The 70,927-nt window shown below is 46.0% G+C and overlaps 1 protein-coding gene across 6 annotated transcripts; it reads left to right on the top strand.

The window, feature by feature from the left end:
• The first annotated feature begins 14,411 nt into the window (after positions 1-14,411).
• On the top strand, positions 14,412-70,134 carry FN1 (fibronectin 1). Of its 6 annotated transcripts, XM_071563003.1 has the most exons (47): positions 14,412-14,620; positions 14,815-14,943; positions 16,415-16,552; positions 18,303-18,434; positions 18,562-18,699; positions 21,146-21,304; positions 22,626-22,826; positions 23,676-23,855; positions 25,346-25,522; positions 26,458-26,610; positions 28,019-28,147; positions 29,705-29,848; positions 31,615-31,736; positions 32,940-33,117; positions 33,237-33,413; positions 35,332-35,460; positions 35,575-35,664; positions 36,175-36,369; positions 37,679-37,951; positions 41,197-41,463; positions 42,994-43,088; positions 44,064-44,232; positions 45,250-45,336; positions 46,056-46,247; positions 48,578-48,850; positions 49,904-50,086; positions 51,376-51,465; positions 52,568-52,837; positions 53,232-53,348; positions 53,721-53,885; positions 54,565-54,720; positions 55,472-55,585; positions 57,242-57,511; positions 59,321-59,508; positions 60,595-60,682; positions 60,859-61,035; positions 61,247-61,336; positions 61,549-61,728; positions 61,913-62,002; positions 62,823-62,922; positions 63,058-63,289; positions 63,852-63,990; positions 65,305-65,469; positions 66,664-66,789; positions 67,337-67,443; positions 67,991-68,101; positions 68,500-69,341. In XM_071563003.1, exons 1-47 carry the CDS (start codon positions 14,464-14,466, stop codon positions 68,572-68,574), a joined length of 7,317 nt encoding a protein of 2,438 aa, XP_071419104.1. In that variant the 5' UTR covers positions 14,412-14,463; the 3' UTR covers positions 68,575-69,341. The 6 variants fall into 6 exon arrangements, with proteins under 6 accessions (XP_071419104.1, XP_071419103.1, XP_071419102.1 ...); XM_071563002.1 differs by lacking the exon at positions 68,500-69,341 and adding an exon at positions 69,383-70,134 and having other exon boundaries at positions 62,823-63,289; XM_071563001.1 differs by having other exon boundaries at positions 62,823-63,289.
• Positions 70,135-70,927: the final 793 nt, after the last annotated feature.

The following is a 70,927-nucleotide window of genomic DNA, read 5'->3' as shown; positions in this document are numbered from 1 at the left end:
AAGGAAGGAAGGAAGGAAGGAAGGAAGGAAGGAAGGAAGGAAGGAAGGAAGGAAGGAAGGAAGGAAGGAAGGAAGGAAGGAAAAGAGAAAACCAAGATTAGTCACTCTCTGAGGCTGCTGGGGAACATCAATAAGGAGAATAATTTAGTACAGATTTTAGCTCTGAGGGTTTAGGAAAACCTCTCTGCAACAGGAAAGTGCAGCCCTGGGAAGGGGTATTGAAGTGCTCTCCATCACAGGAGGGGCCCAAGTCAAGGTCAAGCAGTGCCTTCTGGAACACTCTACACCTCTGGCATATTCAAGCCCAGGACTGGAGCAGGTGATTTTTGGAGTCCTGTAACCTCACTTTGCAACAAGCACCAGAACCTGCAGTAAACAAGTCTACATCCCATTCCTCTCTGCTGCCAGGATGGTCAATAGCTGAAGTCTTGAACTTCTTAGAGCTGATGGTGTTCTGCCATGGATGTGAAAGTAGCCCAGGTCTCAAACTTTAGATTCCAAAACATTCACTGTCGATGAGCAGTGAAATTCGGGGCCTTAATTTGCTTTGTTACATTTCATACACACAGACCCATCAGCAGTCTAAGTCACAGACATCAGGATCTGCAGACCAGAGATCTCCATCTTTTCTTTCACTTAATGTACGTGATGTCATTTCCACTGTGACATCCCAAACCAGCTGGTTTTATGCCCCTTTAATAGACTTTGCAGGAAACAATCGTGCAGTAACATCTTTCATTCCTGAGTTCCCTCAGTACTGTTTTCAAGACAGTATCGGGATATCTGGAAATTTTAATGGATATCAAGCTGGATTGTTTTTCCATTTATTATTAGAACTTGCTGTGACAGTGAAGTTGAAACATTTCTTTGACTTTTTTCTTTGCATAAAGGATATATTTAGTTTTTCTTTACATTAATGATATCTCTGGTTTGTTCAAAGTAAGGAAGTTTTTTCCTCACAGCTGAACTTGTTTTTCTCCCTGTTAACTTTTAGATTTTTTCAAAGGTTCCCAATTTTTTCTGATTTGAAACAAAATTTGAAAATAATTTCAGAACTTCAGAAGAGCAGTTATCATCATGCTGTTCCCTGTAGATCCTGACCCCAGGGAAAAGCAATCTGTGAATATCTGAGATGCATTTCACAGAATCACAGAATGGATTAAGTGGGAAAAGACCTCCGAGATCATCAAGTCCAACCCCTGGGCCAACTCCAGTCCCTTTACCAGATCATGGCACTCAGTGCCACGGCCAAGCTCAGTTGAAAAACCTCCAGGGATGGGGAATCCACCCCCTCTCTGGGCAGCCCATTCCAATGCCTGAGCACTCTCTCTGCAAAGAAGTTTTTTCTCATCTCCAACTTCAATTTCCCCTGGCAGAGCTTGAGCCCATCGTGCCCCCTTGTCCTATTGCTGAGTGCCTGGGAGAAGAGACCAACCCCCACCTGGCCAGAACTTCCCTTCAGGCACATCCAGACAGTGCTGAGGTCACCTCTGAGCCTCCTCTTCTCCAGGCTAAACACCCCCAGCTCCCTCAGCCTCTCCCCACAGCACTTGTGCTCCAGTCCCTTCTCCAGCCTCGTTGCTCTTCTCTGGCCCCGCTCCAGCCCCTCAAGCTCTTGCCTCAACTGAGGGGCCCAGAACTGAACACAACACTCAAGGTGTGGCCTCCCCAAGGCAGAGTCCAGGGGAAGGGTCACTGCCCCGGGCCTGCTGGCCACGCTAGTTTGGATCCAGGCCAGGATCCCATTGGCCTTCTTGGCCACCTGGGCACACTGGTGGCTCCTGTTGAGCTTCCTGTCCCTCAGTCCCCCCAGGTCCCTCTGCCTGGCTGCTCTCCAGCCACTCTGTGCCCAGCCTGGAGCACTTCAGGGGGTTGGGGTGGCCAAAGGGCAGGACCTGCACTTGGCCTTGTTGAACTCCATCCCATTGCAATCAGCCCATCTCTCCAGTCTCTCCAGATCCCTCTGCAGAGCCCTCCTGCCTTCCAGCAGCTCGACACTCCCTCCCAACTTGGTGTCATCATCAAATTTGCTGATGATGGTCTCAATCCCCTCATCCAAATTTGTTGATGATGGACTCAATCCCCTCATCTAAATCATCAATAAAGATGTTAAACAGGATTGGACCCAGCACTGACCCCTGGGGACACCACTGCTGACTGGCCACCAGCTGGATGCTTTCAGAAGCACCTGGTCACACATGAATTCCTGCTGGATGCAGGGTGAACAGTCTTTGCAATCCAAGTACTTCAGTTCTTTAAAAAGAGGAGATCTGTTTCTTAATACTGAAAGTTGGGCAAGGACAATGTGCATATAACAGAGGTGTGGCTAAGGGAGTGTTCCTGGAGGTGGGATTTGTGCCCAGGGATGCCTGACAATACAAAATACACAAAACCTCAAGGTATTTTACCATAGTGGGAGGGGAGATGATTTAAGACAGAGATGTGCAAGCCAAGGTTTGCACATAAGAGCCTTTGGTCTTTTAAACCAAATGAAAACAGACTGTCATAGCAGCATAAAAGATGGTTATTACTGTAGTCATAATAGACACACTATAAATTCCCTTCTTGTCTGGCTTGGCTCTCTGCCATAAACGTTTTGCAAACCATCACAGTGATGCCTTCCCTGACACAGCATCCCAAATGTCTTCCTAGGAAGGTATGGCCTCCAAATTTCCATGTGCATTCTGTTCCTTTAATTCCTCAGGTCATGTCACAGGTGAGTGTGCACGAGGTTAGGAGAAATCTGACTTGTTCTCAGGGAAGTTTTCCCAAGATCTCTGTGTCTATAAATATTAGATCCAAGCCATATTAGAAACTGTCCACCAGAGCACCAAGGGGCAATAACACATACCACTGTTAGCAGATAAAATAAACACTTTCTGTCTGTGTTTCACTGTCATAAAACCTCCTTACTGCCTCTTGCTCCCACTCCACTGCAGTGAAAGGGAACATTTGCTAAAAATGCCACAACCTTAATTTTAAAAGAAGTTTCGTGGTCCAAAGTAGCAACAATTTTATTTCAAGAAGCATCTGGATTTTATTAGATGCAAACACAGTTGGTAGAAGTCAGGAAGAGGGGAGAGATAAAAAAATGTCCTCTCTGGAATATTTCAAACCAGAAGCATTCATCATGCACAGCACATAAGCTAACCCAGGGGTTTAGGGTGACAGTGCAGTTCACTGCAAAGCTATTGCTACTGAAGGGAGTCACTGCATTTATACTTTCAGTGCCTCTGGCAACCTGAAAATCATAGAATGGATTGGGTTGGAAAAGACCTCTGAGATCATCAAGTCCAACCCTTGGTCCAACTCCAGTCCCTTTACCAGATCATGGCACTCAGTGCCACGGCCAGTGTCAGTTGAAAAACCTCCAGGGATGGGGAATCCACCCCCTCTCTGGGCAGCCCATTCCAATGCCTGAGCACTCTCTCTGCAAACAAGTTTTTTCTGCTCTCCAACTTCAATTTCCCCTGGCAGAGCTTGAGCCCATCGTGCCCCCTTGTCCTATTGCTGAGTGCCTGGGAGAAGAGACCAACCCCCACCTGGCCAGAACTTCCCTTCAGGGAGTTCCAGACAGTGCTGAGGTCACCTCTGAGCCTCCTCTTCTCCAGGCTAAACACCCCCAGCTCCCTCAGCCTCTCCCCACAGCACTTGTGCTCCAGTCCCTTCTCCAGCCTCGTTGCTCTTCTCTGGCCCCGCTCCAGCCCCTCAATCTCTTGCCTCAACTCAGGGGCCCAGAACTGAACACAACACTCAAGGTGTGGCCTCCCCAAGGCAGAGTCCAGGGGAAGGGTCACTGCCCTGGGCCTGCTGGCCACGCTAGTTTGGATCCAGGCCAGGATCCCATTGGCCTTCTTGGCCACCTGGGCACACTGGTGGCTCCTGTTGAGCTTCCTGTCCCTCAGTCCCCCCAGGTCCCTCTGCCTGGCTGCTCTCCAGCCACTCTGTGCCCAGCCTGGAGCGCTGCAGGGGGTTGGGGTGGCCAAAGGGCAGGACCTGCACTTGGCCTTGTTGATGGTGACAGGTGAAAAGTTTGCTTTCTCCTTTGCAGGATTCAGCACTTGCTGGCATCCTCATTCAGATTCCTTTGCATCAGGAAAGACTGAAGACTCATTTCTAGGCATTTCCAGCAAGTGATGGGCATTTGCTGAGCCTTTTTCCTGCAAAAACCCTTTACTTTTGGGAAGCCATTGCTCACAGGTGGTGTTTGTCATGCTGTCCCTGCTGCTGGCTCTTCTGCCACCATTGTATCAAGGTCATGTCTTCCAGTTCCCACCCAACAAACATTATGCAATTTGTTCATTTATACTGAATTTACATTTAGCAGACACATGAATGCAAATTTGAATATGAGCCTCAACTTTTAAGCCCCAGATCACAACACGTCGAAGCTACACTTGACTTAAAATCAGTATCAAAAATCAGTTTGCAAAGGAAGTCTCTTCTTTCAAAAAGGCAAAGCAAACCAGTTTTTTCTTGTGTGTGGCATTTTCTAGTGTAGCATTTGAACACCAGGAAGTGTCACCTTCCCTGGAGCTGAGCAGAGTTCACCATTTTATTTATGTTCCACCACTTAGGAGAGAATTCTATCCAAAAGGACTTGAAGATGAAAACAGTCCCTCTTAGAGGAGGCATGTTGGCAGTGACAAATGGTGTGTACTGGACACACTATGGGGCATGGCTTTAAAATTAATTTTATCTGCACACGATTCCTGATTTAAAGTGATGTGATTGGGCAACTTTTTTCACAGCATGGTAGTAAAATATGCCTGGGATGCTCTGGCTTATTCTTCCACCCCTAAAAAACTGCAGCAGGGTGTGTAGGAGCAATAAGTAAACAGAGTTCTGGAACAACTCAGTAGCACTGAAACCTCCTGTGTGGCACTTGAGGACAAGCACAAATTAATCATTTTAAGATTGTCCTGAGGATGGATTAAGCCATTTCCTACTCTCTCCTGCAGCTTGGATATTACCAGCAGTGTTGGGAGGTACATTCTGTGAATTGGAGAACTGGATCTAAAAAGCCATTTAGTACCACTCATACAAACAAACTTAAGAGCCTAAGCACACAAATATTAACTCCTGAGGTCTCACTGATTCATGGTATGAACCTACACAGACAAGAGCAGCTCTCAAGGGAGGGGCTTTGGCCAATGTGCTTAAATCATGGGACGAATTTCTACAGATGCCAAAAGGATTAGGACGCTCCATTTTCATTATTAAGGACCCACAATGTCTTTGAAAATTGTTCTCCACGTGTTGGTTTCAGTATGAAATCATCTGATGAGCTGCATCCTCCAGTGGGGGTGTATCTGTTTGTTCCTTTTAAAAAACTTGACTGCTTCCAAGAGCAGGAATAAACTTTCAGAAATACCTAATCAGTATATTCAGATCATAACCAATACAGCATTACATATTTTTTTATTTCCTGTCCTGTGTTGATTTTTAATTAACTGTGACATTTATGTATAAAATAGTTGGTTTTCAAAAGGCCAACTGGAAACCCTCTTGTGGATTACCTCATCCAGGCACAGATTTTTTTGGTGTGCATATTTGTAATTGTTTGAAGGTTTTCCAAGCATGTCTTAAAGTCACACAGTTTTTAAACACATTTATAAGGATGTTAAAAGATTATGAAACTTCAAAGGTAAAAAAATGGATTTTACACTGTAAATGTAGGCTTTGTGATGGACACTAGATGTGGAAAGAATATTTAAGCCCATACCCTGTGAAGGCTGACACACAAATTTAGGGATAGAGCTGCAGTCTGTGGGTTTGGAGAAGGCACACACAGTAGAAATGCCTTTGTGTCCCTGCTCTTCAAAATCTGTTGCACTTCATGGACTTTGGCTTTTTGATAAAAAAGGTAGAATTCCTACTGGTCTTAAAGCATCAATCCTTCCTTGAGAAAGCAGACAAGAAAAACACTAAACAGAAATTAGGAGACCAAGCCTGATCCCAAAGAAACCAAGGTCAGCACTGGTCTCATGTCAATGGAACAAAGTCTAGTAGTAAAATTTCTGCCTTCCTCTTAAATATTAGTCTTCCTTTCCTTTTCTCTTCATGTGTCTGCCATAGCTCTCATCTCTGCAGCAGCTATGATCTGCTGCCAAGATTTCCCCTCCTCTCCATGTAATTTATGGCCCTGTCATGCAGCTTATTCCTGCACACTTTCCCAGTGGTGAGGCTGAGGATGCTGAGGATCCAAGAGTTGTGAGTGGTGCAGAGACAGAGCACACGCCTGCCTTTGTTCACAGGGCAGCAAAGGGAAACCAAACCCCATAATTACTGCAGCAGGTAAAGCCACACACTGTCATTAGGCTTTGCAGGGTCAGAATCTGAGCCCTTCGGCTACAAAACCTCGCAGATCTCCAAAACCAGCAAGGGATTCAGCACACTCAGTGGCCCCAGCCCAGCACTGCTTCCCCCAGCTGATCTGCCTTCCCCTTCCCAATGTTTCTGTGTTCCTGCAGGAGTCTGAGATGAGCTCAGTTGGTTAAAATTTGGTTGTAATAATGCCAAGGTCATGGGTTCAATCCCCTCTGTGGGCCATTGACTGAAGAGTTGGACTTGATGATCCTTGTGGGTCCCTCCAACTCAGAATTGTCTGTGATTCTGTAAATGACATGGCTGCATGGACTCAGGCACTAAGAAACCTAAACTGTGTTGCCTTTCAAGGGGAGTCTGGCTCTCCAGTCTCTTGGAGCTGGCCCACCAAACAATCTTAACTCTCAAACACATGGGAGGTGGATGTTCTTAGGTCAGGCTGAGCCTCAGGCACTTCAGAGGGGCTTAGACATCAGTGCTCCAGGGCCCAAAGCTCTACCACAGAGTCACCTTACAACAACATTGGTACAAGGCTACTGATTTTCCTCTGCTCCTTTGAACTCTGTTGTCTGAAGTATTTTCTTTCCCATTCACAGATGCTCCATCTTCTATAAAAATGTTTATCAAAGGTATGTCTCTCTCTTCCATCTTTTGTTTTCCATATAAGAAATGTCTCAGGCTGTTTTATTTGATAGAGGGGGAAAGAGTAATTTGTAGAAGTTATATTTCAGGAAAATATTCTCTAAAGACCTGGGATTTATACAGGCCCTTTGCAACCTTCCATTTCCATGTCCCTGTGCACCACTCAAACAGAGCTGGAAAACAGGGAGAAGGAACTGTCTGCCAGGAGATAAATGCCATGTGTAGCACTTACTTTCAATATTACACATGAAATTTCTGATTGTAAATTAATTGAAGCAACCCACCGTCAAAACCTTTCCCTTCATTTTATGTGCATGTAATCTTCATTTAATACTAATGCTCTCTATGGAAAATGTGAATGCTGTTCCTGGAAAGTTAGTTATGATCTCTTCCAGCATTGTGTATAAATCTGGAGAGTATAATCAAATGCAGAAGCAATGTATATCTCCAGACTCTGAAGCTTCTACCTTCCCCTATAAATCTTTCAGATGTGGAAGGGACAGCAAGTGGTTTACACTAATCTAGCCAGATGAATGCCCTGATTTGATGAGACATATTTAGGTAATGTTTACTTCAATTCCTGCATGACCCTGCTAAGCAAAAATGTGCCTCCAATAAATATAGCTGGCTTGGGACATACTCAATCAGTACAAACACCAGATGCATCATCAAGAGCTTTGGGATATTTGTTTTTAGCATATGACCACAAGATATGATGCAGCTTTGAAAAACTTCCTACTTCACTTAAAAATGATGCCTAACTTTTTTGGTGTTGCCAGAAACTATCCTGGACAATATAATGGGAAACTTTTCTCTCCAGACTATGTCAAACTACTTAGGTTTTTCTTTTTCCCTTTGAAACAGCCTTTTTTCCCCTCTGCCTCCATGTCTATGGAAATGCTAATCATTATCCTAGATCAAGCTGCTAACAGGCCTAAATCCTACTCCTTTTAAGAAAAATGTGATTTTTATTGTTCAGGTCCATGGGCCAGGCTGCAATCACCTTATTGTAAGGTAAGAGATTTAGTTTTCCATCCATTACATTCCTAAATGCCTGCCAGGCCACTGCTCCTATGCCATTATAGGAGAGATAGAGCCAAGCAAGTGTAGGCTCAACTATGATGACCAGCAGTCAGAGGTGCTGGCTGGCCTTGAGAGGAGAATTCTGCAAGAGAAAAGATGTGTATGAAACTTTAAATTTGTGTTTGAAGCTTTAAATCAGTGTGTAAGCACTTGGAAGTAGTGAAATGGATTACTGGAATCTGGGCATGGCTCCTTGTTCTGGGCAAACTGACTTGTTTTCACTTGTGATGTCCCAGTGGGAAACCTCTTGCAGCATCTCCAGCCCAGCCAACCATACAGACGTCATGGCTAAATCCTATCAGTGATACAACTTCCATTTGCACCAGAAACCCTTTTGGTGTGGCTGTATCAGGATGGGTGGCAGAAAGAATCACATAAAATGGCCTGTGAAAACCACATATATTCATTGTTAATACAATAATTCGTCATCTCAAGAGTGAGGACTTTGCAAACTCCATAAATACTGTCAGAAAGGTAAATAAGGTAACTGATGGCTGTTGGAGAAGCATCAGCTCCAAATCTAAATGATTCCATGGACTAACTGAAAATACAAACTCCAAGCCAGTCCAAGAAGTGAAGAACCTCAAAACCAGAACAAAGAATAGAAACAAAAAATATATACAGACTCTTGTCAGTTTTGAGTGCCAGAAAAAGAAAAAAAGTCTAACCCACGATAATGAACAGCTGAAAGTAAGGAATTAAATCAAAGGATTAATGACAGAGCAGTTCTCTGAGTCAGTATAGAACATCAGGTCCAGCTTTCAGCCAAAAATGAATCAAAGCACATCTAGGATGTAGCCACACCACACACAGTTAAACAGTGAGATACAGAACTGCATTTCTCAGCCTTACTCCAGTTAAAGGTTTCCAGTGGAAGTGACTTGGGAGGAAACAAGTCTTAACAAAACCTATGCCTATGTAGAACCAAAACTCTACCTTGGCAAAGCTCCACAGGTAAAAATCATACCTGTAAGAGCCCTGACTTCAGACTAAATATGAGCTGACAGATTGACACAGAATGAAACTCCAGCCTGCTTTACTAAAACTCCTTGCTAGAAGCTCATCTACCACAAAGGGTTTGAGTAAGTCAGAAAAAGCCCTTCTGCCTTATTCTGGGCCTCTCTCTGGGCTGGATTCCCACCCACAGAAGAGAAAGAGTTGTGAAAGTCCCACAGGAGAAGTGACACTATTGCTGGGCCATAGAAACAGCCAAGTTAAAATAAATACATCAGAAACCAACAACATCTTGTTGGCCTGGAGAGCTGGACTACCAGAAGGCAGAGGGTGGAAGAGAAGGAAGAAGAAAGTGAGAATAAAGACAGGGAGAAGACCCAAGTTTTTTCCCAGAAGATGGAAAGTAAAACAGGAGGCCAATGAGAACTTCAGGACAGGGCTGAAAACTAAGTGAAAGTGAGAGCTTCTCTCATCTCTGAGAGTGCAGCCAGAAAATCAGGTTATTAACGTAAAAGAAGAAGACAGAAAAAAGGGAAAAAGCAAACCCTTCAAGATTAGCAGCAAAGAACTCTCCACACTCCTTGGCTCCATGTGATGCTGAGTGGAAGGGGTAAGAAGGAAACAGGAAAAACTGCAGCTTGGAGCCAAAATATTTTCCTTCTGGATGCTCCTGGCTCAGTTCAGCCCTTTGCGACTCTCAATTTCAACCCATTACACACTCCCCTATAATAATCATAATAAATGGCTGTTTGCTTGCTCAGTGTATTCAACTTCCTCACAGCAAGCCAAGCTCAACCCAGCACTAGCATTTATTTCTGGATTTTAACCAGGCCTGCCTAAAACCAAACAAGACTCAGCGTGGTTTGCCATATTCACTGGGAGAGAATAAAAGGAATTGCACTCAAACGCCAGGGCTTGTGGCCAAGTTCACCTCATGCTGCTGCTGGTGATATCACCATTATTTCACTTTGCTTTAGTACTTTTAAAACTGCTGTGGAAAAGGGGAGAGTTTCAACTCTGTTTCTGGGCTTTGAGGGAGATGCAAGCCATGCTATCAACATGGACATAACTAACTGTTGTCCTTCCATTAAAAGAAAAAACCCTCTATTACTCAAAAGTCAAATTATTGTTAGAAACCCATAATGACTAAACAAAAACAGCCACCAGAATCTGAGCAGGGCAGACATGAGAGAACAGCCCTCAGGACAAACTAGCTCCAGCTGTGCCTAAAATAACATCTTTATAGAGCTGGCCCCACCGTTCTTGGTGTTCCAAGCCAGGTCTCCAGCCAGTGTTCTTGACACATCCTGGACTGCCGATTCACTCCCAGAGCTGTCCTGACAAGTTGCCAGAGGTGCTGCAGAATTTCCCCACAGCAGGGCATCAGGGTGGGGTTTCCAAAGGGTTTAGGGCAACATGAACAGGATTCAGGCATCTGTGAAACATCTCAAAATGTGATGAAGAACAGGTTTTCAGCTATTTCAAGCCGGTGCTGTTCATCCTAAAGCTTCTCCTGGAAACAAGGGACTGTCCCATGACACTTGCCTGCCAATTACCCTTGTCATGAGTGTCATGAGAGTTCTCATTTTTCTTGACCACCTGGCATCAAGAACCAGGTCAGGACCTGAGTTTCCATTCTTAAATCATTTGTATGTGATGTAAATACCTCCTCAAAAATCAGGAAAATAAGCAAACAACCTGAAAGCCCCAAAGAACTCCTCTACCTGGAAAAGAATGGAAATCTCTCCCTTGCCCCCCAAACTGTTCCCTTAATTTTGCAGGGAGTGGCTCATACGGGTTAGATGCCTGGGGCCTGCAGACCCTAATGCCAAACAAGAGCTGTGGCTGTGAACTTCTCATCACTGGCAAACTACAACAATTTGGGCAGACCAAACTAAATATCAGAATCCACGGACAGCCAGAGAAAGGAACTGTGTTTCCCTGCGTTGATGAAACTGAACATTACGTTAGGAAGGACTGGGAGGAGGGAGAAGGGAATTTCCATTGAGAGTGCCAAAGATCTAATTAATGCCCTGTCACAAAGCATTTATACCCAATGAAATTCACTCCTACACTGAGAGCCGGCACAGAGTTACATCTCACTGGAGTTGCAGTTCACCGGCAGAAGGAATGAATTTCCTCTAAAGAGCGATGTTCCGGATTCCTGGATGAGACGCTCAGCAGTGAATGGAGCACTGTGCAGGAGAGCCTCAGCAGTCTTGAAGTGAATTTTGCTGTGACCTAACAAAAACCACAGACTCGAAATTGTGATGATTCAGAAATTTTCAGCTCGCAACAGGAGTTCTTGCAAAATATTTGGGAACTGCAGGAAGTGCTTAATGGTCTCCCTATGTCAACCAGAGGAATCCTGACCTCTTCTCTTTATGATTCTTGTTCCTTATAGGTGTTAATTTTAGAAGGAGATGATTAAGCCCACGTGGCCTTTTTCTTAAGGTTGCTTCTAGAATAACAAGGAGCTTGGCGTGGTCCTTTTTGTACTGATTCATCTTCCCTCTTTGCTGTTGGAATTTGCAGAAGAATGGCCACAGGGACAGATGTCTGCAGCAAAGGAAATCAAGTCGACCCAGTGCAGAGGTTTATCTGCAGAGCAATTCAATGGAGCAACAAAAGTCAGGAGAACCTTACAAGGGCATGTGCCTTTGCTAGCCAAGAGTCAAAAAGGTAGGATTTCAGCAGGAAAAAAATCTGAATAGACCAAGAACATGAATCAGAATAACCATGGCTAAAGCAGAGGTTTGGGACATTCCTAATCCTTATTTGGATGAGAAAACTATGGATGGGTGGTTTATAAATTCAAACTGATGTCATCCCAAGGAAAACTTCAGGTGAATCTTCCTTTCATTTCCTGTTCGCTCCAGGGATGTACTGGCAGCAGGACAGACAAAGGAGCTCCATCCATTTCCCAAAATAAATAAGAAACATCTCACAAAGGCTAACAGCATGCAATATAATGATTACTTCATGTTTGTGTCATAATTGCTGTCAGAGATCCCTTTAGAACTGAAACCAGGCTGTTCCAAATTGTCTTGAAATACAACTCGTAAGACTATTTCTGGCTGCTAATAAATGATGGCTATGCAAGAAACTAATTTGAGCATCATTAAAAATTGTAATTTTGTTTTGTGTGCTTCCAGTAATGTTTTCTTAAACAAGATCTTACATTTGCCTCTGTATTGGTGTAACTAATGCTGTAGAGAGCATTAGGCACAGTCACACACTTGCTAACACTGTCCTTTCTCATTCAGTTCTCAGACTGAACTCCAGTTCCACTTTTGTGTAAATACTTACACTGCCCTTGAAGACCTAAGTGCAGTGCAAAATGACATGAACTGGGCTGAAAGCAGAAAGAAATGAGGTCAATGACAATAATTTAACCTTCATGGGGGCTGTACCTGGGATATGAGCCTTTGAAATTCCATTTGTAGTCACTAAACGCAGAGGTTTCTTCCTCATGTTTGCTTATTCCACAGCTGCCTGTTCCTTATGGATTACCTATACTTAGCACTTCTATTTAAGCAGATTTTCCCTGTCAAATTTTATTTATCATAATCCTCTTGGTTTGGAAGACTTCTCATTACCCTTTGCTATTCCATGTTAATTGAGCTTAATTGGCAGCTTGTAGCAGCAGCAGGACCTGTTCACACACTCACTCTATACACAGTAACTGGAAAAATGACCTCAAATTGCCTCCTCATTGAATGTATATGTTTCCTAGAAGGAAAACTCTTCTTTTCCACTGATTTCCACTCAGAAATGATTCCTTTGGAGCAGGCAAGGTAAAGGACATCCAACAGTCACACAGCAACATATTCTGACAATGTGCTTTTCACCTGGCTTTTATCAGAGAATTCCAGCTATGTTGTGAGCTGGAATTTGAGGCTCACACTTCATATCTTAGGTCTCAGGAAAGCAGGAACACTTTGTGAAAGCAGGTTCTCATTTCAAGAAACTGGATATTTGCTAGTTTATGATGGTGTGTCCTGCTTCAAAAGCCAATACTCTCCCTCGCTGTGGCCACTTTAGTTCCGTGATTATTTTGAGGGATAATGTGTGTCCAGTAACTGGGGGGGGAGAGGGGAGGGGAAAAGGCAACGCAGTGGATCTAAAAATAAAAATTAGGAAAGGTGGGAATTAGCTCACCACAGCTCACCTCAATTGCCAGGTCAGGTTTCAATTTCCAGTAAGTTTTCAGCAGAGAAGCTCGTGTTAATGTATTTGTGGGCACTCCTCACACACAGGAAAAGAAATTTCTTTGAAAACAGACACCTGGTATCACAAGCCCGTGTTTTCCCGGAACAGAACATGTGCTGGATCCGTACCCTCCCTGCGGAAACAGTCGGCATCCCAATGAGACACTACTGCTTGCATTCCAGTAAAGATGACACAGTAGGTTTGCAGTAAGTGGAACCAACGGCATGTTGGTGCTCAACATGCTGATAACTCTTATGGAGACCTGTGGATGTTCAGCTTAAGATGCTGGAAACACTGGTGACTACTTCACATTTGGGTTTTTCTGAAGAGTTGCTTTAATATACCAGAGACCACAGCAGACTCTTTAGATTAATAACCCTCTAGCCAAGACAGAGTGGGCTTGAGAGGCATGAAAATGGTTAGCAACACAACCTTCCTGTAGGATCTGCCCTTGGGTGCTGGTCCAGGCACTGCACCACAATGGGGCACACACTGTGCTTTGCTCGCTGGCAGCCTGAGAGCCACAATTACTGTGCACACTCTCAGCTTTGCAGGATTCTTTCCAGCTGTGGAAAAGAGACCCCTCCAAAGCAGCAGAGATGGCTATGGAAGAAGACAGATGAAAGAGGTTGATAAAATTTGTATACAGCAGGGTTCCATTAGGTCCTCCCACTGAAGAACCCTTCTACTTAATAAAGGTTCAACACCCAGCATTCAGTTTTTCACTTTTCTTTTGTTCTTAGAGTTGATTTTGGACAGCAAGAAATAAAGTCACAGAGAGAGCTTCTTAAATTTATTTTGAGTTGAATGCAATCACACCGTTCTTTCCAGGTGAGGTGTGAAATCTTTTCACCTTGAGCCCCCAGCAGTAGATAAAATATCACTCAGGGTTTTATTTCCAACCTGTATGTTACACCTCACCTTCTCCCCTGTGCACAACATTATTCCTCCAAAACGGAGCAGCATCCCTTCATAGGCAGCGCTGCTCTAAGGCAAAAAAAGTTTGCCTCTCCCCCAAAAAAAGCCATTTTGTCCGGCCAGATGTTGTACAAAATGGCACGGGCGCCGTGCTCGGTGCCGGCGGGGCGGCGGCGGTCCCTGCCCGGCCCCCGGCGCGCCGAGGCCAATGGGCGGTGGGGCGGCGGCGGCCACGTCCCCCCGCCCAGCCCGCCCTATATATCGCCCGGGCGGCGCCGCCGGGCTGTCCTAGCCGAGCCGAGCCGTGCCGAGCCCAGCCGTGCCAGGATGCCGGGCCGCTCCGTGTGGCGGCTGGCGCTGCTCGCGCTCTGTCTGGGCGCCGCGGCCGCTGGGGGACAGCGCCGCGGGGCAGGCGGCAAGAGCCGGCGGCAGGCGCAGACCCAAACCACGTCGGTCCCTCAGGGCACCGCCGCGCAGGGCAAGCGTGAGTACCGCCCGCGGGCAGGGCAGGGCGCTCCGCTGGCCCCGGGGCGCTCGGGGTGCCCCCGCGCTCGCCCTCGGCCGGCGGGACCCGCACACGTGTGCGCCCCGCGCCCCGACCCTCCCGGCTGCGGCTGCTGCCGAACTTTGCCTTCTCTCCCCCTCTGCATCCCTCTCCTCCTCCTCCTCTCCCCCCAGAGACCTGCTATGACAATGGAAGGTACTATCAGATAAACCAGCAGTGGGAGCGCACCTACCTGGGAAACACGCTGGTCTGTACCTGCTACGGTGGGAGCCGAGGCTTCAACTGCGAGAGCAAGCCCGAACGTAAGTTGGTGGCCCCTTTTGTCTGCAGCGAGACCCCGGCACGGCTTTTGGTGCCGAGTAGGCTAAGCCTTGTACGAGTTAGAGCTGGCAGCCCAGGTTTTCCGCTGAAGTTCGGTGCTTAGGGTCGGTAATGGGATCTACACTCAATTACACTGAAGATCTGGCTTGGGATTTTAAGAAATGCTTTTCATTAGTGATGGGCCTGCCACCAGAACCCTGAGCCAAACATCACTCATCTCTCTGGAGGATTGAATCTAAACATTAATTTTGGAGCCAAACCTCTTCTTTATAATGAACTGAACTGACTCCTGGACTCGCACAGGGAAGTTCAAATCTGGAGTCACTTTGCAGCTCTGGCTCTGTGCTGTTTGATTGCTTCACCCCAACTTTTCATAGCTGTGCGGTGCCGTCAGCTTGTTTAAATATATTTCAACTTACAACTTTGCACAGCCCCCCTGCCCTGCTGTGAGCTTTCTATAATTGAGTGTAAAATGAGATTGTTTAGTCTGTGCAGAAAAAATTTAGGTAACAGAAAGAAGTTTAAATGCCAGGCCTGCTGGAGGATGCGTCTCTCCAGGATACAGTGTAGTTCAGATTATCAGATGCAGCCTATCTGTATTTATTGGTCTGAAGTCACTAGTTGCCGTAATTCCTCAATGCTGCCCTGGAGATAGAAGAGAGAAAAACTGGTTCCTGGCTGATAGTGTTCGTGTAAGACAGATGGGAACGTCTCAGCCATCTGTTTTGTGAGGCTCCTGTGCTGCCTGCCTCAGGGCTGGAGTATTTTAAGGAGTACTCAGTCCCCTTGCTCCCCCCCAAAAGGGGATTCAACCTGTCTTTCATTGCCATGCAGAGACTCCCAAGTTTTGCAGTCTCAAAGTCCAATAAATAGCAAGTTTTCATTCCGACACAATGAACTTCATCTGTCCAGTAGTGAAGAAAGTGGGTCTGTTGCAGATCTTGAGACTGGTGGCAGCACTGACATTCTGTAATCACTGACTCATACATGAGTGTGAACAATTCACAAGTAGTGAACTTTGCTGTTGACTTTGGTGGGACTGCTGCAGAATTTGGGATTAATATACTCCATTTTTGCCAAGTCAGACCAAGGAGGAATAGCATGACAAAGCACACAGCTTCCAGGGAATGGTTGCTCCCTCCTGTCTTCTGTACTGTTGGCTTCCAACAGTTGGGATTGATCCTTTCAGGCATGCCTGTGATGTGCCATGTGCAACTTTTGGCTCACTGAGGGAGGGAAGAAGAGGTTGTTCAGCATTATGGGGACCTTGAGGGGGCAAATTTCACCCAACTTCCTCTCTAGTGTTTCATCCCAGGAAGAAAAACAAGACTGATAGGTGTTTTCCCCAGGAAAAAAGGAGTATCTGTGTGAGGAGGCCAGGAATGTGTGTTGTGTTGACTGTACATGTTACTGGTGTGGTTACATGAAGGTGATTTTTTTCCCCCCTTGTAGCTGAAGAGACTTGCTTTGACAAATACACCGGATCCACTTACCGAGTAGGGGAGACTTACGAGCGCCCCAAGGACTCCATGATCTGGGACTGTACCTGCATTGGAGCTGGACGTGGGAGAATCAGCTGCACCATTGCCAGTATGTAACTGAGAGCCTGTTACTAGAGCTATTGTTCCATAGTGTCGTATTTTCCACTGCAATTTACACAATGTTCCCAATGCCCATTAGCCAGAGAGTTGGGAGAGGGTATTAATCCAAAGCCTGCTAAAATTTTGGAGTTGAAAGTCCTTGTCCCATGTATACACTTGAATAAGCAAATTCCTCTATTAAGTGGTCAAGTACTATGTGTAAAAACATGGGCCAAATATTACTGTTACTGTCCAGCTGTACAGGTTAGTACATTCACTACATACAAGAGTGTGCTGCATCCTCACAGGCACACCTTTGAAAAGTGGTTTTTCTGACTGGAAAAAAGAATGTGGGTCTGCTCTGCAGCTGGTGACTCAAAATAATGGGGCTACTCTACTCAGAATAAATATTAATAAATAAATGCTGCCTGAGAGGCAGTCCTCCATCCTCCAAAAATGTCATCCAACACTTGTCCCTAAGGGAACTGGGATTTGATATCCAGACAGCAGCTTAATGTCTTTCTGCAAGTTCTGTTTTGCTACCCTGACCAGTACTTTGCTCTTCATCTTCCCTCACTTCCCTTGGTCTTTTCTCCCCAGCTCCCCTTTCACGTCTGTCTGGAAATCCTTTCCTTATTGAGTCACTGAATTGTTCACAATTTCCCTTCATAATTACATTTTCTGGGAGCACAGAGAAAGATCACTGTGTCAGTGTGTCAGAGATTTCAAAGTCTCTGAGGCACCTTTTGCAAAAAGTCTTGTTCTTAAAAATATCCAATTTCTTGTTTAAGACACACATGCTGATCCTGTAGTAGTGTTGCAACAAAGGACTCAAAAACCAGCCATCATGGTAGCCTGAGGAAAAAAATAATGCACTGAATCTAACAAGTAGAGCTGGAGCCCTTCTGAATTTAATGGCATTTTATTGGGCAGGGATGGTAAGTGTTGTAAGAAAAGAAAAAGTCAGTAAGGAAATTGCAAACATAAGAGCAGTCTCATTTCCCCATCATCAGCCTAGTTCAGAGCTCACTGGAGAGTCTCACTGACTGCAACTGGCTTTGAATCAATCTTCAGAGCTCCTAGATTATGCTTTCATAAATGAGCCCACAAAGCATTTTAGTGGCTCCTAATAAAGAATGTGAATTTTTTCCTTTTTTTTTTTTTTTTGGTTGGAATAAGACCCTGTATTTGCAAAGTGCCCTCACTGTGTTTCTCCCCCTCAGCCTGGTCTGCCTCAGGGCTGTGTGGCACCTTTTGGGTGGAATCTGCCTTCCCAGGGCAAGCCTTCCAAACCCGAGGAGACTGATGTCCCACTGGGCTGTCACACCAAGCACCTTATATCCCATGTGATGGCTTGGCCACCATGTCCCTCATGGCTGGCCACGGAGAAGCCCAAGTGGCATCACCTCAGATAAGGTGGAGGCAAACCCATCCTCACCAGTCCTCAGCTTGAGAGAGGGGTGTGAGGGGGAGACAGCACCTCCTCAGGTCTCCGAGATCCTCTTTCAGCAGCCAGGTCTCTCCTGCAGTATGGAATGTGGAGGGGGTTGCGGAAGGGAGAGGACAGGGTCTGGGAGGCACAGAAAATGGGGGTGCCCATGGACCAAGGGTGGGATGCTGGTGGAAAATGGCCAGTGCTGTTTTACAGGCTGATGGAGGAGGACAGCCTGTCCCTTCCTCCTCCTCACTGCCCCACTCCTTGTCCCCACCACACTGTCCCTGGTGTGTCCCTCACCTCAGCTCCCTCTCTCCCACTCCAGATCGCTGCCATGAGGGTGGCCAGTCCTACAAGATCGGTGACACCTGGCGCCGGCCCCATGAGACGGGCGGGTACATGCTGGAGTGTGTGTGCCTGGGCAACGGCAAGGGCGAGTGGACCTGCAAGCCTGTGGGTGAGTGGCTGCCCCTTCCTCCTCCCTGGGCTCAGCCAGGGTGTGTGGCCTCTTCCTCCTTGTGTTCCCTGAGGCGTCCACACGTGGGAAAGCCCTGGGTGGGCTCTGAGCCATTCCCCTCTCGCAGCCGAGCGATGCTACGACAACACGGCCGGGACATCCTACGTGGTGGGAGAGACCTGGGAGAAGCCCTACCAGGGCTGGATGATGGTGGACTGCACCTGCCTGGGCGAGGGCAGCGGCCGCATCACCTGCACCTCCAGAAGTAAGTGCCAGCCTGCCAGCTGCTCCATTTTATTCATCTTTTATATTTTCATTTATTTTCTTACTTATTTTTATCCTGAGTTGAGAAGAAAAGTTACTGCTTCATCTGCCCTGTACAAGTGGCAGTAGTTTTAGAGGGATGGCCATCCCCTGAGAAGTGGTGGAGAACAGACCCTTCTGAGGGCAGACAGGGGTGTGTGGTGTCCCAGGTGCCATTTGCAGTCTGGGAATACCCCCAGAGCTGGTGAGCTGTGCTAGTGTCTGCATTATTTGGGTGCTTACTCTGATTTAGAAAGGCTTAAGGAATATGTGTGTCAGTTTAGTCACAGTCAGGCATCTCCCAAGAAATTGGGGGAATTCCTTGGTCCATGAAATGGTGGAGAGCTCACCTAGTACCTTCATTTCTGTGCTTTAAGGAGCCTCCAGAGGGACAATCAGGTGCTTTTAAAGATAATACCTATTCCAACAGCAGGATCTGCCAGATTAAAATAGTTTCTTATTTTTTTCCCCCTATTACTGTTTGATTTGTGTTAGCTAAACCAGGGCTTGTTTTACCTGTTTTACCTTCTCACCTCTCAGTTCTTCCCCTTCCCCCTATTTGCTTCTCCAGCAGCACAGGTGATTTTTTTTCTGCAAGTTTTTGCATCATGGAGGGACATTACCGTAAATATTCCATTATATTTGTATTTGCAGAGCAAACAGGGCTTTTAAAATCCAAAATCTTGCTTGTTTATTGACCTTCTGTTCCAATCCTGTTGGGAGCAAGCTCTGTGGTGGAGCTATCTTGGTTTTATACCAGCTGCCTCAAGAAGATTTAACTTTGTACCTTATACCTTGGTTATGCAAGGTTTGAGAAACTCCTCTGTAGCCTTCCAATTGCCTCATATCCAGTTGCCTCAAGGTACACAAATAATGGCTTTCTGCTGATGTAAACAGCAGACCTGTAAAGAACTAAAACACTAAGGAAGGTTGGAATTAATACTAAAGATCTGGAGAGACTTGGTGAAGAAATGAACTATAAAAATCAAACCAGCCTTGACAATATTACATCTGTTAAAAACACATGGGGAAAAAATCATTAACTGTCAAATATGAATGAATAAAACAGAGTGTGTTGTTTGTGAATTTTGGAGGAGTTATTATTACTAATAAAATGTATTTGGCAGTAGCTTTCCTCCCATAACTCAGGTCTGCCCTGTTGTGTTTTAAGGGAAATTGCAATATAATGACCTGTTCATTTTTCATTTTGTTTTCCAGTTGCAATCAAATAGACAAATTCAGGTTTACGTATGTAAAATGATACTTGTAGCCCACAAAGTGGCATTACACTTCAGTGTGTGCTGCTGTTATGGCCAGCATTTTCCACAATCACAGCTGGTTTCTTGGGACACATTCCAGCTTTTCATTGTCTAACTTGAGAAGAGTGTCCTTAAGATAGGGTTTTTTTTCCACATTTGCTAAATGACATGATGAATACCTCACCAACTTACCATTCTTCTGTCAAAAACTCAATTTTGGTCACTTCAGCACTGTGAATTACTAACATGTTTTTTACATTCATTTTCTGTCACCTGTGCTCTCTGTGGCAATCTGGCTTGATAGGTATGTCCTTCCACAGTTCTTCATAAATCCATGTTCATTGATCCATGATTACAATTGAGCTACTGTATCAAATTTCCCTTGAATAAGAAGGTAAAATGTTGTAATGGAAGAAGAACTAGTTAATCCATGTGGATCTGGCATCCAGACAAAAGTAGTTTGTTATGCTGTCCTTTGAACCCACTTACTCAATTCATTGGGGGCTGTGGGTTATTAGAGACAACAGGGAGATTTAGAAAGTCTTGTATTCCTGGTGTGGCATGAGCAGCTTATATTAACCTGACTGCAGCTCCAGGCATACTTCTTTTGGAAGAAATAGATTTTAACATACTGCCCTCAAACAGGTTTTATTTTCTTCAAGCTGAAAGAGAGCCCTAAACTTGAACTGTGCCCTCTATATAGTATGAAATGATCCAGGTACAAAAATTTCTGCTTTAAAAAGAACAATAAAGACTAAAAGGATGTTAAAAAGTTTAAGCTTTAAAGGTGTATGCTAGACAGAATGGGTTTAAAATGGCTTTAAAAGTAACTATCAGGAATGCTTCCAGTACAGAACATGCTTTTTCACATGGATTTTGATCATAGTTCACCTTGTTCTCACTGGGAATGTTATGATGCTCATTTTGACAATGGCTGCAAAGTGAAAATGCAGTTCTGGAAATAAATGGGGATTTTCCCTTAGGATAAAGTACCAGGACTTTCAGCTGCTCTCAGCCTGTGCAGGCTTTAGTGCATATAGGACTTGCAATAACAGGCTACAGAAAATGAGGTGGGTTTTTACAAACTGCCTTGGTGGCCAGTGAAGCCATCCCGTGCAGACACAGCTAACAGTCACATTCCTCACACAGATCGGTGCAATGACCATGACACCAAGACTTCCTACAGAATTGGAGACAACTGGAGCAAGAAGGATAACCGTGGGAACCTGCTGCAGTGTGTCTGCACTGGGAACGGCAGGGGCGAGTGGAAGTGCGAGAGACACACGTCCCTGCACACCACCAGCACTGGTAAGTGGGACATTGTGGCATGTAATGTAGGGAAAGGGACAGGGAATGGCACCTTTGGAATGGCTGGGACCTGGAGTGGAATTGTTCCATCCTTCTTTAGGTATGTCTTATCTGGGAAAGGTCAGCAACAAAGAGAGTCAGAGTTCAGGAGGTGCTGCTTGTTTGTGCATGTGGAGATGAGATTAATTCGTGCCTTGTTTCAGTGCACAAATGGGGCTTGCAAATACAGATGGGATTCTCTGCACAACCACAATGCAGTAAATCACACCTAGGGCTCTGCATCCAAAGGAACTATCTTTGTCTTGGAAATGAGTATTTGAACTTTATGTATTCGCCTCAGGGTAACTTTCTTGAAATGTCCTTAATTTAAATCCCACTGAGACCATCTGGTTTCTTTGACATGATAAATACACCTACTAATAGCTGAGCTTTAAAAATGTAAAGATGTCAAGGAATGTATACAATGCTATTTGATACATGTACATGAGATAGTTTGTAATTTTGGTGTGAAATATTGCCTACTTTATAGATAGCATATTTTTTGTGCCCAAGGTTTAAGCCTTCAGCTTCTAAATTCTTTTTGTCATTTTAAGTATCTAGGTTTCTTATTTGTGAGTGCAGTGTAAAACTTCTGTGTTCCTGCAGTACCCCCACTGTATTTCTCTTGATAAATGACCTTTAGCTGTTTGGTGCCAGCAGGTCAACTTAAAACTTTCAAAATACAAAGCACTTCAAGGGTGCCAGTGTTTTGTTTCCATTATTATTTCCCCTGTTTTAGCAGAGCTGAATTTGTGGAGGTTCCTGTGGGATTCATTAGCAAAAATTTACATGATGTAAAGAAATCTTTTTATCTCTCAGTATTACTCAATGATAATGTGCCAAAAAATTTGATTAGAGATTTAAAGATTGCCAGTTTATAATTTTTTTTTCAGTGAAAAATTCAAAATTGATCCTTTTTGCCTTATCTTCCTCCTTTTTGTGTTGTCACTGATCTTGGTTTTTCTATTCTACCTTTCCTTCAACTAATTTTTTTTTTCAAAACTAAATGGCTTTTAAACAATTCCTGTGAAAAGCCATTTCTAAATGCTCTCTAAAGCCACTCCACAGCATTGGAAACCAGAGATTATCATTAGCAGAAGGAGGGTGTCTTCTAATTTTGAAGTTTGCAAAGTAGATTAATTAACATGTATCTCGGGACACCAAGAGTGCAGTGCCTGCCATATGACAAGAGTGCCTGAGGTTTTGTTATCCCAGCATTTACCTGAGGCATCCTGTCCCTCAGCTTTGCATCCCATGTGTCCCTTGTCTCCCTGTGCCGCAGGATCCGGCTCTCCCAGCTTCACCAATGTGCAGACCGCGCTGTACCAGCCCCAGCCGCAGCCCCAGCAGCCTCAGCCCTACGGCCAGTGCATCACTGACAACGGCGTGGTGTACTCCGTGGGCATGCAGTGGCTCAAGACACAGGGCAGCCAGCAGATGCTGTGCACCTGCCTGGGCAACGGAGTCAGCTGCCAGGAGATAGGTATGAGTTTGTGTTCAGGGCTTGTCCAGGCCAGGGAGGGCTTTAGGACAGCCCTGTGGCTTAATTTGGAACTCAAACCCTTTTGTGTGTGTGTCAGAAATGTATGTATGGCCAAACTTTGTGAACGAAGATTTGGGAAGGGGTCTGCCCACATGCCATTCCAGCCTGTGCAGTGGATTTTTCAGGTGAGGCACAGCGTGCCCAGAACTGGCCTCCCCGTTTCAGTCCTGAGGTCCATTTGCCACGGCCGAGCGAGCTCGGACAGTGACAGTGAAGTCCTTGGGACTGTCACAGCCCCTGGTGCTGACCGGGGCTGACCCTGCTGAGCATCCGAGATCTGACGGGATGGGATGGCAGGGAGGGATTGAACTGCCAGGGGACGGTCCCCACTGAGACTCGAACTCAGGTCCTCGGGATTTGGAGTCCAGGGTGCTCTCCATTACACCGCGGGACTGCCCTGTGTCAGAAATGTCATCTGAAAAATTACTGGAGGAAGTTGGAAAGGGTGAAGAAATGGTTGGTTTGGACATCTGAAGCCTGGCTCTCTAGGGCAGAAATGTTTCCCAGTGAGTTATATATAACATTCTGACGGAAAACAGAGTCCTTGGGGAGCTGCATTAATAACTTTATTCAAATAGAGCTGCCATAATATATATTCAGAAAGAATGTAAAAGAATGACACAGCTGTGGAGTTGTCTGTTGGTGTGTGTTGGCCCAGATCCATGGCAGTCAGTGTGGGCTCCCAGCAGCCAAGGACTTGACTCAGAGGGGCTGTTGCTGTTATAGCACCCTGAGATTTGGGGATTACTTTAAAGCAGAGTCTGATGCTGTGATGTGCTTGTTTTGAAGCCGTGACCCAAACATATGGTGGCAATTCTGATGGAGAGCCCTGTGTTCTGCCCTTCACCTACGATGGAAGGACTTTCTATTCCTGCACCACCGAAGGCCGCACAGATGGGCACCTCTGGTGCAGCACCACCTCCAACTTTGAGCAGGACAGGAGATACTCCTTCTGTACTGAGCAGAATGGTAAGTTCTTCTCAGAGCATCTTCCCATGCATGAGAAGAGAGGAAGGAGCCAGAGCATGGGAGCAGGCTGCCTGACCAGTTCCAGCAGTCTGGAGGGACTCGGGCATGCTTCAGCAGCCAAGGCAGTGCTGTGAAGGGAGGGCTGCCTGGTAATAGAGCACTTGTGTGCTCTTGACATCTTTGGAGGGTGCTCAGGGTACCACAGGTGGACTCTTTGAGTCCTGTTCTCTCTCCTCTGGGCTGACCTTAGAAGGGGAGTACCTGGTCAGGATGGAGATTTGGCCTAAAGGATGCTTAGACTTTGGTTTTATTTGACTGAATTGCTTAGGGCAATGCCCATATTAGGCTGTGAAGAGAAGGATATCCATGGAGTACAGTTTGTGCAGTCCTGTCACTCCCTCCATGCTGACTATGCAGCCAGGCTGCCATATATAGCAGTGATCTTAGTGTGATTTGTGGTCTCTGATCAAGAGCTGGGCCATGACTAACACAGCAGCATTCCCTCTTGTCTGTGCGTGGTCAGCGTTCCCTTCCCAGCACAGATCTACCTGTGTGGTTGCACTTCCTGGAAAGCCTGTCAGACATCCATGGAACAGTGTCCAGGCAGCTTCTCTGGGATCTGACCTTGGAGAGAATTTTTCATGTTGCCACATGAAAATACTGCTGCTTACACTGCATAGCCTTTTTGTTTGTTTGTTTTGTTTTTAATCTGTTCCACTTCAGATTTTTTTTCTTGATAAAAGTCAAGTCTTTCTCTGCAGTGCATATAATATTCTATCTTTTTAAAAAAGTAAAGAAACCACCCAAACAAAAGAAACCCCAAAAGACATTGTCGCTGTCCACACACACATTCTTGTTTTAGTGAGGCTTCTTGTGATACACTGTGGGAAAAGAGAAATGTCAATATAGAAAAACCTCAGTAAATGCCTCCTTGTTTCCCGTTATTTGTAAAGCAGAGTTGCTCAAGAGGTGATTAGTTCAGGTAGATTACAGCCCTCTTTCCACTGCTGCTTGCAAAACATGAGGCTTCCAGCCTGCAGAGAGGTTTTGGCTTGTCCTGTTGACCATAACTGAGCTGTAACCCTTCCCTGAGGGCAGAGGCTTCCCTCAGAGCTGGAGGGAAATGGCCTTGGTGAGGTAGTGCAGGTATGCTGAGAACTTTGAGTTCATTTCATTCCCTAGCCCTTGGGACAAAGGGTCTGCAAAGCTACTCACCGAACACAGCAAGGATTGGGTTTCCCTGTTCCCCAGGAATTCCCATGGCTGGCTCTGCAGCTCCTTCCAAAGCAATGCTTGAACTGAACTGACCTTGTACAAGGCTTGTATTTCCAGATCTGAATTAATTAAAGCCAAGAGAAGAGGCCTGTGGATAATACACAGGGTGCATGTGGGAAAAAGCAGTGCTAGTGGTTTGTTTTCCAGGCTCTTCCATGCCTGCTGGTGAGAGTGCAGGCTTCATCTGCAGCTGTGTTCCTTTCCCTTTTGTGCAGTTCTGGTGCAGACACGTGGTGGCAATTCCAATGGTGCTCTGTGCCACTTCCCCTTCCTGTACAACAACCGCAACTACACGGACTGCACTTCTGAGGGGCGGAGGGACAACATGAAGTGGTGTGGGACCACCGAGAACTACGACGCTGACCAGAAGTTTGGGTTCTGCCCTATGGCTGGTAAGGCTGAGAGCCATGAAGGGATTGTGGAATACCTGTATGTGGCTCTTTGAGCTGGAAAGTAAAGAGCTGTCAGTTGTTGATTAGTTATTGATGACTTTCAGTGAGCTGCATCCCAGCCCAAAGCCCTTCAAGGCATTTCTGAAGTTTTGGGTTGTCCTTTTTTCCCCACTGATCTCCTCTAGGAGAGACTTAGGCAATGCCAGAAGAAGGGAATTTTCGTTTCTTCTTTGCTGCATGCCAGTGGTAGGCACGTTTCTCAGCTGGTGCAAACTGGTGTAGATCCATTAGAGAGCATTAGACTGAAGTGCTTTGTACAAGTGAGGTTTTTATATTGCATCTGCTAAAGCTTTTCCCTCATGGCTCGTCACTTCCTCATGCCTGAGTGGTGGGGAATAAGTCTAGAATTACAACATGATTGTGTTAACCATGAAAATGGTAGTGGTGTCAAAGTCAATATTGTGGTCCATTCTGACCCTCCATGCTCATCTCCATGATGTCAGCAGGGGACTTGTGGGAGGGAATGATACTACCAATTCTGAAATGAAAGACCTTTGGTAACTAATGGCAGTGTAGAATCTGAGCCCTTAAACAGCTTGTGGAACACACAGGACTTCAAGTGGCTGAGTTCATAGGAAGGCATGTATGGAACAAGAACTGATTCTTTCACATGGCACCCCTTGGTGCAGAAGCTATTTCTAGTAGCTTTCAAATGAGAATTAAAATGAATCAGGCTCTACAAGGGATCTGCACTTTGAAAATGTCTTTGTCCACAAAAATGCTATTCCAAACTGAGTGGGTACCTAAAGCTTCCTTGTTAAGATGCAGAAACCACTACATGATGTGAAGGGGCACTGCAAATGGTCTTAGCCCTCAAAATCTTGTTAATTCTGGCCACGTAAAGTAAAGTATTCTCTTGCTTTCTTTTCACCCAGCCCACGAAGAAATCTGCACAACCAACGATGGTGTCATGTACCGTGTTGGGGACCAGTGGGATAAGCAGCACGACATGGGCCACATGATGAGATGTACTTGTGTTGGGAATGGCCGTGGGGAGTGGACCTGCATTGCCTATTCCCAGCTCAGAGGTACTGACCTGCATGTTGGTATTGCCACTTCAGTTTAAGTGGGATTGGGAGAAATTGGTGGTTTTTTCCATCATTATGACTTTGAGTCCAGGCTCAAGAACTGTTACCAAGCTTTTCTTTGGAGAAGGAAGGAAATTCAGAGGAGCTGGCAAGTGCCTGCCTAGTTTGTGTGCTGGAAAAGTATATTCCAACTTTTGCAGAGTAGCAAGCAGAGGCAAACCTTGATTAGCTTGATCAGTAAGTATCCCTCCCTTCTTTTGCCTATATTTAGGAATTGGCACTGCTGTGACTTCATTGTGGAGAGCTCAGTAGAAGCACCTCCTCCTCACCTCCAGAACAGACAAAACTCCAGACTAGTTAGAAGTTTGAATGCAGAGCTGTTCTGTTTCATTGTTCTGCGGTGAAATTTCCAATTCCTCTGTGCTGGATTAGCCCTTTACTGGCTAATCTTTATGAAAGGTTGGCAGGAAAGCACTGAGATTGCTCTTATTTATTTACTTATTTGTATGAGTGGTCCAAGTGGAGAAGTGCTTAAGCAATACCAAAAAAAGAAGACTTAAAAGCACAGACATTTGATCATCCTACAGCTAGCTCAGAGCATTGGCTTTGTGTCTGGAAAAGGCAGGGGGGTTGCTGTCAAGTGGCCAAGAAAGGACTTGTAACACCACTGCTGAAATGGGATATAATTTATAGGGAAAGGCTCACTCAAGGGCTTTAGAAGGGTTTTTTTCAATGTGTTTCCTTCAGAACAGTGAGAAAGGCACTGCTCAAAGTTCTGGTTGGTGGAACTCCTTTTTCCACTTACATGTCTGGTTCTCTGCAGTTTCATTCTGGAGTTAAAGGGGTCTTTCTTGATGAGGAGAGTAGAGATGCTTTGTGTTTTCAAAAGGCAAAGGTTATCTAAGTGGAACTGTTTAAACAGAGCAACCAGTCCTTGGCGCCTGCAGGAGAGTCTGAGCTCTCCTTGGTTTATCCTGACACCATGCCCATGGTGTGGGAAAGTAGGATGGGGAATGAAGGCCTGGAGTCTCTTCCCCAAGGACAGATGATCTGGGATTGACTCCGGAACTAAACTTGGGTCTCTTGGGCCCCAGTTAACAAAACAACATGCTGCTGGGGTGGTTTTCATGTTTGTTTTGTCTTTCTGCTCCTTGCTGTGATTAGACTGGAGTTAGGAATTCTGAGTCAGATCCCAGAATGACACTGAACCTCACAGACTGATACCATTGTAGTTAAGCAGGGGGTCTGGTTACTGAGTAGACCTGTAGGCACCACTAGCACCTTGTGTGTGTAACTGCTGCTCCTGCCTTCAGACTACTACAAAGTAGAGCAGAGACACCCAGCAGAATAACATGAGGATGTTTGTACTTCTTCATGGTGTCTTCATGAGTTTCTCTTCCTCACACAGACCAGTGCATTGTGGATGGCATCACCTACGACGTGAACCAGACCTTCCACAAGCGTCACGACGAGGGGCACATGCTCAACTGCACGTGCTTTGGCCAGGGCAGGGGCAGGTGGAAGTGCGACCCTGTGGGTAAGTCACCAGCTATTCCCTCTCGCCAAACACACTCTATGGCAGTGAAGAGACTGGCTGGGGGCTGCTGGAAACTGGTGTGTGAATTTGGGCCCAGTCTTTGCCTGCTTTCTGTGCTGAATTGCAGAACTGCAAACATAAAAGTAGCCCAGGATTTGCTGGAGGGTAAGTAGAAGGGTGTTTGTACTTTTAAGGACATAAGCTTGGGTTTTCACAGGTGCCATGGAAGAAGTCATTGATGCAGCAGTAATGGTTTGTGGAAACCTGTGTCTTAAAATGCAGCAGGTTGTGGTAGCAGGGCACCTTAGCAGTAGGCTCTGGTGATTTGGCTGAACTGTGGTACCTGAGCTGGCAGGGCTCTGAGTGAATACTTATAAAACATGCAGCTGGGCACTGATGGATCAGTTTTCTTTCCTTTATCCTAAAATCTTTAGGAGTTTCCTCACTGAACTGAGGAAGGAGCACCAGTGTATATTAAGTTACCTTGGACTGAATTGATTTTTTTGGCTGCCCTTTGTTCTGGCAGAGAGAGAAAATTCAGGATGAGAACACATGTTAATAGTGCTCTGGAGGTTGCTAAAACCATCCTGGTTCTCTGCAGGAAGGAGATTTCGTCTTCTCTGCCTCCCCCCTGCTTCCCTTGATTGGAAGATAAGACCTGGTCACTTGATTTGGAGTTACTAAATCCAAAAGAGCTTCAAACTATTGCCAAGAAAATCTATTAGAAATTACTAGTGGTGAAGTTCTGCTTTATTTACAGTAATACCTGTAGATGTTTACTCAAGGAGCTTGGATTGTAAAGCTCCTGAAAATTAATAGCTTGGAATAAAGGAAGGGGAAAGTTCAGCCATCTGTAAAGGTACAGTCAAAGCTTTAATTTTGTTGGCTCTCTCTAAACAAGGCTCCTGTTGATCCAAGCAAGCAAAATGCTAGTTCTCCCTGAAAATTTCCCTTGGGCCAGGAATACAGGCAGTTGTCAGGCTAGAAAGTGTACTGCAGCACAGGTACTGTGTTAGGCTGATTTCAAGATCTTACCTGGCCTCCTTTGGTTTATACAATGGCAAGTCTGGGAAGATGATGCTGAAAATTTATGTGACTTTTAAAGTCTAACTGAATTCTGCTGAAATCAGGAGGAATTTTGCCATTGATCTCCTTGAGACCAGTGTGGTTTAGCTTTGGATGAGAGATGAACTTGGTTGCCAGAGTAGAACTGGGTTCCACAGTAGACAACATCCTTTCTTGAAGGAACTTCATTGACTCCCCTGAGAGGCTTGCCAGGTGGACAGTCTGGGCTTAACAGTATCTTAAGACATACATCACAGCTGAATTTGCCCCCTAAGCTCTAAATGAGTACATGCAGTGATATATCAAGAACCTTGATTTGAGATGCATTTTCTGTCACTACGTTCTCCTTATGTAACTGTATTTGCAATCAAAGATTGGTGTTGCATTTCCTTGTGTACAAGTCTCTTGTGAGTTACTCTTCTGTGTTCAGCATGGATTTTTCACTGTACCTTCAGTGACATGGAGGGATAACTGTCTCTTTTGTGCCTTTAGACCAGTGCCAGGATTCAGAAACCCGTACCTTCTACCAGATTGGAGATTCCTGGGAGAAGTATGTCCATGGTGTCAGATACCAGTGCTATTGCTACGGCCGTGGGATTGGGGAGTGGCACTGCCAGCCTCTGCAGACCTACCCAGGTGAGGAACACAACAGGTGATGAACTCTTCTGCTGAGTGAGATGTGAGGAAAGCAAACTTTGCACCCCTCACCTCTTCAGGTTTCTGTACATTGTGCCTTTTGGTTTCCTTCTCAAACAGAGCCAATTACCCCTGGTCCCCTGGCAGACACAAGCAGGTGTCATGATTCCCAAGAGGGGACCAGGCTGTTTGCAGCTATTCCTGAGGCCAGGGTTGGGATGGAGAATGGCTGTCTGTTCACACAGCAGCTTGGGTTAGTGTTGCCTCTTGGTCTTTAGTGATACCACATGTGTGATCTTCAGTTTATATTGCTTAAAGCTCATACATGTGTAGTCCTTCCTCTTCCACTCACTGCAGAAGCAAATCCACCACAGAATGAAACATTTTGCCTGATCAGTGCCCCAAAGAAATTTAAATATTTGAGCTCTTGTTTGTCCAGGCAGTTCCAGGAACTCTTCATAGGGATGCCTGTGTGTTGGTTGTTCGGCTTCAGTTCCCTGAACAGAACATGATAAGGGAGCCCCTCTGCTCTCCTGTTTAAGGTTGCAACTGCCACTGTCTTCCTGTGAATAAGATGAAATATTCAGGCTTGCTGAGCTTCACTGCCTTCTGTCAGACTGCTTAAACAAACATCCCCCTGAGCTATGTGAAATATGCATGCCTGGAGACCAGGGCTTTGGGCTGCTTTAGACACAGGAGGGACTGAAAGTGTGTAAATAACCCAAATCTAATGTTTCTGAATGTAGGTTTGGGGTTAGGTGAGTTCTGGAATTTTCTGCCTGTGGGCACAGGTTTGTTTGCCCAGAAGTCCCGTTAAATATGGAGCAGGTATATATTTTACATGGTTGTCCAAGTAAATTATTATTAGAAATGTTGGGAGTGGGGCAAGGGTGGAGGTATTTAATGACTTTTCTGCAGATTCCAGGGATCTCTTTGCTGGGATTTTCTGAGAACTAATGTGAGGACAGTGCTGCTGAGTGTTCAGTGAAACCTTCCCATTGGGGCTGGGAGGGGCTGGAAGGAGAACCATGGGATCATAAAACCTTTCCTTCTCCACTGTGGAGAAAATATGCCTGAGCCTGATCTAGCTAAATGCAATCAGTAGTCCCAAGCACTGCTGAACTTGTATTTTCATGAGTTTGTGGGTCTGATTTGTCTCAAGACTTCCACCAACCTTTCTGGTGGGGGTTGGTGTGCGGAAGACAAGCATCACTATCTGTGAAGTGCTCCAAAGAGTCACAAAAAATCAATGTTACAAATCAACTGATTAAGAAATGTAATTAAATAGTAAAAGGCTAGTGTTCTTTCCAGGTTGTATTCGATGTCAGATCAGGAATTTTCCCTCACCATGCTGCAAGATCAGATCTGGATTTGGGAGATGTTTCTCTTCAGCCTCCCTGCTCCCATTGCAGAAGATATTAACTGATGAAAGTTATTAGTTGCTCAGAAGCTCCTTTTCTCTCTTTGGGCAATGTGGCTTTGCCTTGCAGACTTCTATATTACACCTCTCTGGTTTTCTATTTCATTGATAACTCACAGGAAATAAACCCAAATAGGGCATGTTAAACTCCCCCCTAGAATACAATCTAATTCATCATTTTTCTAAGTAGCAGTGAAGTATTAAGGACACAAAGACAATGTAACTCATTTCCCATGTATAGAAATACTACTCGAGCCATGCAACTTTCTTGCCTTTTTATGACTGCGTGGCAAAGGCAATAAAAAACCATCATCAGTATGTTAAAACCTGCAATTCTTCCTTTCAGGTTCAAGTGGGCCTGTTCAGGTGATCATCACAGAGAGTGCAAATCAGCCAAACTCCCACCCCATCCAGTGGAATGCTCCGGAACGATCTCACATCACCAAGTACATCTTGCGCTGGAGACCTGTGAGTGCCACTTTTGTTGTCATTTGTTTATCAAAAATACTGCATTTGGCTTTTTTCTGGTGTCTGAAAATAGTGACTGACACAGTTCCAGCAAACTTGATTTGCTAATTCCGTGTCCTTATCCTGACAAGGTCAGCTCTGGAGCATCAAAGAGAGCCAGTGCTGTATAAACACACTGTGTTTTCCTGCCCAAACTTTACTGGTCACTGTGTTCATGAAGTGTCTTATTAAACAAAGCACTAGAACAGCAAGCAGACAAGTTTATATCCTTCCTCACCTTAAGGAATGTAAATCCTTGTGGAAGATTCTTCATCCTAAGAAACAGTGTTTTAGTAACGTGCATATCCAGAGACAACTGGAATACATTTTATCCTATTAATGAGGAGGTAAAAACGAGTAGGATATGAAGACATAAACAGCTAGTGGAGGATTAAACAAACAGTCATCTCCCATCTTCTGTAAAGTCTAAACCAAAGCTGGTTAACCCCTGCTTGTTGTCTCATCCCTAGCTGAGGAAGGATTCAGTTTAACCAATGTAGATGAGTTGTGTTACAGTTCCCTGAGTGCAGCTTCACCAAAGACCACTTAATGTTTAAGAACATTATTACCTCCATGCTGCCTGTTATTAAGAGAACAATAAAGGCCCTGATCCAAAGCCATTCAAGGCACTCAAGTCCTTTTACTGACTTCAGTGTATGTTGGATGAGGGCCTGAATGAAATGGCCTTTAAAGCACACAAACCTCAGAGGATGGAACATTATTTTGGGGCTTCCCATAGAGTTCAAACATAGGGTAGAAGGGAAGAACTTTTCTGTGTATTGTTTTCAGATGATGACTTAAGAGTGTTATTATGAACAGAGTTCAAATATATATTTTCCAGCCGTTATTTCACGTCTCACTGCGCTTTTGAGAAAGGAATGAATTCAGTTTATATATTACAGAAAATGCTCATTTTAAAGGAGAATATTCAAAGCTAGGTTGTCAGTAAAACCAAGCCACCCATAATACCATTAGTCCTGCTTCTTGGGATACTTTTCTTATCTCCTTTTGACTTGATCTTCTCAGCCATTAAAGCCACTCAAGTCATACCTGTGTTTGGATATTGCAGTGGTAGTAACTGTGCAGCAGCTTAGGTCACCTAGGATAGATTGCCCTGCTTGCAGCCTAGGGACTCTCTTGCTAGTTGTGTCCTTTTACTTGCAGAAAAACTCTGGAAGACCGTGGAAGGAAGCCACCATCCCTGGCTACCAGAACTCCTACACTATCTCAGGCCTGAAGCCTGGTGTGATATATGAGGGGCAGCTCATCAGTGTTCAGCAGTATGGCCACAAAGAAGTCACCCGCTTTGATTTCACCACAACCAGCACCACAGCAGTGACAAGTGAGTTGAACTGTGGGACATCCAGGAAAACCTCATCTCCTTCACTAAACTCCCTGCTTTGCTCATCCCATTAACACAAAAGTAGCAGTGGTTAATTAAACCTCTCTTCTGTCTTGCAGGCAACACTGTTTCAGGAGAGACAACTCTTCTTCCTCCTGTGGTTGCTACTTCAGAGTCTGTCACTGAAATCACAGCCAACAGCTTTGTTGTCTCCTGGGTTTCTGCTTCTGACACCGTGTCTGGGTTCCGTGTTGAGTACGAGCTGAGCGAGGAGGGCGATGAGCCGCAGTACCTTGGTGAGACAATGTTTGGGTCTGCCAGACCAGAGCACTGCTGACAGTGCATGGCTGGTTTGTGATCACCAGTACAGCTGGGGGAAACAGTGGGCATCTCTGCCTTTAAATGATTCAGAGAGGATGTGAGAGTGACAGCACCAGCTCAGATTAAAAACTCACTTAGTTCATTGTCCTTTCTCTGTCAATGACTGTAAGAGAGCAAGGCAAGTACATAGCAATACCCTCTCAGAATACTGTCCCAGGATCCTGCAAAAGTAAACTCCCTGAGCCAGGAGTGCTGGATTTGTAGTAACTGTGGGTAGATACATTTATTCTTTTCTGCTCCATGAATTTTGTCCGGTCTTTTTTCCTTTGGAAATCATGTAAAGTTTTTGGCTTCTGCAGCATCCTGCAGTGAGGAGCAGTGCAGATGAGAAGAGAACAACCCTTTTTTTGAACCTGCCTCCTGGCTAATTTCCTTTGCCATACCTTTTATCCTTCCATCAAAATGGACAGAGAGAAATCTTTCCCAAATGCCCTCTTTTGGTTGCTTGTTGTCTCATGGATGCCTGTTCCAGGCTGCTCTATCAGTTGTTTTCTCTGGATTAATATTCCTCATCTTTGATAACGTGACAGCTTAATCTGGTCAAGTCCTCAAACTTAGGAATTGAAACCTCTTTTCCAAAATCTATATAGAGCCCATGTCAACACATGTAATTTCACGTTAACTTCTTTTTCCTCTCCTGTCTTAACAGTGGTAATAGCAATATCTTACAAGGATTTGAGGTTATAATGGCTACTGGGACATGAGTGAGATAGAAAAACAACAGGAGAAAAAGAACAGTCATCCCCTGACCTAATAATTCTCTCTGGAATGTTGCTTCCCTGAACTCTCAGGCATGAACTCCTGAGCAGAAGTGGCTCACACAGGGACTGCCAGTGTTGTCACCACCTTTCTGGTCTGCCCAGACAGCTGAGCTGTGCTGTAAAGCAGCTCCTGAGCTCACCTGTCCACAGACAAAAGTTTACAGGCAAATTGAAAGGCAATTCCCAGTTTCCCTTTAGATGCTTGGCTTCAAGTCTGGCCAGTAAGGAGCTGCCTCATGGGGAGTTTTCTACATCTGGCACGTAGGTGGACATCTGGGAGAAGAGAATGGGGAGAGAAGTTCACCAACCCTCATAATGTCATTCTTCTTCACTCATGAGTCAGTCTTTCCACATAACCTATTCATATGAAAGTTTTTCCATATATTTCTGTACTGAAAACACACCAGCCAGGGTATGAAATGAGTGCTCAGCTGAGGTGGCTGTGTGCCAGCAGTGTGCAGGGGGCTGCAGCTCCAGTTGCCCTGCTGTGTCACACATCAAGCCTTGCTGTCTAAGGTGGTGGCTGCTTGCTGGGTGTGGAGGCTTGTCCCAGCTTTCCACACAGCTTTTCTGAGGTGAACCAAAGACACAGTGCAGAACAATTGCTCTTTATTGCAGGAAGACTGTAGTTCACAGCAGATTAGAACAGAGGTCCCAGTGATTTAATTTAGAAAGCAAGAAGGTGGAATTCTATTGGGGTCACTCCTTGTAGGATTAAGGGGGGTGCGTTAATGACGGTCAGAAGAGATCAGGCACAGCAGCATCAGAAGGCTAGAGTTTATTTTTAGTTACATCTTCACTTTTTATATACTCTTGAATCCAATATGTCATAACACTATTGGTTAGTCAGTTTACCTAACATACATGGAAACATTTTACTGGTTACAAGGTATGACACATTCTGCAGGTGGTTCTCTGCTCCTTAAGGTTGCACTACAAACTGCTTTCCTTCAAGGATACATTCTGAGCTGCTCCATATCAATCTCTTCATCAATTACATCAAAGATACACACACACACACTGTCATCCCCCCAGAATTCCTAAGGCAAATTTTCTTTCCTACCTTCCATAGATCTTCCAAGCACAGCCACATCTGTCAACATCCCTGACTTGCTTCCTGGCCGCAAATATATTGTTAATGTCTACCAGATCTCTGAAGAAGGAGAGCAGAATCTGATCCTGTCTACTTCACAGACTACAGGTATGTGTGGGTGGGTGTTGCTGCACTTTGAAAGCTGGTTTTATTGTTTGCTCAATGACTTTTTGTTACCTCTTATCCTCACACCTGCTGTCCTCTGTTTATCCCCTTGAGCAGCTCCTGATGCACCTCCCGATCACACAGTGGAAAGTGTGGATGACACATCAATTGTCATCCGCTGGAGCAGACCACAGGCTCCCATCACAGGTAGGTCCCATTGGAGTGCTCCTCTTTTGCATTATTGGTAGAATATGAAATGTAGGTAAAAGAGATGAAGTCCAAAGGGCTAGTGCAGAAATCTACCCAGTCTGAGAGACCAGCTGGAAAGCACATGGGAAAGCATTTACTGGGTTTCAGCCTCTGAACCAAGCAGTTCAGGAGGCTGGATGGAAAACAATTCCTTTTGGATTTGTGTTAAATGAAAAACAAACTCCATGACCTTCTGTTTGTATCTGTCATCCAGACCATCCCATAACAGGCATGAGAACTGTACAGACCTCAATCCACATGTCAGACCTCAGAAACAGTCTAACCCAGATCAGATTATGCCTTGGAAGGTGTTATGAGTGTGTGGTCTGTAGATGGAAAGTGAGCATGGACAAGCCACATGTCCTGCTGAAGATCAGAACTGTTTTTGTCAAACCTCAGTGGGGAGATCAGTTTAGCCCTCACTTACAGCATTCTTTGTGCTGAGGACTCCAATTTCTCTTGCTTTAGGCTACAGAATCGTCTACACACCCTCTGTGGAAGGCAGCAGCACCGAGCTCAACCTGCCTGACACTGCAACCTCTGTGACACTCAGTGACTTGATGCCAGGAGTTCAGTACAACATCAGCATCTATGCAGTGGAGGAAAATCAGGAGAGCACTCCCATCTTCATCCAGCAGGAGACCACAGGCGTCCCACGCACAGGTAACGGCGTGTTCTGGAGATCAGTCGCCGAGTTTCCTGTTAGCAGCTAAATCAATGCTCAAATGAACTCGATTATGTTGTTGTGGCTTTTAATTGCAAATTCCACTGGTATTGAAGTTCTATAGTAAAATCATACCCACTTACTGACACAATCAAGCCACCACTCTGCATCCATTGGGTTGTAATTTCTAGGGATTGAGCTGCAAGCAGGTCCTGCATGGTGTCTGTGAAGAGAGATCAGTTCCCCAGGTTACCTTAGGGGGATTCTGCCAGAGATCTGAAGAGCCTGGTGAATCATTTTGCCTCATACTTGGTCTGCAAATGTTCAAGGTTATGTACTCAGACACCACAGCACAAATTCAAAGCGTTCACCTGATTTCTCCCTCTTCTGCCAGTCCTCTCTGTTGTTTTCCATTGGGAGATTGCTCAGCACTGAGTGATGTGCCAAAACAACACCATCCAATCTCAACTCTGAGGCACCCACTGTTGCAAGAAGTAGTGGTTTCAGTGTTCTCTAAGCATCCAGTTGGACTGAATAGCCAAACCAAAAGCAAGGAGAGTGAAAGAATGGGATCTGATGTGGTAACCAGTGGAATTTGGTGGTCCTGCAAGTTGGAAGCACGTGTTTTCAAATGGGAAATTACCAAGAATGAACTCAGCTCAGTGATTTTTATGGTTTGGCATCTGTATCTTCCAAAAATGTGCATTGGTTAACCTTACTCCTAATCTGAAGAAACTTAATTTAAACATAGGAATTCAAAAGTGCAGTAGTGTGGACCGGCACGGAGGGAAATGCATTTTGTCTTTGACTACAGTAAGGCCAAATCAGCCCCTGTACTTGTTTAATTATAAAAGATGGATTTTAAGTTAATTATAGGCATTCAGAACATGCTGTGGGTTTTGAAAACCCTCTCTTCTAATTTGAAAAGGAGATAACTGTTTCCAGTCTCTGGAGTGGTTTTTTTTTACACTCTAACTTTGGTTCTGCATGTACTTGAAATTCTGCAGTGTATTACATCTGGTCTTTCAGTTCTCTCTGTCACAGCAAGATACGTGCTGTGATTGAAGGCATCAAATAGTTACAACTAGGTAGTGGCATTTGGCATTGTCATCTGCTTGAAAATATTGTCTGGGAATATGTGTAGACTTGTATACAGTAAGGTTACCATGACTTCTTAGTTTGGTAAATATTCTTGGGCTAGCCATTGTTCAATCAAAATTAGTTTTTCTTCCTTCCATGGAAACCTGTAACTTCTCCTGCCAATGACTAAGGACTCCCTCTGATGCTGTTCTATTCCTCTGTTTTCAGGTGAAGTTCCTTCCCCCAGAGATCTGCAGTTTGTGGAGGTTTCTGATATCAAGATCACCATCATGTGGACACCCCCCCAGAGCCAAGTGTCTGGGTACCGAGTGGAAGTGATCCCTGTCAATCGGCCCGGCCAGCACGGCCAGAGGCTGCCCATCACCAGGAGCTCTTTTGCTGAAGTCATTGACCTGCTCCCAGGAACCACTTACCTCTTTAAGATCTTTGCTGTGAGCCAGGGCAGGGAGAGCAAACCTTTGACTGGAGAGCAAACCACCAGTAAGTGTCTTTCCTTCGTGCTTTCTTCAGCCTTCTGAAGTGTGTATTTCTCTGTCGCTTAGAGAAATGTATAAACACAGCACTTGAAGTGCCAACAGTTATAGCCCAGGAGGAATCCCAGAAGGAGGATGACAGGGCTGGGAATTCATTCAGTCTAACAATGATCTCTTCAGCAGATTTATCCTCCTCCAGGGCTTTCCAATGGAGTTTAACTCTCATGACGCTTTAAAACAATTTCGTATGGCTGGAATTCAACTTTTTTATTACTCACTGAGAATTGATGGGCCCTGCAGTTCTTTTACAGCACAGATCACAGCCTGTGATTTTTGTAATTCTGTTTTTTTGTGTGTGTGGATACCTTAGGGCAGATTTCAGTATGACTTAGGAGCCTTGCTGAGATTGCTCTGCAAATCCCTATCTCCCTTCTGACATCTACATGCATATCTGACTCCACTGTCAGCAGTGGCACTTCTGCCTGCACATGCAAGAAAGATGGAGGTTTTCAGACAGAAGGAGAAGAGTTTAGTCTGGATTTGGGTGGTTATCTCCATTTTTGATCCAAGAGAAGCAGATCAGGCAGAACCTGGGACATGTTTCATTTGAACAGATCCTGTTTGTTGGGCAATAGAAGGGTGACTTGGTGTTTGTGGTGCTCTGTGACTGGATCACTTCATTCAAAGGACCAAAATTCTGCTGCTGTTCTGACACTTTCCAGTAAATGAGAGAAACTTTTGAGGGCCCAGCCTGACTTAGGAAAATGAGAGGGAAGGAGAGGAAATGGGAAAGGAAATGTTAATATAGCCATGCTGTTTGAGAAATAGCCTTACTTATATCCATGAAGTTATGAGCCATGAATAGTGCCTCTCCCTTGGCTTTGCAGGGAGAATGGGATCCTTATGCTTGTGCTTTGACATAGGTACCTAATTTGAGTGCAACATATGGTATGAACACTCTCCCTCCTCTTTCAAGCAAGGCTTTCAAAAGCAGGGATGCGACTTTGGAATCTGAAGTCCCTTGGAAGCATTTAGAACAAGAAGGGCTCAGTTCCCAGTTAGATCTGTAATTTTTTGTGGTTGTTTTGAGGAGCTTTGGCTAGATATAGAGTCCCTCTGAAGGTCCACACAGAGGTGTACATCAGAGCATAGACATTTAATTCAGACAGCACAGGTCTAGTTACAGATGTCTGGAATCATTTTCCATAGGCTGTGATCATCCGTTTAACTGCTTTGCCTAAACCACAGTTCAGAAAGTATTCACATAAATTGCATCCTGTAATTGAAAGTCCTGGGAAACAGAAATCATTCAGGGTTCCCAAGGAAAACCCTGCAGCAGAAGTCCCTTCCCACGGTGTAAATGTGATTCTCTTTTTGGCCTTCCGTTAAAAAAAGTCTGCAAATAAACTCAGAGCGTGTGTGCAGCTTTTTAATCTTCCCCTTTTTCCTTTACTATGGGGAGAGGAAGTGATAAAAGCCTGATAGAACTGGCAAATTACACTGTGCAGAAGGGAGCTGACTTTAATCTACACATTGGAGAGAGACAATCCTTGTCAGATGAGACTTAGCACAGATCTAAGTACCCATTGACTCTTTACCCGTGGGTTGGAGATGGGCCTAAGGAGTGTCACACTCACTCTTCCTCTTCTAGAACTTCTAGAATTTCTTTTTTTCAAATAGTGGAAGAAAGAAGTCTTCTCTTCCTTTGCCCTCCTTGGAGAAAACAAAAACTTCCCTGTGAATCACTGGGAGAGTGATGAAAACATTAATTTTTATAACCAAAATGTTATCTTTTCAGGAAGAGAAAAAGCATTTGCCATCAAAAAAGAGCATTTATGAAACCTCTAGTCACTGCTCTTAATTTCAGTATATGATTAGAACCTAGAAAAGGTGGAGAAACTTGCCATGTGGCCACTATAAACCCCTTGCTGCAGCCAGTGCTACCCTGCCAGCTACACTGGGGGCAAATTGCTGGAGGGTTTTTCCCCTTCTGAGCATCATCTTGTCTCAGCCAAAGGCAGGGACACCTCTGCCAGTCACTGGGTTCCAGAGAAGTGCTGGGGAGGCTGTGCTGCTTCAGCCTGTTGGTTATGTAGTTATGTGGGTTATCAGCTTCAGCAGCTTCCTGGGTGCAGTGATGAAAAGGAGAGGAGGCCTGGTAAAAGCTGTTCCCTGAGTCCCATGGGAGACATGAGCATGCCTGGAGTTGTTGTGTGGTCAGTTCCATGGGGTGACTGGCTTTGTGTAGATCTAGGAACTGGTTTTCTGCAAGGAGTTGCTGACTATTTATTTTGACATTCAAATGACAAAGTAGGGGTGGTTTATTTTGGGAAGGGATTTTGAGAGGACTGGGCAAGGATTTAAAAGAATAAATCTTTTTCATGGAAAGGGGCTAAAGTTAGGGTTCCATGCTTGTGCTGACAAGTCTAAACTGAGCTGATTTGTAAAAAAATGCTCAGCATTCATGAGAAACTGTTGAAATTCCTGAGTGTGCCTGGGTTCATCTGTCTGGCCTCAGCCTGCATTCCCCATGGGAGACCACATGTGGCAGTGACCCAAATCAGAGCAGCCCAGAATGCCCAGGTCTGCCTGGCTCAGCTTTACTGGTACCAAGACATGGATGTAATTCTTTCACTTCCATTTCCAGCTCTTTTATGGTCCCCACCTTCTCTTCCTACTATTGCACTGGCACAAGGTCTCACAGATAGAATGATAGAATTGATTGGGTTGGAAAAGACCTCCGAGATCATCAAGTCCAACCCTTGGTCCAACTCCAGTCCCTTTACCAGATCATGGCACTCAGTGCCACGGCCAAGCTCAGCTGAAAAACCTCCAGGGATGGGGAATCCACCCCCTCTCTGGGCAGCCCATTCCAATGCCTGAGCACTCTCTGCAAAGAAGTTTTTTCTCATCTCCACCTTCAATTTCCCCTGGCAGAGCTTGAGCCCATCGTGCCCCCTTGTCCTATTGCTGAGTGCCTGGGAGAAGAGACCAACCCCCACCTGGCCAGAACTTCCCTTCAGGCACTTCCAGACAGTGCTGAGGTCACCTCTGAGCCTCCTCTTCTCCAGGCTGAACACCCCCAGCTCCCTCAGCCTCTCCCCACAGCACTTGTGCTCCAGTCCCTTCTCCAGCCTCAACAGCTTCCCTATACCCTCGTGGTTTGTGTGTGGAACGGACATGCTTTGGAAGTGGAGATGAAGTAGAGATTCACCTGTAAAGCTGAGGGGTGTTCTGCTTTTCTTTCCCCAGAGCTTGATGCCCCCACCAACCTGAGGTTCCTCAACACCACGGAGCACTCGGTGCTGGTGCTGTGGACACGGCCCCGGGCGGTGATCACGGGGTACCGCCTGACAGCGGGGCCCACGAGGGGAGGGCAGCCAAGGACCTACAACGTGGGACCCTCTGCCACCAAGTACCTCCTCAGGAACCTGCAGCCTGGCACAGAGTACACCGTGTACCTCGTGGCAGTTAAAGATGACTTGCAAAGCAACAGAGAGACTGGAGTCTTCACAACTTGTGAGTGAAACACACACATAATGCCCTGGGCCTTCTTCAGAACCTGTGCTCAAAGTGGCTATTGTGAACTGCTTTACAGAAGCAGCCTTTTGAAGTAGCAGTCCAACAGAACAGCTTGGGAAGTAGCCCTTGTTCTTCTTTCTGAGCTATCTGGCACGATAAAGAGTTATTTGCATCAAAAAGCTTTTAGTAAAATGCATTTCAGCTTTCCTGATTATTAAAAAAAACAAAGGGAGGGGAAACTTACTACTGGTACCTCAGTTCTTGTTGAACTGAATGTCAGAGGAATTGAATTTTACTTGATCTTTCTAATGGTTTGGTTTTAGCATGACAAATCAAGGAAAGCCCCTTAAAATGGGCAAGGAACAATTAATCTGTCATTTATACATGAAAGCAGTCATTTTTCAAGCCCAACCATACCATCTAAGGCAACACAACTGCAGTTACCCAAACTGACAGAAACATGGAATTCTATTTTTTTTTTAATTTTTTTTAATGTTTCAGTCATCTGTACGTGTGCTGTTGGCTTGGAAGAAATGTTAAGCAAATACAGGGAGGAGAGGGAGCTCTGTAAGAACCCACACATACTTCTAGAAAGAACAGTTAGATTCAATGTTTAAATAATGATGGTGCCATCATATAAAATAACAAAATTCAAAGCCATCCAAGCCCAGAACCACATCCTCTTTTCAAAAGAGAATGTGGTTTCCTTTAGAACAATGTGAAACTATAATATGGGTTCAAACTTTCAATCAGAATAGCACTGTTGACTTTGGCAAGGTGCTTTTTGCTGACAGTCTCATCTATAAATATTTCTCAATTAGTGTATGATTTGCTATCTTAGAATAATATTGCCATCAAATTCTGGCTCGTCTGAATGAAACCAGTCCAGTTTATAGATCAGTCAACAAAATCTTTTCATTAATAACAAGGTAATTTCAGATTAAACTCAGCAGTGTTACTCAGGCTGATTCTGGCATGCACAAAGGCTTTGGCTTCTGTGTGATGTTCCTGACAGATATCAATGAGACCACAGATGCCTCAGCCTGACTTTGAGCTCCCTTTCTGCTGACTTCAAAAGAGTTGAAGATGTTGGTGAGGAATAAGATGGTCCTTGCTGTGATAGCTGGGATGACAGACAAGGGCAGAGTGTTCTGCTGATTGGGTTGCATATGGTGGGTGAAGGAATAAAACAGCTATTTTTTTGAGGAACACTTTATACATTGTACCAAAAACCAATATTCCCCAAATTCTTGGTGTTGGATGCACAGAGGATCATGAGAACCAGTTCAGTATTTTTTGTTTTCCTCAGGAACAAAAGCACTACCTAAGACCACTTGCACACTGTGCCTGTCGAGCTGAGCAGCAGACACAAATCATCTGTCAGATCTTTCTCAAATCACTTCAGGAGTGCTGTAGTTCAGCACTCATTACCTACCCCTGGCTCTTTGGACTGCCTTAGTCAGGTTGTCTTGACTGTTTTGAGCCATCACAGCAGGTGGACTTCAACTCTGCCAATTCCCTTCACAGATCAGCCTGCTGGCTCTGTTCCTCCTTTCAACACAGAAGTCACGGAGACCTCTATTGTCATCACCTGGACACCTGCCCCAAGGATTGGTTTCAAGGTAGGAGAAACTTAAGGCCTCCTTCTTTTTGCTCTTACTCCATTGTGGCTGGGAGGGCAGATTAAAGCTGTTTCCTGTGGAGTGCAGTGAAGATTGGAGCACAAAGGGAAGGGGTGTGGAAGATCTGCTGCTTACAGGAGGTGGGTTTAGGTGGCAGAGGTCAATGCAATCATGGGGTGTCAGGTCAAGTTCATCTAAAATACAGGTTACAGGATCACCAGCAGGCGTTCAGCACAAGGGCCCATAGTTATAAGTCAGAATGCTGATGGTTGTATGGGGGTAGGAGTGTTTGACACCGAAGAGCAAGCCCTGTGTAACAGGGTGGGTTCTACAGTTGCTGGAAAAGTGAGGCTGAACACTGTTGAGGGTTCAGAAAACACAGAGGATCGTTATTAACAGGAGTAACCGAATAGCAGGAACCCAAAGAGAGGAGAGAGAGAGAAGGAGGGAGACTAAAGCACCAAGCCCAAACGTGTAAGCACCCCACTCACCAAAGAGTTGCTCACATAAGGTCGTCCTACCAACTCAGGACACTCCCCCAAGGCAGGGGCTACATCCTCTAGGCATTGGCACACAGCAGGTGTCCCTGCTGGCTTTTTTGGGGGAAAAACCCACCAATACCAAGAGCACGAGCCCTCTCGCCTTTTTCTGAGCCTGCTGGAGACATCTACCTAGGGGAGTGTGGCCACCACCCCACGCCCTCCCCCCAGAAAGAGGTTTCAGGCTCTGCTCTCTTTCTTTCTCCTTGCCCCGCCTCCCCTCAGCTCTCCTCCAAAGGCTGTCAACCAATAGGAGAGACCCAAGTGACTTTAGTTTATGCAAACTCTGTCTTCAAGAATGAAGCCTTCACTCTCTCAGCTTTTGTTCCCTAGAACTTGGGAGGAGAAGGAGAAATCTTTTCACAGGTAGCATAAGCAAAAGCACAGACCATAATGTCAACACTTTCAATTGCTGATGCACCTTGCTCTCCTGCAGCTGGGTGTGCGCCCCAGCCAGGGCGGGGAGGCTCCTCGGGAGGTGATCTCGGACTCGGGCAGCATCGTGATCTCGGGGCTGACCCCCGGCGTGGAGTACACCTACAGCCTGACGGTGCTCATGGACGGCCAGGAGAGAGACACGCCCATCGTCCGCAGGGTGACCACACGTACGGCACCGCTTGTGTTCCGCGGTTATTCCTTCCTCTGCTCGCTGCCCCCGCGCTCCACAGGATGTCCTGTGCGAGTCAGTCGTGGTCACTGCCTCCTGGGGGGGTTGGTCTGATGCACAGGTGGCAGTAGTGCTGTGTTGGGGTCACCATTTCATAGAATCAGTTGGGTTGGAAAAGACCTCTGAGATTATCAAGTCCAACCCTTGGTCCAACTCCAGTCCCTTTACCAGATCATGGCACTCAGTGCCACAGCCAATCTCAGTTGAAAAACCTCCAGGGATGGGGAATCCACCCCCTCTCTGGGCAGCCCATTCCAATGCCTGAGCACTCTCTCTGCAAACAAGTTTTTTCCCATCTCCAACTTCAATTTGCCCTGGCAGAGCTTGAGCCCATCGTGCCCCCTTGTCCTATTGCTGAGTGCCTGGGAGAAGAGACCAACCCCCACCTGGCCAGAACTTCCCTTCAGGCAGTTCCAGACAGTGCTGAGGTCACCTCTGAGCCTCTTCTTCTCCAGGCTAAACACCCCTAGCATTTGTAGGGGTAAGGTGGGTGCCTTTGTTGGCAGCCAGAAGAGGTCAGGCACAGCAACATCAGAAGGCTTAGAACTTACAACTACTTTATTTTTAGTTACAGCTTCAGCTTTTATGTCCTCTTGTCTTCAACATGCCATCACACTATTGGTTAGTCAGTTCACCAGGCATACATGTAAACATTCTCCTGGCTACCAGGTATCTCACATTCTACAGGTGGCTCTCTGCTCCTTACGGGTGAACTCCAAACTGGTTTTCTCTGAGATACACTCTGAACTGCTCCATGTCAATCTCTTCATCAATTACCTCCACACACGCACTGTCATCCCCACAGCACTGTCTTGTGTGTGCAGGGCCACATGGCCTCAGGAGAATATTTGTAGCTAGCTCTGCAGGGTGAGGATGTAGTGTGGGGAGAAGGGGTGCTGAGGCAGCTGGCCAGGACTCAGTGCCACCACTGACCCGTTTGTGTGACCCCTTGCAGCTCTGGCCCCACCGAGCACGCTGCGTCTGAGGTCCAACCCTGATACCGGGATCCTGATCGTCTCCTGGGAGAGAAGCACATCTCCAGGTAACTGTGGGCCCAGACTGCTCAAACCTCCTGTAGCAGAAGGCCAATGCTTGTTCTGTGGTGCCTTGCAGTTCAGCAAGGAGGCTTTGATGGAAAACTTGCTGTTGAGGAATTTGAGGAAAAATGTAGGTATTTCTAGATATATTCAAGAATCTAATTCACAGTTAAGTACAGCTTGCCATAGGACTCTTAGCATGGAAGGTAACTTACTCTTTTGGAGTGTGAATGTGTTTAAATATTTCAGCTGTTCTAAGGGTTTGAAGGATTTTTTCAAATATCCCCAGTGATTTAAAAATAGTCCAAGGGAAGGAAAGCAAAATGGACCACAAAGATTTCTGGAAGTGATTGATGAGTTTGTGCTGTTGAGAGTAGGCAAGGAAGTTCTGAAATTGTTCTCCCACAATAGCTGATGGGAGCTGTACAATTGACTTCCATAAAAGGAGAACTGAAAGCTTTTGAAAACCCCTCTCTTGGTCAGTAGCTGAATCTTTGCTTGACAAGTCATGAGATTTTCAGTTTGCTGAGGAAATGCAGTGAGAGTGGCATGGCTGGCTCTGGGGGAGCTCATTCTGGGGTCCCTGATGAAGCACAGCCTCTTGGCTGCTGGTCTCAGGGTGGCAAAATCACCTGTGAAATGCATGTTTGTCTCAGCTGCTGTCCTGAGCCCTGATGCAGCTGAGCACAGCAGGAGATCACTGCACAGCCTCTCTGTGTTCCAGGCATCACTGGGTACCGGGTGACCACTGTCCCCACCGATGGGCAGCAGGGCTCTACCCTGGAGGAGGTCGTGGGTGCAGATCAGACCTCCTGCACCTTTGAAAACCTCAACCCTGGCGTGGAGTACAACGTCAGCGTCTACTCAGTCAAGGATGACCAGGAGAGTGTCCCCATCTCCGAAACCATCACTCCAGGTAAGGAAAGGATGAGCAGCAGGTTTAGCTACTCAAAGCCCAGTCGCTGAGCCTGAGAGCTCTGCATTGCACAGCTCCTACTAGTCTGATGACAGAGAGCTTAGACTTTACATTTAGTCTCAAGAAACGGAATAACAATGTACCAACATGTGATAGAGGAGTCCTTACACCCCTGTACTTCTCTGCATGGGCAGACACATTGTCTGTCACAGGGTGGTAGCAAAGAGGTGTATCAGCTGTACCCTTACACTGAGCTGGAGAGCAGCAGAGACTTAATGTAGCATCTGGAGCACAGCTGGTGGGAACAGGAAGTAGGTGAACAGAGAGTGGGATGCAAGCACAGGAGAAATTTTGGCAGCAATAGTGACAGAAGATCACCTGAGCACAAGGGAGAGGAAAGCCAGGATTGAAAGGTCTATCACTGTAGCACTTCTGGGACAGAGTGGTGTGTTCCACCTGACATGACATGCTGTGATGGCTGCAGAAACCACCTTGGCAGCCACAGTAGCAGAATTAATGTGCATCCCCCCAAGTGGTTTCATTTCATTTTCCTGTGTGAGGGGCTTTGTGTGTTTGTTTGTGCTCAGCCCTGAAATGATGCCAGCTACTGTATTTGCTTGCTCCTGTAACACTGCTTACAATTTCCACGCTTCACTGAAGTGCTGTGTGCTCCCAGGAGTGAACTAATACTGTGACACTTCACAATTAAAGCAGTAATAGTTTTAGCCCTTCACCATTCTCTGGTGGGGAAAGCTAAGAATGTATGTCTCTAGCTTTTAGCAGTCTTTAAAGGTGATATGGTACATGCATTCCATGTGGATAAACAATGATTTTACAGAAAACTGGGGCTTTTTTGCATCTGTTCTGTGAAATAAGTATATTCCTTGAAGGACATTAAAATACAACATAACCACCACTATTAAAGCAATATTTCTGTCCCATAATACCTTTTCAAGCTAACTTGTAATGATCCAACAGGATGGATATCAAGTCCTGCATCTTTGACTCACCTACTGGTGTCTAATCCGCAGTGAGGAAAACCATCCATTACTTCCCACTGATTTCAGGATCACCCTGCTAAAAGTTACACAGCCAAATCTTGAGGTTTAAATCAATACCAGCCTACTGACTTGAGCAGCCAGTGGTTTGGCTGTTGTCAGTTAAAAGATGCATCTGAAATTACCCATTCCCTGCCCAATTCTGTTGGCCCTGCAGGAAATGAGCACTTTTGCTAATAGGAATAATATCAGTAGGGAAAACAGTCACAGCTGTGCTCATCCACAGAAATGTAGGCAGTATCTGGAAGGTCCTTAAAGAGCATCCTTATTCAGTGGCTCAGATCTAAGATTTTGAACAAGTTAGCCAACAATGTCAGGTTCTTGGCCACAGCACATGCTGGGCATAACCTCTCAATATGGGAATGTTGTCACTCTGACAGGATTCTTATCATCTAAGGGGCATTTTTAACCATTTACTGTCTTTCCTGAAAGGTGTTTTATTACTCACTGTTCCATATCATCTGTTTTTAGCACATGCATTGCAGCAGGTAGTGGTAAGTAGAACTTGAGGAATTCTGGGCCAGACCCTCAAGCCATTACAGGGATTTGAGGCTTTTTTTTTCCCAAGTCCAGTGTAAGTGATTTAGACAGTGGATGGGTCTATCCTGAAACTTTGATGGTTCTCCCTAGCTGAGGGTCTAATCTGATTTAACCCCTTCAGATGAGTTGATATTTTTATGATTCCTGTCATAAAAGTTAGATTCACCATTTGAAAAAAGCAAGAATTCTAGAGGGTCAATCAACCCTCTAGTTATTTCAGAGTTGTTGTTTTATTTATGCATTAATAGACTTTGATCTCTTGTAGTATACCTGTAAAAAAAATATGAAAAGGGGGCTATGTTTCCTCTGTTTCTATTTTCATCAGAAAATGCTGGGTCTTTATGGCTCATCATTACTCAAAGTAGATTTGTTGCAGGTTAAGTGCCTCTTGTAGGGCTTTTTGAGAATTGTTGTCTCTATAAAGTGGAAGCACATTATCTGAGGGTGTTGTGGTTTGAGCTTCTGCCTGCCTGGGGAAGCAGCTGGAGACTGCATTGAAGGGTAAATATTAAAAGACAAAATGAAAAAAGGAAAAAGCTAAAACACAACAACATAAAAAACCCACCAGAGACCCTCCTTTTCCCCCAAACCCCCAAGAGAAATTCTTCATATCACCGGAATTGCTCCTAAAGGTCTGTCAATGTTAATAGTGATGTACACTGCTTTTCTCTCCCTTGTCTTTCTTTGCCTCTGTGTGTCTCTGCCTTTCCCATTGGCTCTTTAACTCATTAGAGGTGCCCCAGCTCACTGACCTAAGCTTTGTTGACATAACTGACTCGAGCATCGGCCTGAGGTGGACCCCGTTAAACGCCTCCACCATTATCGGGTACCGCATCACTGTAGTTGCGGCAGGAGAGAGTGTCCCTATTTTTGAAGATTTTGTGGACTCCTCAGTAGGATACTACACAGTGACAGGCCTGGAGCCGGGCATTGATTACGACATCAGTGTAATCACACTCATTAATGGCGGAGAGAGCGCCCCCACCACTCTGACACAGCAAACGGGTGAATCTTGACAACTTCTGTGTTTTGGGACATGGGCAGCGTTCCATGCTGGCACTGGCTGTCAGGGTGAGGGGGCTTTGTCCAGAGAGGAGTTGGGCCACTCACTACAGGGAAGCTGGACAGACCCAGCTCCCTCCTTCCTCCATGTGGCAGCTGGGCATGGATATGCGCTTCTCCTTTTACAGATTTGAGGCATTTCGATACCATGAATGGCTGCAGACTTGCCAGGCTCATTCACCTTCTGCTGTTCAGATTTCCAAGATCCACTTGGAACAGAGCCTGATACATGAACTGTGTGTTCTTCAGCCTCTAAAACTGGGAATCCCCAAAATAAGAGTGCCAATGGGCAGACCAGCTCAGCAGACACACCCTCCAGCCTTGACAGCTGGTTGGGTTTCCAGCAGTCCATTTCTGTGGTGGCCCCACTCTCTCCACAATGCCCCAAAGGGTGCAGAGGGACATCACTCCCTGAGGACATGCCAGTGACAGCCATGCCACACTGTCGAGGGTCTCTATAGTGCATGAGCAGAGGGTGAGCTGGAAACTGGTTCTTGCATGAAATCCTGATGTGTTTGAAATTCCTGAGGCTGTAAATCCTTCAACACAAGTAGAAGTAGAGTCATAGGAAATTAGTGATATACCCTCTCCTCTCCTGGGTGTGCATGTATGGATTCTAGATGAGATTACTTTTCCATCTGTAAGCTGCTGTATGGCAACTTTAAACCTCTCTTGGCACCACATCTGTGATATGAAATCCAGCTGCTTGAAGCACATTACTGAAACTTGCTACCTTGTTTTCAAATGAGCCCCATGGGGTGTATTTAAGGTATCAGGAATTGCCAAGAGGTTAAAGCAGCCTGACAGTAGTACAGACACATTTTTCTCTTAACCGTAGTAGAACCAAATGTAGTTTAGAAGTCTGTTTGCATGAGTCTGGTGCAGTAGTCAGTAGTCTTATGCATGAGATACTTGCTGTGGTGATTCCCTGAACATACATCTTGGTCAACTGTTATGAACCAGCGAACTGAGGTAGGTTTGTTCTTTGCTGTGTAGCTGTGCCTCCTCCCACTGATCTGCGCTTCACTAATGTGGGGCCTGATACCATGAGAGTGACTTGGACTGCCCCAACTTCCATCGTGCTCAGCGGTTTCTTGGTGCGCTACTCACCCGCCAAGAAGGAGGACGACGTTGCAGAGGTGACAGTTTCACCTTCAGACAACATGGTCATCTTAACAAGTAAGTGGGTCACCTACATAAGTCAAATAAATATAAATGGCACCTTACCATAAAATCATAGAATTGTTGAGGCTGGTAAAGACCTCAGTGGGCCGAACCATGAACCCAGCACCACCACCATGCTCACCCCCGAGCTGTGTCCCCAACTGCCACCTCCACACATCCCCTCAACACTTCCAGGGATGGTGGCTCCACACCTGACCAACCTTTCAGTGAAGACATTTTTCTTAATCTCCAACTTTGACCTCCCCTAGTGTGACTTGAGGCCTTTTCCTCTTGTCCCATCAATTGTTACCTGGGAGAAGAAACCAACTTCCCCTTGCTGCCACCTCCTTTCAGGGAGTTGTAGGGAACAAAGATCCACATGACCTAAGATGAGGCAAAAGAAAAATGGCTTACTCTAGGTGTAACTGGCCAAATTCTCAGCTGACCTAAGCTGATGTCTCAAGTAGCCTCATACAAACTCACACTAAATGGGCTTTGGCTGCTTGTTTTACCCAAGTTAAAGCCAAACCACAGGAAAGCTTTTTCCTATCAATCCAAGGACAGTGATGAATTAGGCTATTGGGCAATGGCATTGATTTGCAGCCTGGTTATGTATTAAGAGTAAATACATATGGTTCACCTGGTATGCCAAAAATGTCAAGGACTTGCAGTGCAGAGGTTCAGGGAGATGAGCAGAATGTGCAAAGGGTCATTGCTCCATTGGCTTTGTATGCTCAGAGCAGAAAATACACACTGTTTGGAACCTTACAGAACATGACAACAAAATGTGGGCACTTTCAAAAAGCTGACATGAACTTTTGGCACAAAAGCCACGTTGTATTTAAAGTTAGGCTTTTTTTCCTCCTATGTCCTAAAATCAGGTTGGGTGAGTGAGAGACAATACCTGCTTTCAGAATAAGAGTCCAAATCTGGAGCTCATCTGAGTTAGAAATCCTTGGCCCTGTTCCAGTTAATATCAGCTGAAGCTTTGGCCTGGTGCATAACTGAACTATGAGACTGACTAGAAGGAACCTTGTGGAAAGTGAATTGCTGCTAGTCAGTCTCCACAGACTGATGAAGAAATGATACAGGATTTTATGCTGCTTCAGGCTAAAGCACTGAAAGCAGATATAATACCACAAAAATAACTGGCTTAGATTTTTGGTTGTCCTGGAGACTGAGATCTTCCATCAAGCAAAACCTGATTATCTGTCTTAAGAAACACTGTTAAAATTGTGTAGGTTGAACAACTTGTAGCTATTAGCAAAGAAATATGTCTAAATTCCTGTTCTTAAACTCCACAGACCTGCTCCCTGGTACTGAATATCTGGTGAAAGTCTACAGTGTTTCTGAGCAGCATGAGAGTGCACCTTTGTATGGAATCCAGAAAACAGGTACCTGGATGCCCCCTGAGACATGTGGGGTTAATGCCATCCTTTAAGAAAACATTCATGGGACTTCTTTGCCCTTTCTTTTGGGTTGCCACCTCATTGATGTGTCATCAGCTAGGTGATCATCAAATGGTGATCATCCAAGAGCAGCGCAGATGCACATCTTGGGGAACGCAAGGAAATTCTGTGTTTTCTTTGTCTGAGAGGCATAACTGCTATTTGTTTTGGATAGAACATTGTAGACCCTGGTGTGAATGTACCCTGAGAACAAGCCCAGGCAGAGCCTGTTGTATCTATCACAGGGTCTGTCTCATCCCATAACTCTGTCACTGAGTTTGCTGGTCACGTGCAATGTTTTCTGCAGTGTTGTCTGTGCGTGCCACACATGCTGTTGCCTTCCGGTGCTTGTTTAACTCACTTTGATCCTGAGCACTTACTTGTTTGGTTCCATGGCTGAGTAGCATTTGGTTCCTTACCCGGCAGTGTCGTGGTACGGAGCTGCAACTGTTGAGTGGAGTTCTCCAGGTCCTGGGGCTTAGCCTGTTACCTAGAGGGGTGTGCTCCCTCCACTGTCCCCAACCATGTGGCCCCCAGGGAGCCTCCAAGGACCCACAAAGAGACCACGGGAGAGGGATGAGAGAAAGAGCTTATTGCTCAAGGGTGAAGGTTTACATGGACCTTGGAGGGATCCAAAATCTACCAAGGGGGCTTGGCTCTGTGCCAGTAGGAATAAGGCGTTTACAACCAATAGAAAGGGGTAGATAGCATCCAATCAGAACACCTTTTTGTAACTTCCTTCCAGACCCCCAGATACATTCCTCAGAGGTGAGTAACAGTTATCTCAAGGGATTTTGGGAAGGAGAAGCAGTGACTTTGCAAAAAAGACAATAGAAACCATTTTGTACATTTAAACAATATTAAAAACCTCAGTTGTTAAGGCATTAGAGTCAGCTTCCTCATTTTCTTCACAAGTCCACTTCTGACAGGACTTTTTCCATTCCACATATTGTAAGTCGGATGCTACACAGAGCTTAGGAAAACAGGCAGTGGTGATGATGGCAACTAGTTTGTGGAGCTCAATCTCTTGTCTCTTTGTAATACCCAGGTCTTGATTCCCCCACTGGCCTCGACTTCTCAGATATAACTGCCAACTCTTTCACGGTGCACTGGATGACTCCCCGTGCCACCGTCACCGGGTACAAGATTCGGTACCAGCCGGAGCAGGGCGGGGGCAGGCCCAAGGAGGAGCGTGTGCCGCCCTCCCGGAACTCCATCACCCTCACGAACCTGCTCCCGGGCACCGAGTACGTGGTCAGTGTCATCGCCGTCAACGGCAGGGAGGACAGCATGCCCCTGATGGGCCAGCAAACCACGGGTGAGCCTTGAGGGAACGCTGCCTAAAAGGTGCAGTGAGGATTTTAGGTGTCCTCTGGTGAAGGAGTTGCTGTTGAAGCAGATCTTCCCTAACAGCAGGTGAAACTCTGCTCATGAGGCAGTGCCTGTGATGCTGAGGTAATGCCTGGTTTAGAAAAAGGTGGGAGCACTTATGCTTTCAGACCAAGTCAGATCAATAGTTAGCAGAACTATTTTCATTAAATCTGGTCCAGTGCTGGATGCTCTTTAACCAGATACATCACTTTTAGGTAGATGTTTGTGCACTGGGCCAGAAGATACAGAGATGAATGGAAGAGCATGATAATGATAGGTGGAGTACACAACTGATGTACCATAACTGTGTTTAAACTCTTCTCAATTCCCTGGTTTTCCAGTGTCTGATGTTCCAAGGGACCTGCAAGTCGCCCCTGCCGGCCCGACCAGCCTCGTGCTTTCCTGGGATGCTCCTGCAGTGACCGTCAGATACTACCGGATCACCTATGGTGAAACAGGTGAGGTCAGGCTGCTGCAGCCAGTCACAGACCAGAGCCTCTGTTGTGAGGCCATCAGAAAGTCACAGCAAACAGCAAAGGCAGCTTTGACTGGAGCAGACATATAGGTGTCTTTTTTAAAAAAGAACAGATCATATTTTGTCTACCAAAAAAAAGCATCTAGAGTACTCCAGTAATTTAAGAGGGGGTTCTGTGTATTTATTTCATTCTTTTCCTTGGAATGATCTGAAAAAGACTTTGACCCAACAGCCATTGAAATCAACGGTCCTGCCTTCAACTTGCTGCATATAGAATTGTCCTGCTTTTTGTAATCATTTAAAATGTATACTTTAAAGATCCATTACGCTTCTTTTTCTGCTCTGCTGTTCTTAGGTGGAAGCAGCCCTGTGCAGGAGTTTACAGTGCCTGGCACCATGTCCACTGCCACCATCAATGGTGTCAAACCTGGTGTTGAATACACCATCACCATGTATGCTGTAACTGGCCGTGGAGACAGCCCTGCCAGCAGCAAGCCAGTCACTGTCACCTACAAAACAGGTGAGACCTGATTAAACCAAACAAGACACAAAAAAGCTCCAACCCTTCAGCTTTGTGTTCTTATCCCCATAAATCTGTGTCACTGATCCCTGGTCTCTTTTAGAAGTCATGGGCTGTGTTTAAGCCCAGCAGTTTCAGTGGAGCTGCAGAGCTTGGTGGCTCAGCATGACAATGACATGACACAGAAGAGGATTGTGGGCTTGGAGGAGGGACACTCTGTGGAGCCCAGAGGGGGCTACAAGCAATGTTTGGCTGCTCATTGCAAAGTGGAAATCCTGTTGGGCTCTCATATCAAGGAGTCACTGGATGTTTAACCCTAGTGCTTCTGGTGCAATGTGATCCTGATGAGACCTGACTTTCTTACTCCCAAGACTGTCATCTCACTCCTGTTTCAGATATAGGCTAATTCTTCTCCTACTGCAGCTGTAGATAGGGGTTTTTAGTAGCCTTTAAAACAGCAAAAATCCTCAATAAACATTGATTTGAGGTCAGTCACCCACACATCATGGTTAAGACTTACTTGGTCTGGGCTAGCATGAGGGACAAATAAATAGCAACACGTGTTTTCTAAGAAGTGCAGCCTAGAAAAGGAAGAGCAGAGTAAAATTCAGCCAGGAGACAACAGTGAAGGGACAGTTTCCTGTCCCAACATACTAAAAAAAATATTTTCGATGCCCAGAAATAGACACACCATCCCAGCTGCAAGTCACCGACGTCCAGGACAACAGTATCAGCATCAGATGGCTGCCTTCAACCTCCCCAGTCACAGGCTACCGGGTGACAGCTGTCCCCAAGAAAGGACATGGGCCCACAAAAACTAAAAACGTTCCTGCAGGTAAGGGATGTGTCATCCTTCACCAGATCTGTGAGAATGCAAGAGGTGAACACTAAATCTTCTCCTGGATCTACCTGTTTTGCCATCCTGCTGCCTTCAGTTGGGTCTCATCCAGGAGATGCTTGGGCAGATTTTTGCCGCAAATGCTTCGTGTTTCTTTGACACCACCGTGCTGCAAAGGTTTATTTTTGGCAACCTTGGTGTCTCTGAGAGGCACCTGCATCTCAAAGAAATGCCATTGGATTTTCTAGCATCCAGCAAAACTTCCTCTGAGATCCTTCTGAAGGTCACATAACATGACACTTGATCGTAGCCTGGACTCAGTCACATACACTGCAGGCTTGAGCTTGTTACTGCGGAACCTGGCAAGTCATCTCTTGGGAACACAGTGCATTTTGTGGGATCAGCAGAGGTTTGCACTCAGGGATGCTTGTGATGCAGCTGGGGTGATGGTCAGTCCTATCCTGGAAAATGATGAAAGCTGGTCTTCTTCTGCTGTGTTTTACCCCCTGTGCTAACTTGCCCTTTCAGCCATGGGGCCTTCAAGCAGGTACAGATTGCAGGTCTTGTTGTGCTCTCCAGAGCAGCACAGTGCAAGCTAAAGGCAAACCTGATTTGTCAATCCCATCTTGTTCTAATGACATTTATTTATGGTCAGGCTTTTACAGGCCCTTCATTCAAGGCTTCTTAGAGGCCAGTTCTCTGCAGCTCTTTGCAGTTCTTTCTGACTAATGCTGTTCTTTCCTGCCAGATCAAACTCAAGTCACCATTGAAGGCCTGCAGCCCACAGTGGAGTACGTGGTCAGTGTCTACGCTCAGAACCAGAACGGGGAGAGCCAGCCCTTGGTTGAGACAGCTGTCACCAGTATGTATTTCACTTCATGGGAACAAAACTAATGTTATTTATTGGTGTCTGAACCTGCCATGCAGCACCACGTTCCCAGGGAAAGCAAAAGGCAGGTGGTCTGCCCTGTGAGAAATCCTGTGCACATGAATAGCAGATGCTGCCACAAACAGTCCCTCTGCCTCAAGCACTGGCAAAATGCAACTTCCTGCCCCCTCAAAACGCTGCGCTTCTGATTTTCTTTCACTAAAGCTACAAAGTCTTTGGGGGATTTGTTTGCCATCAGCCAATCAGTGGGTAAAATGTGCAAAGACCTCCTCTGAGGAGCTAGGTGGCAAAGGTGATTGCTGCTAAGGGACTGCACTGGGCTTGGGAGCACTTGCCCTGTGTGAGGGAGTACAGGAAGTCACATGAGTTGTATCAGGAACTTGGGATGAAGCTCTGCAAAAGAAAGGGCAGGTCAGTCCTGGAATTGTTGTCTGCCTGTATGAAACAGCAGCATTGCTCTGGTCACAAAGAGGACACAAGGGGGAACATGCACCTCAGGGATATCTCTGATGTAAAGTGCCTTTTTAGGGACACCTGGGGTAGGGAGTTGCCTGCATATTTTTCTCTTTCTCTGGCTTGTATTCCAAACCACAACTCAGCCCCAAACATCACAGAATTGCCCTAAAGATGACAGGAGATTCTCTGTAGCTTTGCAGAGATGGGAAAAGAATCCCCATCAATTTCAAACCAACAAATTCCTGCACAAAAATCACCTTTGCCAACTAGAAAATGTAGAAAATGGAGGACTAATATAACATGGCCAAATAAAAAAGTTGAAGCCTTATAGAAAAGCATAATTTTGATCTAATATAAAAATGATATGCCAGATCCTCCCATTTTGTGTTACAAGTGGGTGTGTTTCTGTGGTAGCCACTCCAGACTTGGGTGGAACAAGGCTCACTTACCCTGCACTGAGCTCCCACCTCGCTGGGAAAATCTGATTAATTGGGCTAATTGGGAAGTGTTCCTAGCACACAGTTGCACCTGTGGACATTCCCTGTGCACTCAATACAAAGCTGGAAAGTTTGTTTCCAATTGATTTTAAAATATGATTTACTGAGTAATTTTGCTTTCTTGATGAGTGTGTTAATTGGGTATTAATTTATGAAAGAAAACAGTGGGGCTGATTCTCCTTGGACTGGCACTTTGCACAGCAGCTTCCAATGGTGAAAGGCAAGTGCAGCATGATCCCAAACTTACCAAGCCAGTGGGCTCTCTGGCTGCCTCTAGCACTAGAAACCAGTTACATGGGAGAAATGAGGCTGAAAATTCCCATTTGTCTTTTCCTCTTGTCCACTTTAAGGCAGCTTAATGCTGTTAGAGTAATATAAAAGGTGTTTTGGTGCCAAAGGGACTCCAAAAATCCATAAGGATCGGTGTGCTGGCTGCTTTGAAGGTGGTAGTGCAGAGCAGATCCTTTTGGTTTCAACCAAAATTGCCTTCCTGCTGTCTGGCACCCCCAAACTCAGCCTTGGGGAGGTGTGTGCAAGGTGCAGCCCAGGGGAGAATCAAGTACCCCCTTGCCACGCAAAACTGAGAACTGCTTTGCATGTAATGGAAATGCTTTTGTTTTGCTCGCCCACAACCTGCTTTTTTCACATAACCTCTTACCGTTAATTTGCCTAACAGACATTGACCGCCCTAAAGGACTAACATTCACTGACGTGGATGTTGATTCCATCAAAATTGCTTGGGAAAGCCCGCAGGGGCAAGTCACCAGGTACAGGGTGACCTACTCAAGCCCTGAGGATGGAATCCATGAGCTATTGCCGGCCCCAGGGGGCGAAGAAGACACTGCTGAGCTGCATGGCCTCAGGCCAGGTTCTGAGTACACTATCAGTATCGTTGCCATTTACGATGACATGGAGAGCCTGCCCCTCACTGGGACCCAGTCCACAGGTACACCTTCCACTACCCCCAGCAGGCCATGGCAGCAGGGGCTTAGCCCCCCTTGGATAATGTGTGCTTCCATGTGCACCTGGACCCCCCCAGGGCAGCAGAGGGGATGTGCTTGCTCTTGAGAGATGGCTCAGTTGGTGCCAGGGAGCTGGTTGCCAGCAGAGTCACCCTGCATACACACTGGAGGAGGAAGGAAAGACAGCAGGATTGAAGGAGCAGACTCCAGAGAAAGGAGAGATGTGTGTTCAGTAGTGTCCTACCTCTTGTCACGGAGCCTAATCCATGGTGACCCACCATCTCACAGTGCTCTTGTCTTGCCTTTGGGATCTGGGGTTCCTGCAATTGGAGATAGCTATGAGCAACAGAGAGATTAGGTCAGCTTTAATCCCCCCAGGGCCCTAGCTGTTGGATGGAGCCAAAGATCAGCAGGAAGGTGTAGGTGAGTACCTGATCCTCAGGTCTCACAGAGCCTCCAGACCCTTCCCTGGACAGCCCACGTGTGTGCCCACACCCTCTGCTCACATCACCTCCATGAGAACAGGACGTGCTCCATCCAGGAGAGTCCCTTCTGTGCCAGGCTGATCCCACCCCTTGTAGAATGCATCAAAAATTCCTTTGTGAAAAAGGAAAAGGAAGCTAATTGCTTGTAATAAAATTGCTTCCAGCGATATGGAATCCATTGCCAGGCTTCCAGCCTTACCAGATGTGACTGTATGACAAAGGTAGCACCTGTGCAATAAAGGTCTGCCGTCCCCTTGTGGATGAAAAGTTGGCACTGTGATTCCAGGGGGGGAATGAGAACAGTGTTTCCCAGTGCACAGATTGCTATGCTAAACTGCAGCAAAGTGCTGTATTGATGAAACAGCTGGCTGACTACCTGCCAGAAATGCAAATCTAGGACTTTTTTAAACCCACCCTCTGTGGTTTACCTTTTGTGGGCTGTTCAAAGGCATATTTGAAGTCATTCAAGACTTTCCATTGACCCTCACGGGCTTTAGATTGAGCTCTGAGCAAAGCAAGAAGGGAGAATTATCCTGTATTTCCACTCCATAAAATTGGAAAACTTCTCAGCAACGTTCTGTAGTGGGCATGATGGTAAGGGATATCTTTCCTCTCTTTACAGCCCAAGGATTACCAGCAGTAAGGCAAGAAAATGTTTCAGTGGATGCTCCTTTTTTATGCAAACAATATTTTGTAAGGATATCAGACATGTTAGCTCGTGAACAGCCTCCTGTGTGATGAGCCTTATGGCCACCACAGCTCTGCTTTTCCATTGCCTTGCTCTCTGTGTAGTAATTTACACTTGTGTAAGTGGCTGTAAAATGCTTCCCCTCTACATTTGCAGTATTTTTATATCCTCTCTGCAATTCCTGAGGCTGCTTCCTGCTTACTTGTGTAAATTTTGAGTCCATTGTATTTTAGGAATGAACAGATAGGGGCAAGTGAAGCAGGACTAAACTATGAGCTGTGGGGTGAGAAGCAGAGACTGGTAGAATAATTAAAACAGACTGGCCTGCTGCAGATTTAAGCATCTCCCAAAGCCTGTATGTTACATCATAGCAAATGTCATTCCTCATTTAACTTCAGGGTTGAAGGATCAATACCTCCTTATTTCTGTTGAGAAGTGTTACTGTAGGTTTGAGAGTCTCCTCCCAAATACTGTGTCCCCTTCCATGGTGCTTTATGCCTGTGCTTGCAGAAGGCACACCACTTCCCTGGCCTAAACCTGTCTCATGTTCAGGAGAGAGTACTTTTTTATCCAAGACTGTCTTTTTTAAACTAACCATGTGCCAATCTGTGTTTTTGCAGCAATTCCACCTCCAACAAATGTGAGGTTTGCTCAGGTAACTCCCACCAGTCTCACCGTCAACTGGAATGCGCCCAACGTTCGCCTCACTGGCTACAGAGTCCGAGTGAACCCCAAGGAGAAGACTGGGCCTATGAAAGAGATCAACCTTTCTCCAGACAGCACATCTGCAGTCGTGTCTGGATTGATGGTAACCCTTTTCTTTGTGTTGGGGGAAGGAGGTGTTAGGAAAACTTGAAGCAATTTCCAATTCCTGGGTCAGGAACTTCAGTTGGAGCAGATCATTACAGCTCCGAAGGGTCTGACTGAAGCTGATGGCTGCTCAGACTGAAACTACTCATTGCAGTTTTGTAAAAGGCAAGTAAATGGTCTGCTGGATCTGCATTCTTCCTCATCTCCTAGCACAGAGGGGCTGGATGCCTTAATCTAATGCAAATTACCAGGTTCACAATCAAGAGTAACCCAGTAAAATGCTTTTACTCATCCTTCACAAAAGAGGTCAGACAAAGTGATCTAAGGCAGAGGTTTGCAAGCTGTGATAGGGGAGCTCTGGCAGTCTATTGCCTATTTTTAAGACATCTGCAAAATGTATGTTAAAAATGCAAGTCTTTTGTAAGTAGGCTTAAATTTGCTATATAGCCATCTTCTCCACTGGAAACATTTCAGGAGTTCCTGAACTGGAAAAGGCTGAAAATCACTGCTTTTATGTTTCCTGTGATCTTTAAAAGCTACTGATCTGTTTTTAAGGAGTTTTATGAATCATTTTCAAAAATGAGCCTTAAAAAACATTCTAATCTAAGTGGACTCATGGTCTGATGCAGTCAAGGACAAAAAAAAGCATGCTGTAACTTCCACCATTCTCTTTTATTCAGAGCAAGAGCACCTTATCATCATAAATGGCATCCATTAACCCTGGGAAAATAGGAGGGAAATTAGGGTTTTTTCCTGAAGAATCAGCTTTGAAACACAGATTCCCAAATGAGGGATGACAAATAAGCTTCTTCCAGGATTTCTTCTGCTCCTAACTGTGCTCATGTGCACTACTAGTATTACCAACAGCACCATTTATCAGGGTCCATGTCTACTCTTTTATTACAGCTGGAAATAATTAGAATTATCCCAGCAATCCTGCCCTGATTTGAGTTATTTTAAGGTTTCATACTTCAGTAGCTGGTGGCAGAGAAATGTGGCTCCACCAAGCCCTGAAGGAGGGCAGGAGTATTTTCCCCTTGTGCCAGGTCCTTCTCGTAACGCGGTGTGACCTTGTCTGTTCTAGGTAGCAACCAAGTATGAAGTGAGCGTGTACGCCCTGAAGGACTCCCTGACCAGCAGGCCAGCCCAGGGGGTGGTCACCACACTGGAAAGTAAGTAGTGACCCTCCCCACGTGACCAGTTATTCCTCTGTGGGTGCAGAGGCAGCGATCCTGCTCTGTGCCGAGTGGGCTCTGTACACAGCTCCATCCAATGCCTTCACAAGCACTTGGCTGGTGAGATCCACAGTGCCCACTGTGCTGACAGGACCCCTTTTCCCCCGGTGCAGATGTCAGTCCACCCCGCAGGCCCCGTGTGACAGATGTCACCGAGACAACCATCACCATTACCTGGAGAACCAAGACTGAGACCATCACTGGCTTCCTGGTTGAAGCCATCCCAGCCAGTGGCCAGAGCCCCGTCCAGAGGACCATCAGCCCTGAAGTCAGGAGTTACACCATCACTGGTAAGGAAGGACTTCTGCAGGTGCAGGGCCTACCAGGGCCATGTCAGAGTCTTGGGTTGTAATTGAGCTTCCTTGAGGAGAAATACTACAGGAAAAAAGGAGGCAAAAATACGAATTTTAAAGACTGATCTCCAAGAAGAGGTTGTTGATGGACATGCTGATGGCCTGTTTGAATGGATTAGCTAATATTTATGTTTCAATTTCATTTTAGGCTTGCAGCCTGGCACTGACTACAAGATCTACCTTTACACCCTGAACGAGAATGCACGCAGCTCTCCAGTAGTACTTGATGCCTCCACAGGTAATGATCTTGTCTGCCTTTTCTGCTCGTGTTAACACATGATAATCATATGTGGTCAACTATAAGTTGCCTACGTGTAATCACATTTAATACTGTGACTTAGAGCAATAGGTTTCACTCCTGAGTTTGAAAAGGGTATTGAGCACATGTAGCTCAGGTGCAGAATCTGCTGGTCTTTGCTGCATTTGACTTTTCCTTTTGTTTTCCCCCAGCTATTGATGCCCCTTCTAACCTGCGCTTCCTTACAACCACGAGCAACTCCCTCCTGATTACCTGGCAGCCTCCCCGAGCCAAGATCACAGGCTACATCATCAGATATGAGAAACCTGGCTCTCCAGTCAAGGAAGTGCTGCCTCGCCCTCGGGCCGGCACCACCGAGGCCACCATTACTGGTAACTGTCTCTGTTTTGTCTGGGAGCTCTTCACCTGAAACACTTAAATTTGAACAGAGAGGGAGAGGGAAGATACAATTATAGACTGTTTTGATGGTCATCTAATAGAAAGTTTTGTTCCTTTATTGTGGCTTGAAGCAACCCTTCAATTTAAGGTGGTTTTATGTCCTTCTTCCCTCCCTAGGTTTGGAACCAGGCACAGAATACATCATCTACATCATTGCTGTGAAAAACTCTCAGAAGAGTGAACCACTGGTTGGCAGAAAAAGGACAGGTAAGGCAAAGCTCTGTGTTGTGTGCCAGCAGGAGATGATGTTTTCCACTTGGGGAATACAATGGCAGGGCTGAAATAATAATGGTTTTTAAAATATACTATTCAAACCATGTAGTTTCTGTGAGTCAAATAGGGCTTTGTAAGGAGGTTTTCCTTCTAGGATGCAGCAGGTATGACTCTGAAATTACATTAGTCTCATTTAGAGGTGTTTGTACACTAAGAGCAAAACAATATGCTTGGTGCTGGATTCTTGCCTGGGAACCTAATTGATAATTAAATTAACACTCGCATTACTGCCTAGCACATGATGACATCAAATGCAGAATCCACTCATTTGTTGCCCAATGCATTTCTCTTACTTGCAACCTTCACGGTATGAGATTGAGATGACTGTAGCAAGCAAAATATGGGCTGGATACCCAAACGTGACCAAGGAGCTAATTTCTTTCTGCACACCAGTGATTTCTCTTAGGCTGATAACCTGTGACTATAATTTGTAATGATATGTAATCATTTCTTCTCAATTTGAGCAGTGGTGGTGGCTTCTTTGGTTTGCAGTATCCAAAACTGTTGCTCAGCTATATGTAAATTTCATACCAACACACTTCTTTATGCCTGTGTATGAAAGATTTACATATATTTATACAGTATATCAATATGCAGAGAGATAGAAAGTGCAGTCACAATGAGATCATAAAAAGTGTGTTGCATCCTGGGCTGATTGCTAATATTTGATGCTTGGAATAGTGTTTAATTTGGTGTTTAATTTGCCACTGTTAATTGAGCTTTGCTTTACGTCCCCCAACCTTTCTTTGGCCAGATGACATCCCCACGTTGATTAGCAGACCTCACCCCAACCAGCCTGACATCCTGGACGTGCCTTCCATCGACCAGGGGACCCCCTACCACACAAACAATAGGTATGACAATGGAAACGGTATCCAACTTCCAGGCACCTCTGGGCACCCCCAGACAGTAGGACACCAGGGGCAGCAGGTCTTCTTTGAGGAGCACGGCTACAGGCGGCCGGTGCCCACCACAGCCACTCCCCTCAGGCCGGGGGCGCGGCGGCCGCTGCCCAGCGTGGACGAGGCCATCGAGATCCCGGGCTACCAGGTGCCCATCATCGTGGAGCCCTCCTACCCGCACTCCCGCGGGCCGCGCCGCAACGACACCGCGGGCCAGGAAGCTCTTTCTCAGACCACCATCTCCTGGAGGCCACTGCTGGAGAGCTCGGAGTACATCATCTCCTGCCAGCCCGTCAGCCAGGACGAGGATACGCTGCAGGTAACTGGGCTGTGTCGGCAGAGCCTCACCTGTGGCAGCACATTCTCCTGGGAGAGCAGTCCCTTTGCTGTGCTAAGGGAGCAGCAGTTGGGATTTGCTTGTGGAGTCTGAACACATAGCTGAGACCAGGAAGGATAAATGGCTCCCTCTTCTCCTCCATGGAAAAGGCTGCAGGGTAAAACTGCTAAGCCAAAAAGCCTTGAAATGCTGCCAGCACTAACATTTCACCAGGGAAGGGGACAGTCAGGGAGCTGAGGGGGAGTTTCAAAGGCTGAGGTGCTGCTTCTCTGAGCCAGAGATGGCTCCTGTGTCTCCCTTGGTTTGTTTCCCTGAAATGGCAGTAATTACATACCCCTCATGATCCATAGTAGAAAGTAGCCACGTTTAATGTGGAATTGCCTGAAGTTCTCAGAATGTTTAAAGAGGACATCCTGGTCTGGTTCCAAGATGGTACAGATCACAGAGGTCAGCCTAAACACCCTGCCTTTCCTTTGAGAGAGGTAACACCTAAAGGGTGTTTACTCCTCCCTTTCCAGTGACCTGACATTGTCTCTTGTTGCAGTTCAGGGTTCCTGGCACTTCCTCCAGTGCTACTCTCATGGGTCTTACAAGAGGGGCCACTTACAACATCATCGTGGAAGCCCTGAAGGATCACCGGAGACAGAAGGTGCTGGAGGAGGTGGTCACAGTTGGCAATACTGGTAAGGAAAAGCCTTATGGGGTCTGGGTGAACCTGTGCTGTCCCTGCCTTATTTCCTCTGCTCAAGGCAGCCTATCTGGTGCCCAGGCTTGAAAGCAGTTAGAAAGGAAACTTCTGGTCAGGCGAGTTTGTAGCAGGACACTGGGACGAGTGATTTGGGAGGTTTTGGATAACTGACATACTGACTGTGGGACTTGAGCTGTCTAGTCACAAAGAAGGTGCTTTGAGGTGCCACAAACTCCTCAAGGGTCAGTGCCCAAGACAGACCAAGTGATCTGGTATTTGCTCTCTTAAAGCTGGGATCATGCTTTATCACAAATTCCTGCCCAGCTTCTTAACTGCCCTGTCAGTCACTTCCCACTGCTGCTGTTATCCAGCAGCCCTGTAGACCATCCCAAAGGCAGGTCCAACAGCAGGGCAGGCTGCCCACAGAGGTGCTGATTAAGCACCAACAGGCAGCATTTAGAAGCCATGTGACCAACCACAAGTACTTGTGGTCTGAGACAGCACTTACCACAGCTGGAGAGCCCAGAGCCCACACACACCCTCTGGGATCTGGGGCTGGTCAACAACCCTGTCCTTCTCCTGAGTGTATTTTGAGGTCAAAAAGAAGAGGAGGAGAGGACAGGAGAAGAGGAAGTGGAGAGATAAGGGATTATTTTGTCCACCCATTCAGCCTCTCCATGCAGTCTCATACTGCCTCCACCTCCCTCAGAAATAAAGCTAATTTTCTGCTTCCAGCACCCCAGTCTGTCATAGATTGGACCAAAACCATTAACTCTTGACCCTGATCATCACATACTGAACTGGTGGCTGTGAAACACCCACCTGCCAGTCAAGGCACACATAAGGTGAAAAATCACTGTCCCACAACATGTTCTGCTTTCCTCCTCCCATACCCCTGCCATGAGCTGGAACCTGCAGCACCCCAAAAAAGTGCACAGGCACCTCCCAACTCCTGCTGTTCCCCAGGGTCTGACAGCACATTTCTCTTACAAACAGGCAGAGTCAGGTCATTGCTCTCCAACAGCAAATGCAAAAACTCACACTTGCTTGAGACTTGGCAAATGAAAGTGAAAATAGCCTTCATGTCAGATTTTTTATTGTTCAACTGCTGTGATACATGCAAATGGAAAATGAATCCCAGGGAGTCTGGACTGCTGACAGAACCATCAAGTACATGCCCATGGGGCAGCTCCATTCCTGCCAGGGGATTGTAAGAAGAAAAAAAAGTGTGTATTCAGTGAAAATCGTTCTATCTTTCAGCAGTTCCTGTTGTTGAGTGTGATGTCTGTTTGTTCTCTTTCTGTTGCAGTGTCTGAAGGACTAAACCAGCCAGCTGACGACACCTGCTTTGATACTTACACTGGCTCCTTCTATTCCATTGGCGAGGAATGGGAGCGCTTATCTGAAACTGGCTTTAAACTCTGGTGCCAGTGTTTAGGCTTTGGCAGTGGCCATTTCAGATGTGACTCTTCTAGTGAGTAGCTTGCTTTTAACCATCCCCACCTCCAGTCTCCCCAAGCACCAGTGGCATGTTGGACAGAACCCCCTGATCCAAACATGAGGCAAAGCAATGCAGGAGCTGAAGTCTTTAAACCAAAACAGTGTTTTACATCATGGGAAGTGATGGAAAACTGGTTGCCTCTGAGCTGTGCAGCTTATCCAGTATTGCCATTCACTGCATCAGCAAAGATCGATATTTTATTCATAAATTTATTTTTCATGCAAGTTAAATGTTTGTTTTATTTGCCCTCCCCTTGCCAGGCAAAGTAATATGTAAAAGTGAGATTGGCAAGACACCCAAGTGACAGTGTCCAAGTAGCCATTTCAGACAACAGCTTTGAATATTAAATTATGGTTTGAATCTTCATCTCCTGACTGTACACATTGTTACCATGGGCCAGACAGAACTGGTGTGGATTTCAGTGGGTATTACAGCCAGTCTGGTTTGCATTGCAGGCAGCCTTTGCAAAGCATCTTGCCAAACCAGTTTTCTAATTTCCTAATGCTTCTGCCCAGAGCACTAAGTTTTATTCTTTGCAGGACTGTGGTTTACATGGAAGACTATCAAACTTGATGTAAGGGAATGGAGCAGAAGTCTGTCATTGAGCAGTTTAACACGACATATATCCAACTAATTGAAGTTAGTCTTTTAAACTGTAGGATAAGCTCAGCAAAGAGGATATTTCTGCAATTTGCATAGGCTCAGAGGAGTGACTGCTGAAAGACTCTTACTTTACACCATTAATATTTATATTCCATTATTTGATACACATGGCTTACCCATTGTGTCTTGCAGCCTCTGTCATACAGTTTATAATGGGTATTTGCTCAAAAAAGGGCATTTAAGATATTTTTCTCTCTTTGCACTCCATGTCTACTGAATTCTGTTTCGTTTCTCTTCCTCTCCTATTGACCAACCATCTTCTCCCTCTCCCCACTCTTTGTCACATCCTGCTTACTCTTTTCCCAAGAGTCTCTAGCCATTTCCCAGAGCTAGAACAGTCCTCAGTTAAAAACTGCAGCTGAACCCATTCCCTGCTTGGGACTTACATGACACGAAAAGATTCCTTCTCTTGCCTTTTTGTTGGCTCCTGAGACACTACCACGCTGTTCCCCTTCCACTTTTATGTGGGATAACTCCTGCTTCTTGTTCCTCTGCCTCCCCCAGAGTGGTGCCACGATAATGGAGTGAACTACAAGATTGGGGAGAAGTGGGACCGGCAAGGGGAGAATGGCCAGATGATGAGCTGCACCTGCCTTGGCAATGGAAAGGGAGAATTCAAGTGTGAACCTCGTAAGTCTCCTTCTGGTGTTCATTTGAGCTCCCACTCAGGAAATTTCAGCATCTCAGGGCTGTTCCCATGGGGCAAGCAGAGTATCAGTGTGATTCAGGCTGAACTGGTGACAGCTTCAATCTGTTCTCACAAGGGCTGAGGGCATAAATCTCCCACTTCTGAGCTTGAAAAGAAGAAAACCCTCTTTGTCAGCTCAGGGCACGGCTCCCTCAGCCCTGCCTGCCTGTGGCCCTGGAGCTGCACACCAGGGACACGTCACTGCACTGAGTGCTGTGGATCACCCCAGGGAACTTTGTGCAGGTCCTGTGGCCTGAAGCTCCTCCGAACTTCACACTGTGAATTCAACTGCATTTCTCTTGTCAGACCAACAGCCTCATGTTCTAGTTAAAGGTGTCTGGAGAGCTGTAAAAGCGACTGCCAGTCCGTGAGCCTCTGGTCAGACACAGAGAGTGCTGGGCAGGGGCTCCCTTTTGAGCACCAAGCTGCTCTGAGAATGTTTCAAGCCAGGCACAGGCCCCACAGTGAGCTCTGCCTCTTCCTCCACAGATGAGACCACGTGCTATGATGATGGGAAGATGTACCAGGTCGGGGAGCAGTGGCAGAAGGAGTACTTTGGGGCCATCTGCTCCTGCACTTGTTACGGAGGGCAGCAGGTAAGGAGCAGGGATGTGGCATGCTGAGCACAGGGAATGGAGGGAGAGGCTGTGCTGGGATGCAGTTCTAAGGCTGCTGGGTTTCAGGTTAAGGAAAGGGCCAAAACAGGCCTGCATAAGAAAACAAATAATTACCAGGAGAGCTTCAGCATTTGCTATCAGGAACTGTGTGGAATAACAAGGGAGCAGCCTCACTGATGTTGGTGGCTCTGTAGCCCATGTATGAATGTGGATGAATTAACAGCTTTAAGCTGAAGAAGGTTAGATTTTGATTAGATATTGGGAAGGAGTTCTTCCCTGTGAGGGTGGGCAGGCCCTGGCACAGGGTACCCAGAAATGCTGTGGCTGCCCCATCCCTGGAAGTGTCCAAGGCCTGGCTGGACAGGGCTTGGAGCAACCTGGGCTGGTGGGAGGTGTCCCAGCCCATGTCAGGTGGTTGGAACATGATGATCTCTAAGGCCCCTTCCAAGTCACTCACCCCATGATTTTGTGAGTCCTGGCAGCTCCTGGGCCATCTCAGTCTGACTGGCGTGTTGTGTTCCTGCAGGGCTGGCGCTGTGACAACTGCCGCAGACCCAGCGTGGAGGTGGCCCCCGAGGGCTCTGCCGGCCACACCTACACACAGTATACACAGAGATACCACCAGGCCACAAACACTGTGAGTACACTTTGTGCTTCTCTGCCCTGTCTTACTCTGAGCCTGTTCTCTGGCACAGCTCTCGGGGGTCCGTGCAGGGCTGGAGGGCGGGAGCAGCTGCAGCTTCTGCTTGGCCAGGGGTGCATGAGGGCACTGAGCCAGCCAGCACTGCACAGCACACCTGCATGAGCCCACCCCCCACACACACCAGTGCAGGCCCTTGTTGCATGCTCCGAGGTGACAGTGCATGGAGAATTCCCGAGCCTTCCCTTGCTGCCCTGAACCAGCCCTGTGTGTGCTTTGCGCTGGGAAAACCAAACAGCCCCACGGGCTGGCAGCAATTCCCAGCCCAAAGCACGGCAGGGCCGTGTCCTTCCTGCCAGGACGGAGCACTAACCGATTTCCTTCCCTCCCGACAGAACGTCAACTGCCCCATTGAGTGTTTCATGCCCTTAGATGTACAGGCAGACACACAGCAGCCACGGGGAAAGTAACAGCGAGCGAGACTCCTTGCGGCAATGGCAACAGACAAACCAAAGTGTAAATCCCCATGTGCCACGGTCACCATCCAAACTGGAGGGATGCTAGCAAATCTGCATCTTCTGAGAATGGCCCCCTGCTCTGGAGCCATTTTCCCAGCTTAAGCTCAACTCACAGCTTCTCCAAGCGCCACTCTTGGAGTGTTTCAGACTTTTCTCATGATTGATAGCGATTGCCTTGGTTCTGCCCAAACTGTTGAATATTTTCAAATTTAAAGGAAAAAAAAAAAGCAGGGGGAAGGTGCTAAATCACTAATTTGGTGTGGGATCAAAATGTTAAGGGTGAGGGAGGGTGTAGAAATTCAAGGTTCCCGTGCTACGCAAAGAACATTTGAGTACAACATTACTGAGGTTTAGGGATAGGAAAGTCCACCAAACACTTCTGCTTTCACATAAGCGTGCAGCCAGCAGTAAGATAGAAACAGCAAATCCAATCACTGTGATATTTAAAATATGCACAGTCCTAATCCTTTCTCCATGATCCTAGTATTTTTCTAGCTGTATCTTTATATCTCATACTGTTATTTATCAGTTTTGTTCCCCTGACCTTCAAGTGTTTTTATATGGGAATAAGATGTATTGAGGACACTTAGTATGCAGTTGACAAAGAAGAATTTGGTGTAATTATGATCAGTGATTATTTTTATACTGTAAGTGCCAAAGCTTTACTACTGTGGAAAAGAAAAAAACAACTCTTTTAATAAAAAGATTTACAAACCAGACATATAGTTTAAGTGATTCTCTTTGCTACCATGGAATTTAGGATGAAGATGATTATTCACAGCTGGATTATTCAGAGCGGGAATATTCTGAGCGGGATTATTCAGAGCTGGAGTAACATTGCCTTGACACAAGATGGAACAAACACCCCAAGGAAGCGTGAAGCAAACCTCAAGAGAATATTGGTAGAGCAGCTTTTTAATTAAATGCTTCCAGCTGCATCCCCTGCCCCTGTAGAGCAGAGACAGTGAGTAGGTACAGGCTTGCTTTGGGGGCAACAGTGGGAAGGGAGGGAAAGGAAAACAGCCCCTGCTTTGCACAAGAACTGAGGTGAAGATGGTCCTGATCCAGCCAGACCCATACCTAGAATTAAATAAGCTTCCAGTGGCTGAGTTGCAAGAATGAGTGAGACTGTCCAAACCTGTGATGTTGGATGTGTTCAAGGGTTCAGAGCCCAGCAGGGGTCAGGCACCATCCGTGGTTCTGCCTGTGTGTGATGGGCACAGGCCCCTCTCACATCTCCTGTGCTTCTACCTCATGGGTGGGGAGGGAGGGCATTGAACTTCCCCTCATAAAACAAAGCAAGTCTTCCCTGGGGTGAGCCAGGTCAGCACTGAGTGCCTTTTGCTTGCGCTGCCATCGCTGCCCCTGCCTGTACAGCCTTTGCAAACGCAGAACAGGGTCAGGAAAGGTCCCGCTGCGATTCCTCAGCCCCATTCCCGCCCGGCTGCACACGCACTGTACTGCTCCAGGCAGTGGGACTCTGCATTGAATAAAGCATTGTGTGAAAGAGAATTTGGCTCCTTGACATGAGAAACACAGGTGGCAGCTGCCTTCAGGTGTTGCTGTCTGTAGAGCAACCCAAGCATTTACACAGCATGATGATTCCAGCAGCAATCGGGTCTGTCCCACCAGCGTTCAAGAGCCAAGTGAGCCCCTGAAATACAGGGGACCTAAAACTGGCCTAGACAGAGACACAGAAGAATACTTTGCCATTAAACTGGATTGCTACTTGGTTTTCCCAAGTGAGGGTTACGTATTTTGGACCAGAGGCCAATTGCAAAGATTTCTCTATAGTTGCTTTGTCACTAAGTAATTAATTCACTCTGTGGACACACAGGCAGTGCCCAGCACAAGAGGAGTCATAGTCCTCCAGCTCATTTCTGCACTCCAATGCTACAGCCCTTGTAACAGCAGCAAACAACTCCCCATCCCCACAGGAACCAGCCCAAGACAAAATTATTTACATTTTCCCTGCAGAGTTTGCCCATGCTTTAAAGCACAGAGGTTTACATTGTTGATAATGTCTGGGGTTTTCTGCATTGCTGATAATTTATTTTTAACATTCACTAGTGCAGTGCTGGGTTTTTGTAACTCAGCTACATCTTCTATTTTCAATCCCATTTGAAAAGCACTAGCAGAGTGTAGCACAGAGGATGTAGTGATCTGCCACATCCTGTTTTCAGTGGTCAGCAGCTGAGAGTTGCCTTTGTCTCCAGAGTGAGTTTTCATCCCAGAAATGCCAGAGCTTGGGTGCCTTGTGCATGGAATGGTGCCACACGGCTCAGGATTACCTGAGCACCAGAGT

The sequence above is a fragment of the Pithys albifrons genome, chromosome 8 (genome assembly GCF_047495875.1).
Source record: "Pithys albifrons albifrons isolate INPA30051 chromosome 8, PitAlb_v1, whole genome shotgun sequence".
Classification (NCBI taxonomy): Eukaryota; Metazoa; Chordata; class Aves; order Passeriformes; family Thamnophilidae; genus Pithys; species Pithys albifrons.
This window is presented reverse-complemented; position numbering and strand designations above follow the sequence as displayed.

Bases quoted from the DNA above. Each gene is read 5' to 3' on its own strand.
- FN1 (XM_071563002.1), top strand. From the start codon at position 14,464: ATGCCGGGCCGCTCCGTGTGGCGGCTGGCGCTGCTCGCGCTCTGTCTG. The intron at 26,611-28,018 runs GTACTGACCTGC...TTCCTCACACAG, and splicing joins TGCCTATTCCCAGCTCAGAG to ACCAGTGCATTGTGGATGGC. The intron at 61,337-61,548 runs GTAATGATCTTG...GTTTTCCCCCAG, and splicing joins AGTACTTGATGCCTCCACAG to CTATTGATGCCCCTTCTAAC.